This window comes from Triturus cristatus, chromosome 4_1, assembly GCF_964204655.1.
Source record: "Triturus cristatus chromosome 4_1, aTriCri1.1, whole genome shotgun sequence".
In the NCBI taxonomy this organism is placed as follows: Eukaryota; Metazoa; Chordata; class Amphibia; order Caudata; family Salamandridae; genus Triturus; species Triturus cristatus.
In genome coordinates this window covers 883,990,643-884,062,731 of record NC_140585.1, presented here as the reverse complement: position 1 = coordinate 884,062,731, position 72,089 = coordinate 883,990,643, and the positions used below count along the sequence as shown (strand labels likewise).

Sequence of the window (72,089 nt, the reverse complement as noted above, 5' to 3'; positions counted from 1 at the left end):
AAATGAGGTTGCAGGATTTTGTGTATGATATGCAATATGTTCCAGGTGTTAAAAATGTGACAGCTGATTTCCCGAACAGAATGTCATTACCGCTCAGGGAAATTGATCAAGATCCATGGAATGAATTTTCAGTAGCTAGCATTTTTGCTAAAAAAGAAACAAGCAGTTTACAAAAAGAAGAGTGGATGGATGCATGCAGTGAGGATGATGCATTAAAGTTGGGGAAGGATAAAATTGTGAATGGTTGGGGAAAAGTGCATATGAGTGAATGGGTTGGAAAACTGAAAGCTTTCTGGGAAGTGTGTGATGAGTTAAGTGTGAATGACAAATTTATATGTAGAGGTGATAAAATTATTCCACCTACTGGAACAAGAGGCAAAATTATTTAAATTGGTCACAAAGGACATTCAGGCATCACAAGGACCAAACGCAATATCAAAATGTTATAATGGTGGCCAAAGGTGGATTTAGAAATCGAGAGATTTGTGAGAACATGTGTTGATTGTGAGATTGCAAACAAATCTCAGGAGACCCTAAGTCCCCCATTATCATCTAAGCTACCTTGGGAGGATATAGCATCAGCTATTACGGAGCCTATTACATGGTCATAAGGCATATCCAGGTACATTATTGTTTTGGTTGATTTGTTTTCCATATGGATTGAGCTGGAGGTGGTGAGTAAGGTAAATACAGTTCTTACATTTCTGGAGGAGGTTTTTCTAAGGGAAGGTTTTCCTTCGTCAATATTGACTGACAATGGAGTGCAGTTCAGGTCAGAGGAGATGATATCTTTTGTAAAATTTGCAGGTATGGAACAGAAATTTATGGTGCTATATCATCCCAGGGGAAATGATGTTGTGGAAAGGGCAAATAGAGTGGTGAAATGTATAATACAATTGGCAAGTAAAGGCAGAAAGAACTGGGAATGTGAACTTAAGAGAATGGTGTGGACATACAGAATGACACAGTATGAGACGGTGGGTCAGAGTCCGTTTGGATTGATGAGATGTCGGGTACCACATTCCAAGGTGAATCCTGGATGGATGAAGAGAAGTAAAAAGTTAGATTGGGATGTAAAGAATGTGAGACATTGTATTTTGGCTTCACAGGAGAAGATTAAGACTTATTTTGATACCAGGCACAGGGCAAAAAAGGTACATTGGACAGTGGGTAGGAGTGAAGTCTGTTAGGAAGGTAGTCAAAGGAGCGAGTAGATTTAGCAATCCCAAAGAAGACGTAAGAGTCATGAAGAATACGGTGGAGCTGGATAATGGGAGCATTCGTCACATGAGTTGTCTGGCCCTCGCTAAGCATGGTATGGATAAAAGATGTTATTGTGGTAGAGCACACGCACACTTTCACCCGATGTTGTCTGCAAGTGTTTTCATTTGTAATGTTACTGTACTGTCATGAGGTAGACACGAGCGAAACACTGCTTGGTATCGTTGGTGTCTATTTCATATGTTGCTCTCAGCTTTGTGAACGGGCCATGCTTGTGGGGGTTGGGGGGCAACTCAAACCTTTTCAAATGGGGTGGGAATGTATTTATATGATGGGTGTTTGTCAGTTGGCATTCTAAGGCTGTACTTACTTGTGGACACATGTCTGCTTAAAAAACTCAAAATTATTAATTAAGTTACTTCAAGTCTTCATTTCTGGCGTTCCCGACTTCCTACAGTTAAGGTGGAGAGGAAGAAGTTAAACGAGATTGTATAAGTACTGGTGGTTGGAAATAGCACATGAGAATAAGCAGGTGGTGGACAGCGGAGTGGTACATGAAGAGAATGCATTGGAGTTAGAATCTGGTAAAGAAAGCGTGCAAAGAATGTGTGAAGGTAATAGTTGGAATCAATCAGGGGATGCAGCTGGTTGCAGAAATAAAACCATATGTTGGGAAGAAGTATTAGAAAACCTAACAATTTGGAAAAATATGTATGTGAATAAATGACAGTTTGTTTCTAAAAAAGGGAAATAATGGGTGTTGTCTTTATTTCTTTGATGTTACTTATTGTGTTTTAATTTTGTTTCAAGGAAAGGGAATGTGTAGTATTAGGTAAGTTTCCTTTAATTAGAATTACTAGCTCATGTATAGAATCTAGTTCACGTGGAATGATGTTTAGTTTGAAATATATATATGATGTAATGGATGCCTAGTGGCAGATGGAGAAGAAGCTGTTAAAGTTCTGCTGGGCTGTTACATCCGTGCAACTAAATTTCTTAATAAAGCCTTTTCCTTATGCAAATCCTACGTGTGGCATATGCTACATAGGGCTAAGGCCAACACTGAAGGTTTTATATAACGTTGTCCTCTGGGAGGAATAAAGAATCAATCCCTCACCTCACATTCATCAAACTCAAAGCATTCACTCTGGTCCACTCTGAAGGACCACTCACAATCAGTTGTGTATTGGCACAAGGACTCGTCGTGGGTGGATTAATAGCCAAGGTTTATTAAAAAAATATAATGTATTTCATCAAAAGACAATTAAGTAAAAAGACCTTTTAGTCAAAAATGATCACAATAAAACATTTGTTACTACATTCAATATGTTAAAACCAATTTGTCATCATCATACCCCAATTTGTACACAAGAGTTTTTTTTATATAAAACGACAATAGACAATAGCATTTGTCATTGACTGCCACAATCAAGACAGAAAGTTATACCACCTCAGTTGTGTACTTTTGCAAATCATCAATGTCTACAATCATTATACATACAAACACATTTGTGGCTATTTTGAGAGCGTCGATGCATTTCGAAGGACTAATCAAATAATGCCTTCTTTTTCAAGACTGTAGTTTTTTTCAACTCCCGTTCTTTGGAATTTAAAACGAGGAAACTTTCCCCTAGATTGAACTGGTCTCTCCAGTGTTATGGGGCCTGACTATTCCATTTTCTGTCTGGCGACACCCAACTCACAGTTATTGTAGTATATGACTCCAACGCCTGATATATGACAGCAATCTGGCCTCGATAAAAGAGTCTCCACCTCCGTTTTTGCACTTGTTTCTCCACCTCCGTTTTTGCACTTGTTTCTGGAGATAGGGTTCCTGTATTACTATACGTTTATTTAATCTCTGTATGCTGTACAATCCTTTATCTATTATCCTTTTGTTTCCAATGTTAAACTAGCAAACCACACTACTTCGATTTGTAGTGCGCGATGTTGACGCCGCCGGCTTGTTGGCTTCCAAACAAACTGAGCCTGAACATCGCGCACTACAAATCAAAGTAGTGTGGTTTGCTAGTTTAACATTGGAAACAAAAGGATAATAGATAAAGGATTGTACAGCATACAGAGATGAAATAAACGTATAGCAATACAGGAACCCTAGCTCCAGAAACAAGTGCGAAAACGGAGGTGGAGACTCTTTTATCGAGGCCAGATTGCTGTTATATATCAGGCGTTGGAGTCATATACTACAATAACTGTGAGTTGGGTGTCCCCAGACAGAAAATGGAATAGTCAGGACCCATAACACTGGAGAGACCAGTTCAATCTAGGGGAAAGTTTCCTCGTTTTAAATTCCAAAGAACGGGAGTTGAAAAAAACTACAGTCTTGAAAAAGAAGGCATTATTTGATTAGTCCTTCGAAACACGTCGACGCTCTCAAAATAGCCACAAATGTGTTTGTATATATAATGATTGTAGACATTGGTGATTTTCAAAAGTACACAACTGAGGTGGTCTAACTTTCAGTCTTGATTGTGGCAGTCAATGACAAATGCTATTGTCTATTGTCGTTTTATATAAAAAAACTCTTGTGTATAAAATTGGGGTATGATGATGACAAATTGGTTTTAACATATTGAATGTAGTAACAAATGTTTTATTGTGATATTTTTTTACTAAAAGGTCTTTTTACTTAATTCTCTTTTGATGAAATACATTATATTTTTTTAATAAACCTTAGCTATTAATCCACCCACGACGAGTCCTTGTGCCAATACACAACTGATTGTGAATGGTCCTTCAGAGTGGACCAAAGTGAATGCTTTGAGTTTGATGAATGTGAGGTGAGGGATTGATTCTTTATTCCTCCCAGAGGACAACGTTATATAAAATCTTGTGTACGAACCCCAGTCCTTTGGGTCACCAAGGGTTCCTCTCTTTGTTTATATATAACACTGAAGGTGACAAGACTATGGTTAACTCTACTTTAAACCTTCCATAATTGCTAAAAGTAGTACTATTGAATTGAGCAGTAAAGCACCTATCATTAGAAGAGTCAAATGATAATTGAATTCCTGGTGTAGTCTATTTAAATGTTCCTGGTTATGTAAAACATAAAAAACAGCAATAAATAAGGTGTTCAAATACAGTTAACATTATACGATTGGATAAAGGAAAGTTTGCTATTATTTAAGGATTTGAGTCACCATCAAGAGCCTATGGACATAATCTGTTTGAGCTTTGATATGTCTTAAGAAATTGTGTGTGTTTCCTTCTCCACAGATCAGGCACAAGTGCTGGAAAGCTCCCACGTCCCCACCAACAAAGCCTGACTGTACCACAGGTAATCTGTAGAAGGAGTTAAGCTCTGCATCTGGTAAAAATTGACACCTTTAACCGCTCAGTGTATGTCTTTCTATGTGCTTGTCTCTAAATATCATTTATCATCTGCCTATTATTTAACAGTGGTTCTCTTTCTTTCCAGAGCCACCTGTTTCTTGACTATCTATCTATTCTATCTGTATGTCTCAAGAATTATCCATATTCATTCCGGCAACTCTCATTTATAAGCAAATACACAAAACTCTGTTGCGTCCTCGCAAAACCACTGTGGTACATGTAACTTCCATACACAACTTGTTATGTATTCTTCACACACTCATCTGGCATAATTGTAGCCTGTACACAAACCAGAGACTGCACAGACAGTTGCCACCTACGTGCCACCATTTGGGTTCATACACATATCCATCGACCTTGACCCCCATCACCCAACTGCTACAAACTGTTCATGGTACTTAAGTTCCCTACATACTCCTGGGGAGTCATGCACCCCTCAACATACTAAAAACATAGCATGCAAGTCACCACAAAAAATTTAGCAGCCACACATTATCCAGAGAAACGATTTCTTCCACACCTTAATGAGCGAATGTCCTAATTCCAACAATCTGTAAAATAATAAACTAATTTATTCCAGCAACAACCCTAACTGCAAATAATATTCATTCAATGCTATAATAAATTAATACTAACCTAGATCTTGTTTTATTAGATCAATATAAATCAATGACTTCAATATAACTTGAATTAAAAAGAATTTGTAACTTTATTGTAATCCTAACACTAACCCAAACCCTACAATTAATCACATTTAAAAATGTACATTAACTTCAGATAAATTAAATCTTACTCTAATCCTAAATTCAGTTTAATTAATTTTTTTTTTTTAATGGAATCCTAAACCAATATTTTATCAGCAGCATTTATGTTATTTAATTGAGTGGATACTTGCAGTTATCATGATTGAAAATGTTACTGAATTCATGCCATTCATTAATTCAAAACAATCCAAATAGTAAGTGCTGTTATTTGAACCCTAACCCTAAGTCTTTATTAATTTTATATCAATTACAATACCACTAACTTTAACCCAAACAAGAAATTAAACAAAAGTGGAGTATTTCAAAGTATGTAGTAATAATGTTTCAATCTTTCTCTAGCTCTAACTCTGCATTATACTTGCCTTAAATAATTCACTGTGTTTTGGTGGAAGTGATTGGTGAACTAAGCATAACTCAGTAAATGCAGACTAAACAAAGGATGTAAATCAGGGTTCTCCTAAGTCAGTCCTAGAGGGTCGTATCCATGCCACATTCTTAGCATATCCCCATTTAGATAAATGTAGTTATCTTAATATTCTGGCATGGATCCAACCCGCCAGGCCAGACTTTGGAGAACCCTGCTCTAAGTAATGTCTAACAGAATAATAGGTGAAAGAAGTGTCAGACATCCTTCATCTTGCACTGGTACAGGATGGTTTCATCTTTACAGAAAATCTTGTTGAGTGTCTGAATAACTGTATACTGCACTTGTGGAAACCACAGTATGGCGGGTGGTGCTCATGGCTGGCAGTGGAGCTTCATGGTAGTTCAGGTGTAGTTGTTGGAGTCGAGGATTTCACTGCATACTTAAAGGCAGTGTGAAATGGCAGTTGTCGCCACACAGCGGTGTTTCATTAACAGACCTTTATTTACATGCTACCAAGAGCATCGTGGCAAAAAGCGCAAAGATTCATTGATAGCGACCTTATGCATCATGGAGACCCACTCTTTCCTGGCATGTGTTTCTTTATACAGGGGAATATAATCCAGTGCAGAGTTGGTGCTCATTGTATAGTATCACCCCTGGTTGGCATATTTGAACCTAAAAGTTCCACAGTCCTATTCAGGTCATTGTTGACACTTCTAGGTCTTATAAAGCAGAGGTTTTGGAACACAGCTTGAAAAGAGGGTGATAAAAGACCAATCACCCAGGCCAATTCTCTCAAATTTACCATCTTTAATTTCAACAAATGAAGACTCTCGCCTGATCATCTTTACCTTCTTCTCTGGCAAAAGAAGTTGAACCTTCACAGTGTTCACCTTGAAACCCAAAAAACTCCATGTTCTGCAAGGTAACCCTGATTGAGTCCAATAATCTTACATCTTTACACATTATCAAAATATCATCTAAAGAAATTAACAGCTATAAACCAAGTTATCTCAGATAACCTATCACTTATCTCAAAATCTTGGTGAAACACCAGAATGCTGAAGATATGGCAAACGGTAAACATTTAAATTGATGCAATTGTTTTCCCTACCTATATTGTACAAACTCCTGACTTACTTCAGCAATTGGGCCCATGAAATATGCGACCTTGAGATCCAAGTTTACCATCTAATCTCCTTCCTGTAACAATTCTCTCAGAAGATAAACACCTTCCACCTTGAAATTAATCTAGACAACATGACATTTAACTGTCTTAAATGTATGATTCGTTTTCACCAAAAACAATGTGGTGCCTATGTTTCCTACCTTCATAATGGTAGCCTTCTGTAACATGTCAATTACTTTGTTGGCTACAATTTCTTTTAGTTCTTCGTTGAACCCTAGCTCTATTGGTTCTCTTGATTGCAGTGGGTCAGACATGAACTCCATCTTGTTACCCTTCATTGCCTCTAAAACACAAGGGTCCCCTTTTAACTTCTGCCAATTTCCCAAAAATGTTTCCCAACCTTCCTCCCATCTTTCCAGAGGCTCTGCCCCTTCCTCCTCTGCCTCTTTGTGGAAAAAATACCCTTTATGTTGTAGTTCTGGGAGCCTCTCCCTTGACTGTACATGAACTTACAGTATCCATATCAGAAAGGTTGTCCTCTCCTTTTGGCCCTATTGTAAAAACTATCTTCACCAAAGATCTCAATCACTGAAGTTTGAGCTTTAACAAGAGCAGTCAATGTTGCTACATATTTTCCAAGGGATTTCACCATCCCCTCCACAAACAAGATACGTTTTACCTCCTCATTTCACTCTTTCTTGGGCAGATTGCCCAATTTAGGACTTATCCTTAAGAGAACAGCCTTTCACTTCTCTGTGATGAGGCCATCATTAGCATTACCTAAGAAACATATCGCTAAGTAACACCACCCTAGTAAAAGTGCCAAATCTAATGTCTCTTGTCTGATGCATGACTCTTCTACCAAATCAAAGGTACATGTAAGTGGAACCAAACATGTTTATCTTCACATTGTTTCAGGGAACATTCAAAGTCTTTTTTCAGATATCTACCTAGTTTAATTAGATATGTTATCAACTCTGAATTCAAGTTTGGAGTCATAGTCTCCTTATCTTCAATCACAGGGTGTGAGCATTTGGCCTTCATCACACCCCTCTCTTCCTTTCCCAAAAGATTTTTAATCCTGTAGTGTATATACTCAGCAATGTGATCCAGTGGCCACCACTCTAAACTGCTGGGATGCCTTATTTCCTTTAGATCAAACAAATTCTATCCTAAAGGATCTTTAGCAACCCTTTGAACTTGCTACGTCAATATGTTCAACTGATAGAGTGAGCAGCATGCAACTAGCTGTGACCAATCACCTAAAGGGAAAACAGGACTTGCCTGTGTACACGGCACGTTTGCAATGATGTATTGTCCTCAACTAAAATGGCACCAATGGCTTCCTTAACCTGCAGTCAGCGGTCATGGAGCAACAAGCCTCTTATGTGCGTGCTGCCTCATACGATCCGATTTTAAGATGAGCTTCACATCACCTAAGGCTAAAATCAAATGACATATAAAAAAATCTTTATTTTCCTGAGGTTATAAACAAAGAACAAAGGTAAAACCTATTTTCTAAAGAGAAAAGGGTACATTTGTTTACAAAATGTTCTTATATCTTCAGGCAAGGTAATTTAAACACTGGTATTAAATTTAATTTGTCTTTACACACTTTGAAACATCCTAAGAGACCTAAATAAACCATACATAGGGCCTTTTACATAATCATAAACTAGGATATACACAATCTTTCAACAAAAAAATGTTGAACAATAATAGGAGAGACTAAGTTCAAAGCAGAAAACAAAAGAGGTAGAAGATGAAGGACAAGGGCTTATGTGGGGTGGCAGTATTCTGTTTCATTGTGTGTTCAGTGAAGGTTCTATTTTAATGCAATAATGCTAGCTATCTGTCTTGTGATAAAAATTACAATCATTCTGTGACTGTTCAGGGTCTCAGTTTCAGCTCAAGTCTAACCTGCGCTCATTCTGGTGCTCACCTAATCTTTTTTTATCCTGGCAATGAAGATGTGCTTGAGGAAAACTGTTCCCAAGGAAAGTATTACTGCTTATTAGGTTTTTACTGCTTTAGAGCCTTTTTCCTTCTAGTATTCTTTGGGAGAAGTGTCTTAAAGCCATTTTACAACATAGACAGACAGTGCTGCTTTAAAGTGTTCGCCTTTTTTCCAAAAGACAAAGTAAGAACCTTGACCACCTTGGCCGTGGTTCCTTAGGAGTGCAAAAGTAGCCTTCTTACTCTCTCCACTGATGCCTTCAAGGTACTTTTAGCATACTATTTAAGAAAGTTGCGATCAGTTTCTAGGCTTTAAATCTATGAGAATGTACCATGCATGCATATTGTGCAAATAATATAAAACTTTCCTCAAATGACCTCTGTAATGAACTAAAATGATTAGTAGAAAGGTATGTGTGATTCTAGTTAAGAGGATAAGTGAGGCTTTTGACAAAATGTATGGATTCATAAATGTAGCCTCTGAGATAATCTTATATTGATTTCAGAGTACTTTGTGTACCCATGGATCTCAATTCTAAAAAAATAAATATTTTCGTCCTTCGGTAAATGCCTTGAGCATGCTCGGTTCACCAAAAACTACACTCAGATGAAGTGTTTTCTTTTTCCTATTACACAACTGAATTTAATAGGAATTTAACAGAAACATGATTCAGTACCAAACTTTTAGAAACATTTTTGGATTTCTGACAGCAACTTACTTTGAAGTTTTAAAAATATTTGTTATTTTGAGTGAACTATGTCCCCTTCTCTCGTTGTTAAATTTGCCTTCATACGAAAATAACTTCACCAAAATGGCCAGAATTGTTTTTTTTTATTTACAAAATACAGGGTTTTAGGCAATATCTGATCTGTGATAATTTTAAAAAATATAGCTGACTTCGGACAAGCTTAGATAAAGATATTTATCATTGAATATCTTAATTGCCTTTATAAAAAATAAGCTACAGTGACTACATGAGGCATGGCAGAAAAATATCAGTTCAAAACTAAATAACTCAAGACTGGCTTAATTAATTTCTATTTAACCAAGAAAAGGCACCTTTATTTAATGGTGGCAGAGTGTCTGGGAAGATTGGTTGAGCTGTATGAAGTTATTAAGGACAAGGAAAAGCCCTCAAAAGCTTCATTTAAAGATTCTTGCATGGCACTCTAGTTTTACCATTCCTTGCTAGTCATTTTGAACCTAAAATGGTCAAACCATGAGATTACAGTTAATTCATCAAAAGGAATACATTATAGGGACCTAATGATTACATTGTACTATTAAATGCAAATTAGAACCTTAACTATGAAGCCATGACTCAAATATTGTATGCTTCTATTTCTTTCTTCCTGGCTGTTATTCTACGTGTCTGTCTCTCAACTTTCATGTCGATCTTTCTTTTGTTCCACATGCACATCTCTGTCTGTCCATTTTTCTGTTTTTGGAAGCCTAGCTGTCTATCTGGTGAAATTTTTAAAACACGAAACAAAAAGCAGCTAGGTTATAGGTGACTGCACTGCCTAGACATGTTACTCAATAGTAGTAAGGGTATTGCCCACCTCAGATGGCCAGCTGCCAAAAGACCATAAAATAAGTTCACATTCACAAGGGTATGAGAGGCAATACGTTATATGTTTCACTGTGTTTAAACAGTAGTACAATTAATTGGAGAGTCCACGCAGAAGCTTGTATTCTTAGTTGTTCTTTAATCTTGAGATGCTTGAAGGTGTAATATTAGGGTATTGTGTAGTCAAAGAGGACCTCACAGAGCACTTGCTTTGATGTTGATGGGCGATCGGCACCGATCTACTCCGACGGACACACCGATGCAGAAGGCTCCCCACTTAGGACCTTCTACACTATACTAGAAATCAACTGACCCAGGATCTAGTTCAATCTGAGGCATTACTTAGTATCCTCAATTGCCCATCAACATCAGAGCAAGTGCTCTGTAAGGTCCCCTTTCACTACACGATACCCTACCATTACACCCTTCATGCGCTTATGCGCTACATTGGCTGTCACATTTTGCCCTGAAGAAGCCCATGCTTGGGCGAAACACGTTGGCTGGGGTTGTATCGTACTCTAAGCATCTCAAGATTAAAGAACAACTAAGAATACAAGCTTATTACGTATTGACTCTCATACCCTTGTGAATGTGAACCTATCTGGTGAAATGCCTGCCCGCCTATTCATTTACACGGACTCTGTCAGCCGTCACTCCAATGGCAAGTGGATCCTCTCTCATGGCTAGGGTTCCTTCGTCCTTTCCACTCCTTTATTTTCTCCTTCACGCCTCCCGTGATTCTACCACTACCCTCCCAGGTGAAACCTCAAGCTGCTCTTCCACCTGCGTACCCTCCCACAGGTTTCTTGCTGCCACCAGCACTTTCCAGGGACAAGACAATTCGTCCCTTGATTTCCCCACTGTCTCACAGGCCATGGACTAATAGTATCCACCCCAGTTGCTCTCTCCCCTGGCTCTCACTGCTTCTTCTGTAGTAGATGTGTCCTTCATGTATGTTTTCTGCTCAGGTGGAACATCTTCTTTACTGACTTGCCCCTTTCGCAGACGTCGAAGCGTTACAGAAATGTAGTTTGTGTTGCCACACAGCCTTACCCTCTCCCCTTTACATGGAAGTGCAATCCTTCTTTCCATGTTACACTTATATATCACCTGAAGATCAATCCCCATTCCCAGAGAATCAGGAGGTTAAATCCTCCAGCCATATAGCTGACCTGATGGCGGCTAAGAAAAAGGCCTTAAAGATTGAGGTGATAAATGGGAGACTCCATGGTGGGATTGACATGGCAGACGTCTGCCTATGCTATTTGGCAGCCTACTTGCTACTGGCCAATGACTTGTTGAATGGAGGATGTGGAGATCCAGCGTTTTGGCTGGAGGTGGGTCTATACAACGTTTGAGTTACGCGGGGCGTGGCTTGGAGGCTGATGGGGATAGACGCGTGAGCTGGGAGCTCCGCATCCAGCCCAGCCGTAATCCTGATTATCGAAGCCCTGGACCTGTTGTGAGCCCTCCGGGGGCCGGACCTGGCCGCCCCTGACTCTCGCCCTTGTGACGCGGCCGGCCGGGTGCCGCTACGGCTGGTGTCAGGAACCTGGTGAGTGCCCTTACCATAGGGCAGTGTTATCCCAAGAAACGTAGAGTGGTAATTAAACCGGCTACTGTAAATTATTGGGTTAATGTTAACCCGGTGAAAAAGACCCTTTCAAGATGGCCGCCGCGTTGCCCGCGAAGTATCAGAGGCCCCAGAAGAGACGTTCTAGTCTTGAAGGCGCTTCGGAATGAAGCGGCTCGCGAGCGCGCTCAACGGCGCACTTCAATTTGAATCTGAGGTAGAGAAGTTCGAATTCGAAGCGCGCTTCCTTTCAAGTAATTCAGTGGAAGCGGCGCTTATTCAAAGACATTATTTCTCAGAAGGAATTCTTTCCCATTCAAGGGTTAGTATTCTAGTGTCCAATTCTTAGTTGGGATATTAATAATTCGTCTCTTCAGAGGCCAGTTGTTCCAGCCTTCCAGGAGTTCCAAGAGTATAGCGTTGGTGAGCCCAAGAATCTTCATAGTCAAGTAAGCCAAGAATTTGCTCTGCTACAGCGCTAAGGAGACTGCAACTTTGGAGTAGCGCGTTAACCATTGTACCCTACCTTCCTAGCGTTCTTCCCTTCTCCTTTCCTTCCTCTCTATCCTTCCTTGATCCTTCTTGCGCGTACTTCCCTGAAGCCATTTACCTTCACTAATTCAACGAGAACTGTTCCAGATTTCAGAGAAGAGAGACTTATGTGAAACTTCAATTTATTAGACAAATATTCCGAACTTTTATGAGAAAACCTAAGTGATAGGTCGAGCTACCAGTAAGGTAGGAGAAGTCCCTTTCTCAGTTATTAGAGGAAAGGTTGAAAGTAGAGTTGTGATCCTAATGTAGTGTCTTCCATGTGTGCTAGGAAGCTCCAGTTCCAGAACAGTAGGAACTAAGAGACCTCATTACAGAAGAGGAGCCTACACTCTAGCAATACCTGGTAGGACAGTTAAGAAATGTTAGATATGTAATGAGCTGAACTGTTGAGTGTACTTGAATGCTTATTTCCCCTTATGTGCATTAGAATCCCCGAACACAGGAAAACAGAAGACCAGGGATTTCAGGACCAGCTCGAGTGTCTTTCTCTTCTCTGTCCAACTCCCCTTTCCCCCTGCTTAGAGCAGCTGCTAAACGCAGTGTGTTCTGAGAGGAAGGAATTGGGAATAAGCATCTTCTGCCTCTGTGGAGAATCAACGGCCTTGACAGGTGGACTGGCTCTGGATAAGAGGCAGCGGAGCGGGCTGCCGCCGGCCATTTTGTGAGGCCTGACCTTAGAGGAGGCTCCTCGGAGTGGAGTACCTGGGGAGCCGGCCGGAAGTGCGGGGCCGCCGGCAGAGAGCACCGGAAGCTGAGGGTCGGCTTCGATGACCCGGGCGCGACACTGAAGCGGTGGCATTTACGGTGTGACGGCGGAGTACGGCCCGGGACTGCAGGTCAGTGCGCAGCCCCGGGGCCCACGCAGCGGACCCTGTGGCTGTGGAGAGCCCTCAGACAACGGGGCGCAGAGAGCGGTTTCCCCTGTGCAGCGCCTGACACCGGGGCTGCCGTGGAGAGAGTAGCGGCGGCTGTGAGGCTCCTTCTGAGTGGCGGTGCCCAGCGCTGGAACGGGGCGGTCGGCCTGGTGGCCAGCCCTGAGTGGCGCGTGTGCCGCGGCGGAGGTGGCGGTGGGGCTCTCCTGGAGTGCTGTGGCCCCGCGACCGAAGTGGACCAGCTTACTTGCCTGAGTGGGACGCGGAGGGCGGGCCGCCCCCCCTGGCCCCTTGTTCCAGGTCGGTGGGAATACCCTGGTGGCTGGACAGGCCCCCCGTGACGGCGGTGAGATCTGCGAGGACACGGAGCGGGGTCGCTTCGTTACCGCCCATCGGTCGTCGCGGAGCTGAGGCCTCACCCGGCATAGCGTGCACAACCGGGGGTAGGGGCAGTGGGGCTCCGGACGAGCCGCCCTTGATTGCATGTGGAGTGATGGGGAAGACACGCCTGAAGCAGGGCGCCGCTACCGCTGCCGCGACGGGGGACACGCTCGGTGAGAGAGATGGAGACGAAGCGGGGGACTTCTCGGGGGGCCTGCAGCAAAAGCAGTTGGACCAGATCCTCCAAGCCATATCGGACACACGGATTGCGCTGCAACACGATATAGCGCAAGTCTCCACGGACCTGGGGTTGCTTCGGGGGGATCACCGGAAACTGGCTGATCGAGTCAAACAGGCGGAGGTCATGCTTGAACAGATGGCGCCAGCCCAGAAAACCTCGGAGGCTGCTATAGAAGATTTGAAACGGAGGGTGCAGGTACTGGAGAAGAGGGCCGAGGATGCGGAGGGCCGTAACCGCCGCAACAACATACGGGTGCTGCCGGAAAAAATTGAGGGGAATGACATGCTCGCCTACCTAGAGACTTGGCTGTGAGATGAGGTCGCACCTGAGGGGCTAACACAGTTCTACACGTTGGAGCGAGCGCATAGGGTCCCGGCTCGCCCCCTAGACCCTGGTAGACCGCCACGGCCGGTGGTTGCACGCCTTCTGCACTTCAAAGATCGGGACATTATACTCCAGAAGGCCAGGACGCAGGGCCCCTTCCGAGTGGAAAATGCGTCGGTCTCTATCTACCCCGACTACCCCTTCGAGGTCCAGCGACACCGGTCATCGTTCCTGGCGATCAAAAAAGCTCTCAGGGACGAAGGTATTCAATACGCGCTGTTGTTCCCTGCGCGTTTGCGGATCATACTGGGTGGCAAAACATTCTTTTTCAACGACCCTGACGCCGCATGGAGCTGGCTGGAAACGCACAGAACCGGAACGGGGGCCCAATCGCGGATGTCTTTGCCGAAGCCTCGTCGAGGCCGACGTGCCAGGAATCGGCTGACTGGGAGGGGCTCCCCCCTGGCGTCCCAGACGGAGTTGGAGCGGAAAGCGGCGCTGCAGGCGGTCTCTGCCATCTCCGGGGCCGTTGCAGTTGCCCCTGCCGAGGATTCGGGCTCCCATAAAGGGTCTGACACTCTACACAGTGAGGAGGCCGAGGACGATGCGGCGGTGCTGCCGCATGTCACGCCGGGGACGGCGGACGGCATAATGAACACCTGAACTATTCCTGGCATGCCGATGACAGTAAGGAGAGTAGCCGGGGGCTGGAGGAACGCTATGCTGCGCTGTTGACTCTGCACTGAGGGATGGGGCTGCCGCGGATCCTCAGGGGATTGCCAGGTTCTCCAAGATTGCGGGGGCGGGGAGGGCTAGGGTGGGCGTACCGGGGGCGAGACATGTCCGGGGTGACACTCTGGAGACTGGGCTAGGACTTCTGTTGAGAACTCTTCTTACACCCGTTCGGCCCCGGCCTACCTCCTCTTACTCACACCAGTTGTGAGGCTCTGGTGGCTATCAGAGAAGTTGGTTAATTGTATTGTATTTGGATGGGTAACTACGGTTGGGAACCTGTTCTGGGGGCGGGCGGGATTGGAGGTTGTTGGGGAGTTGAGAGGGGTTGGGGTGCTGTCAGTGTGCCTAGGACGGGGCGAGGTTGGATAGTATGTGTTACGCAGTGTGATGGCGTCCCCGCCTGAGTTGAAATATATAACCTGGAATGTGAGGGGGCTCACCTCCATGACAAAGCGCTGCAAAGTCCACGCTTACTTGGTGCGCAGAGGGGTGCAGGTGACTTTTCTGCAGGAAACTCATCTGGATCGGACGGAGGGGCGGGCCCTTCAAAGGCGCTGGCGGGGCCAATTGTTTTACACCACCTATTCCAAATTTGCACGGGGTACCCTTATCTGGGTTAGAGCGGGTCTTCCCTTTCAGCCCATCGCCACGCAGGTGGATCCGGAGGGCCGGTTTGTGGCAGTGCGGGCCGGTTAGATGGGAGAGACATCACATTATGTAGCCTTTATGCCCCGAATGCAGAGCAGGCGGCCTTCTTTACGCGCATTTCAGGGACCTTAGCGGAGTATTTAAAGGGGCCGATCATACTGGGGGGCGACTTTAATTCAATCGCTGATGTCCGCCTGGATCGTTCTTATCCACCCTTGGCCCAATCAGCAATACATCGGGCGGCTAGAAGTAGACTGGGCTGGCAGACTGCATGGGGGTTGGTAGACACGTGGCGGGAGCATCACTCACTGGAGAGGGACTACTCATTTTATTCTACCCCACATGAGTTGCATGTGCGCCTGGATGGCATATTGTGCTCTCCTGACGTACAGGCTCTGACTCGCCATAGTGAATATCTGGTGAAAACCATATCGGACCACGACCCCTGTTTGGTTATAGCGCACTGGAGCAGGCAGCGCCAGATGATACCCACCTGGCGCCTGAACCCGCGGATGTTGGAGGACTCTGTCTTCCAAGCGGAAGTTCACGATGGAATAACAAATTATTTCGCAGAGAACACGGGGACAGCGTCGAGGAGAGCATGGGAATGGGACTCGTTCAAGGCGGTCATCAGAGGGATATGCATTTCCTCCACGTCCGGGGTCCGGAAAACGCTATTGGGAGACATAGAGAAGGCGGACTCTACGCTGCGCGCAACGGAAAGAGCTCATCACACGGGGGAGAAATCCCAAGATGAGGTGGTTGCGGCGCGCGAACACGTGGCAGTGCAGGTAGAGCGGCTCCGCTGTTTTGACTACAAGGCATACCTCACCAGGGCGCATGCGGAAAGGGACAAAGTTGGGTCGCTCCTGGCCTGGTTGGCGAGTCCCAATGCGCGCGGCTCTCCCATAATCTCGATGACCACCGGGGAGGGGACAATGGTGTACTCTCAGAGAGAGATCAATGACCAGTTTCTGACGTATTATACCGCCCTCTACACTAACACCATGCAGGACGCTCCTGGGGACCTGGAGGAATTCCTGGCAACAGCCCAACTACCGAGACTAGATCCCACTCACAAGGAGGCGCTGGGAGGTGACATCTCGCTAGGCGAGATTCGTATGGCGACCAAACATATGGCGCATAAGAAAACTCCGGGGACCGATGGGCTTCCTGTGGAGTTCTATGCGGCCTACGTGGAACTGCTTGCCCCGCCATTACAATCTGTCTACAGGGAGGCCTGGAAGGAGGGTCAGTTGCCCGCCTCCACACGTGAGGCGCTGATTATACCTCTCCTGAAAAAAGGAGGGGACCCGGGTGCCAGGACGGCATACCGCCCACTCTCCATGCTAACAGTGGACTATAAGATTCTGAGCAAAATTTTAGCCACGCGACTGCTGGCACATATGCCCTCCTTGATACACCCCGATCAGGCTGGGTTTATCCCTCGACGTAACACGTCGACGTGTATTCGGCGACTGTTGCGGGATATGGAGGTGGACTGCATGGACTACCCTGCCGCCTTGACACTATCGGTTGACATGGAGAAAGCTTTCGATAGTGTGGTGGCCTTACTTGTTTAGGGTCTTGCAGGAGTTTGTTTGGGGGATGGGTTCGTGCGCTGGACGAGATTGCTCTATGCTAACTCGGTAGCTAGGGTGCGGACGGGGACCACGATATCAGCTCCTTATCCAGTACGACGGGGAACGAGTCACGGTTGCTCATTATCACCATTGTTGTTTGCCTTGGCGGTCGAGCCCCTGGCGGCCCATGCTGGACTGGGACGCGCATATGCGGGGCTGCTGCTGCGGGGGGAAACCCATTATATTTCCCTCTATGCGGATGATTTATTGCTTTTCCTGGCTGACGCGGGTAGGGCCCTCCAGGGCGCTAAGGCACTACTGAAGGACTTCGGGCACCTGTCGGGCCTGAAAGTCAACTGGGGCAAGACTTGTGTGTATCCCATTACACAGCGTGAGCTGGCCCCCCCCTCCCTGGGGGCAATCCGCTGTGAGGATAGCTGTCTGCCGTATCTGGGAGTGCGTATTTACCACACCCAGCACGACCTGTTAGAAGGGAATGTGGGGAGGGCAATCAGGGGCCTGGCGGGCAGTATTGGATTCTGGAGCACTCTCCCACTCTCGGTGGCTGGGCGGGTGGCGTTATTGAAGATGGTGGCGCTCCCACGCCTGTTGTATTTCTTCCGTACGCTCCCTATTTGGGTGCCGGTGTCGCTATTCTGCAAACTCTCGGCCATGATCACAGGCTTCATCTGGGGAGCTGGTAGACGGCGGGTGGCGCTGGCCACTCTGCGACGGCCCAGAGCCGAGGGGGGGCTTGCGGTTCCCGACTTCGAGTGGTATTATTTGGCTGCCCAGCTACAGTGGCTCACGCAGGCAGTGGATAGGGAGTTTAGAGGCCCTGAAGGCCTGCAGGGCAGACTGATCCCGCGACATGTGCTTTCTTTTATTGTCTTCCAGCAGCGACTCGAGCTGTCACAACTAACGCTTGAGGAGCGAACGCTCCGGCTGTGTTGGAACCGAAGCCTGCGAAAGGCTGGCATTGCCCGCCCCTACGCCCCAGAGATCCCATTAGGTATGTGCACGGCCCTCCCCCACGGCGGGGATTGGTCGGGGCTGGCTCACTGGGAAGATCTAGGGATACAGATGGTGGGGGACCTGTACCTCAATGGGGTGCTTCAGCCTTTCCAGGGGCTGCAGGACTCCTTCGGGATCCCGAGGGGAGACTATCTACTCCACGCAGCCTTGGTGGCAGCTCTACAAAAACACTGGAACGCGGGACTTTCTGAGCCACAGACGGCTGCCGGCTGTCAGTATGTGGTCATGGCGGCGGGCACGATTAAGGCCACTACATGCCTATATCAGAGAATGGCGACGGAACACCTAACCCCTTTGAATGCGTTGAAGGATAAATGGGAAATGGACATCGGGAAACCCATCCCAGCTCTGACGTGGCCCAAGCTGCAGAGACGGGCCTGGAAGAGCACGCGTAATGCCCGGTTTCAACTGGTGCAGTACTTCATCTTGCATAGGGCATACTTGACGCCAGCCAAATTATTTCAGTATTTTGGGGGCCCCACACCGCAATGCCCTCGTTGCGGGGAGGAGGGGGCTGACTTTAAACACATGTTCTGGTCCTGTGGCGCATTAAGCTGCTACTGGGAGGAGGTCATCGATTGCTTGACCCAAGTGACAGGGCGTAAATTGGGGGTGGAAATGGGAGTTTGTCTGCTACTATGGTTTCCCCACACGCCGCGCACGAAAATCACGAGCAAGTTTTGCGACTTAGGGCTGGTGGTGGCTAAAAGAGAAATCACCCTGCACTGGAAAGCGAAAGCTGGTCCCAGCTTTACGAGATGGAGAACGACCTTCACCAAATGGGCGGGTAGCGAGGGCACGCTCCGGCTGCAGCTAGCGCTGCGGGGAAATGATGAAAAGGCACTGGCCATGGCGCATGCTTGGGAAGCACTAGTGGTTGAACTCCAAGGGTGGGGAACAGATGTGGAGGAGGGCACTGAAGCACTGGAGCAACCTGCAGAGGCGTAGTAGTAGAGAGGTACCTGATAGACTACGCATGGGGGCGGGAGGGCTTTCCTTCTCCTTACTGCTCTGAGCCTGGTTATGGGGATGGGGAATAGCCCGCAGCCGCTAACACGGTTACTTAAGAGAGAGACTTATCCTGGTACCTGATGTTATGGCACACTGACATGAGGGTGGGGGGAGGGTGCACTTGCATAGGGGAGTGCTGGGGGACAGTGCAATTGTAGCTGGAAGTGGTTTAGGCTGCGCCAAGCGCTGGTCCCTGTACGCGGGAGATGACCATTGATTTGATGACCATTGTTGTTGGTAATTGTAACTGAGTTATGTAATAAAAATTGTATTTGCAAAAAAAAAAAAACAACAACGTTTGACTTACGCCTTATGGGAACCTGTAGGAAGCTGGCTCTCTCTATAGTGCACAAAAAAGAAGTACACTGGATAGAGAGTCCTGTGAGTCCCAAATGGGTTTACAAAGGCTAAAGTCGATAATACATATGCTCTCTTTTGTGGTAGTGTGGGCAAGCAGTTAGGCTTGTCAGAGGGTAGTGCTAAGCATTTGTTGTACTCACAGAGGCAATAAATGAGACATACACTCAAAGAATAAATCCGAGACCTAATTAGAAAAATAGCCCTTCTTTTTACAAATTTTGTAAAACCAAGAACTTTGTTCAAAAGTACATAGTGTTTGTGTTATCAATTTTTACTGATAAGCAAATCTTTCAAAGTTGTGCGCCTTTACGCACATGCAATACTATAGAAGGAAAAGTCATATATGCATAACGGTAAGTAATGCTGGTTTCAGGGGTTCACTTACTGGGTTTCGGGTTGTAGTGTGCCAAGGTCTAAAGTACTACCAGTAGTTCTTCAGGAATTGCTTGGGTGTAGCCAGGAGCAGGGTGCTGGTGAGGTTGGTAGCTGTGCGCGCTACAGAGAAAGAGGGCCACCTGGAAATAGGCTGCAAAGGGGGATTTGGGGACAAGCCCCAGAGCACCCAAACCGGGGCTTGGCTCACAAGGGGTCTTGGAGCAAGGGGGTGCTGATGGGTCTTCGGTACTCAGGCCAGGTGGCTCGGTGCAGAGTAATAGATTGGCTGTGTCAGGTCTACAAAGTTGATCCTTACGATTAGGGACAAACAGCTGGGCCACTTACAAAGTGGGTCTCAGTGATGCTGATGTCCCTCGATGGCTGTTCGGTCATGGTGCAGTGAGAATCAGGATTGGACTCTCGCTGTTGCTATTTGGTGCAGGGTGTCTGGTACCCCGGTATTATTGCTGCACAGTTTCGGTTGGTCCTGGTGTCTTCACACTGGGTGGGGAGACAGATCTGACAGTTAAGAGCATGGGTACCTTCTCCTGGTCATCTGCGGCATTGGTTGGGCTGGTGAGCTGCAAGGCGGGGGACCAGACTCTGCTTTTCGGTGCTTGCAAACTGCAGGGGAGTAGCTCCGATACTCCTAGGGAGACTGTAGTGCTGGCAGGCTTCCCAAGCCTGTGGTAGATCTCCAGCTTGCAGGATCAGTCACTCTGCTGTGATTGTCGATAGAGTTGTGGGTAAGCAGGGTTCCCTGCCAAAAGTTTGCAGTGCTTCTGCAGTTCTTGCCAGGCAGTGATTCTTCTTCATCCTTCTTCTCTTGATTCGTCAAATCCAAGTTCTTGGATTCAGGGGTGCCACCTAAATATTCAATTTAGGGACGTTAAGGGGAGTGACAGGTAGTAGCCAATGGGCTACCTACTTTTAGGGTGTCTACCCCCTCTATATGACCATTGCTGTGCAAAGTTTGCATATCCCTGACCCTAGAAAGCTCATTCTGTCCAAAACAAGATGGAGGAATCAGCAATGGTAATGTCCAAATCAGCTCGTCCACCTTAGGGGTGGTGTTGGCTTGGTGTGGGACACATCTCCTAATCTTACTAGTTTTCCCACCTGCCTTGCTGCCAAAAAGGAGGTCTGGACATGGGGTGGTCATCTTCACTATCTGGAGAGGCCTGAGTCGCATAACAAAGGCGGCAGAGTCTTTGAAGCTTACCACCCTGGAATGTAGATCCTGTGTGGAGGTGGTGTAAACACCTCTGCCTAGAGCAGGCTATGTTCCTGACCTTTGAGAGCGAAGGCTTTCACCTCAGGAGACCAGATCCTCATCGGTGGCGGCTAACTGGCCAAGACCAGTCAGTCAACACACTAGGAGTTGGTACTTTTTCAGTAGGCACCTCTAAGGTGCCCGCTGGGTGCATTTATTAATAAGTCCAACACTGGCATCAGTGTAGGTTCATTAATACAAGACGTTTGGTACCAAAAATCTGGGGGTACAGTGAAGCCATCATGTAGCTGGGGAACTCATAATCACGAGTGTCCATTCCATGTACTCGTTATGACATCCCTGTGCACATGTGATATCTAAGAATGGACTTAGATATCACAGGGACAATTCCTCTCATGCAGATATGCCCACACATGGGGTATAGTGCACCCTGCCTTAGGGCTATAGGGCTTGCTGCAGAGCTGACTTATTTATACCACATGTAGTGTTTTGCAGGCATGGCACACAAGGATGTGTGCCTTCTCGACTCTTCACTTTTCTCTGCACCAAGGCATGCAACCTGCAATGGAAGTTTTGCATGAGCTTGGTGAGGGCCCTCTTAGGGTGCTACAATTCGTGCTGCAGCCCTTAGGGGCCCTCTCTAGTCCAAATACCCTAGGTACCAGGGGTACCATTTACCAGGGACTTACATGGAGCCTAAAGTGGTGCCAATTGTGGAACAATGGTACAGTTTAGGGAAAGAACACTGGTACTGGGTACCTGGTTAGCAGGAACCCAGTAGACTTTAAGTCAAAGTTGCATCGGATATCAGGCAAAAAGTAGGGGATAACTGCAACATAACCCAGTTTCCTACAGAACTCCATCCAATCTCACCTTCCAGAACCCACTTGGGTGGTCCTTTTGACATGGTGATCGGCGCTAAAATGGAGAGGTTAGCACAAGCAGATGACACTGGAGACTCTGTTGTGTACAGGACGATGGCTACGACATGTATGTTTCCTGGCTGAATTTGGGGCATGGCATAAAATAGGGATCTCCACAGTTGGAGAGACATGGAAGGCATCTCACATCAAAACATTCCAAATCCTGCAAAAAGAATACGACCTGCCCAGATCCCAATTCTTTAGATACCTTCAGATATGCCACAACCTTGAACAACACTGCAAATCCCTTGAGACCATCCACAAATCCAGCCCCCTGGAATCACAAAACCTAATGGGCCCTGTTGAAGAGAAGGTCATCTCTCAGATCTAAAAATCCCTTATACTGAATTCCTCAGACCTGTCCATGCCACTATGCTCTCGGTGGGAGGAATGGCTAGGTCCCCTAGATGACTCTGACAGGAGACATGTCCGCATGTTGCACAGAGTATTGGCCATATCGTCAAGGATCAGACTTTTTCAACTCAGCTTCTTACCTACAACTTACCTAACATGCGGTTTACTAACTTACCACCTGATATGGGAGTGCCCTCAGATCGCCCAATACTGGCATCCAATTTTTACCACACTATCAATAGTGATTGGGAGGCCAATATATCCTTCCCCAGTAGTGGCACTTCCAGGAGTCATAGGCAGCATCGGCGACACAGTCATAGACAAACCCTGCCGGAGACTGGTACCGTGCTAGAAAAAGTGAGACATTGCCAAATTCTGAAGGGCGGTATCTTCCCCCTCCTTGATTCCCTGGAAGCGAGTGATGGATTAGGGCACCAAACAGGAACAAAATGTCTACATACCACGGGGTTGTCCCAGGAAACACAAAAAAAATGGGGGAAATGGTTGGCTCCACCAAGGACTCAAAGAGAGGTCCCACTAGTGAAGCCAACAGCAAAGAGGTGTCCCAGACTTGTACTTGGATAAGAGGCCTTGAAATTGGATGATCCAATGAGAAGTCTCAGAAGAGTGTGGATACAAAGCTCCCATAGGCTTCCAATCCATGGTTCCCTGAAAGCTTTAACTACAGCACTCTAAACTCAATTGGTGTAATTTCCCAGGCTCAGGCTGAAAACAAGGTGCACAAAATGTAACTTCAAAAAACCGACAACAAACCTGCAAGGAAGCAGGAGGCCCTCAATGATTATACGCACCCCCAGTGCAACTGCAATGTGACTTGCACAGCTGTAGCCATTCCCCTAACCAGACTCTAATGTTCCTGCTCTAATCTCTCACCTTGCACTCTGATAGCTGTTGGTTCCTGGGCACCTACTGGGAGAGGCATAGGAGTTTAGAGGGTGTGGAGAGCAAGAAGATCTACTCCGAGACAATTCCTGCAGTAAGAAGAACCACAACATCCTCTTCCAGCAAAGATCCACTGCTAGTACTAGAAAAGTGAGTGCTTCTCCATCGATAGGTCTGTCTGTATGGTAACCTCTGTACCATACTGCTAACCTGGAGTGCTTTCTCCCTGATGGTTGAGATATTCATTTGTCATTACATTGTCCGAACCGCCGCTCGCTGATCTGGATAGGGGAAATAAACACAGCCAGAAGGAGCAGAACCCCAGACAGCTCTTCTTGACCTAATGAATGTTTCTTTTGAGCTTCTGTCCGGAAACACATACCAGTTTATTTTCCAATCAAAGCCTTTTCTGTGCATTATCAAGATCACTTAAACAGATGGACAAAAAAGAAAACCATATGCCAGTTTAGTATTGACTCGATCTCTTGGCTTGAGGCAAACTCTTTTATATATCATGTCGTCATATCATGTCCTACTCCGGAAATCCAGAAACGATCTGTGGCAAAGTCAGGACTACTGTCCTGGAAAAGCTACGGTAGGGTTAGGGGCCAACCTGGAGGTTTCTTGCCTCCATCCTGTAAAGCTCTGAAACAACAAGTCCTCTGTTGTAGGGAACTGGGAGGGGAAGCTAATAGTAATGTGTGCAATGCTTGTATTTTGAATATCTTGAGGAAGAGGGATGAGATTTCAGAATGTCTGTAAAAGTAAGACCATGCTTCCTTTCCTTAAAACTTTTATGGAATGTGGAACATATCCTATGCGTGTGCACGGAACAGTCTGTCACAGAAAAGGAAGGAGCAGTATAAAAGATTTATGTACTCTGTTCACCTTCCAATTGCAGGGTTGCATTTACGGATGCTCTACATTTACTAAATTGGCAGTGCCTTTGTACTTTACACCGCATGAACCCTACAAACAAAGGCTGAAAATTGTTTACTAGCAATCGAGCTGCATAATTAATTAATATCATAAAGAGTGGCTGCAAAAGTTCTTAATTAAAGTATACGTTGCTTTTACCAAATACTCCATCTACTCTCTTGTCCACAGGGTCACTAGATGAAGTGTCCTTCAAGGTCACAGAAGTGTGGTTCTCAATGTTAAACTATATAAGATCAACCAGAACAGGCTGGAGAAGATCCGATTTCTCAGTCAATGGTACATCTTTGTGAGGAACCTTTGAAAGATGATCTTTCCATCTCTTTCCATTTGCAATGCAGCACATCACTTCTGCCATAATGCATATAGGAATCTTCTTCATGCTAAAAGAACAGGCTGCAACTGCTGCAAGTGGCCGCATCTGCCGGCAATACCAGGTTGCCATCTACTGCTGCACTATTTTTAGAGGCCAGTCGAACACTGGTGTCAGTCTTAGCACCATCGCCCTGTTTCATATCCTTCAGTTCAGAGGAGTTCTAGAATGACAGTGGAGAAGGGACAGAAACTGAAAAAGGAGGGGGATGCAAACCTTGCTCAAGGGACTATTTGACACTCTGATCACCCTTCTCTCAGAATACTTCAGCCAGTGTTTCCTGATTTTTCTTTTTGGGCTATTTTCAGAAAGATTGCAATAGGAGGAAACTGTTTCCTAGGCTCTTGTTTCTCTAGCCCCTTGCCACAAGTACCCCCGACCCAAGCGCCTTCATCTTCCCGGACTTGTTGGAAACTAAACGCTCTTTCCTTGCCTCATGTTATAAGGGCTCCATTCAACAAAGTGGACAACAGCAATTCCAAATCCAAAGTAATCACAATCAATCCCCATACAACCCGCACTTATAGAGTCATAGCATGTTAGTCCATTATTTCAATGATTCCATAGTTTGTGTCTGAAGTACGCTGCCTGTGCTTCGCTCCATAGCTGTCAACCCAATCACAGTGGGTCAGCTGCCATATATTCCCCCAGGCTTTTAGCCCACACCAACATACCAGACGGACATCGATGCAACAGTGAAAGTTGGATAGTTGTAGTTAGGCCAGAGCAATGTGGCCGGTCACCATTTTGTCTTCTTTGCATAACCAATGGTGGGAAATAGATGGCTGGGAATCCTTACAACCTGCTTCGATGTACCAAAGTTCCCGCCTATGCTAATTCTACAGTACCAGCGCAAGGGTTTCCTGTACCACTTGCTAGCCCCATGCCCCTATTCCTCAAACTCAGCTGGACCTATCTAAGTGAACAATAATCGCTCTCAGAAAGGGAGCGTTCCCGAATCATCGCAGACAGGCGATAGGCTACCAAATGTCTGTCAGATCCAGCAACGGGCTACTCAGAAGAATACTAAATGTATGTCGGATCCAGCAGATGGCCTGTCAGGAGGCTAGGACAGAACAGCCTTACATTGTAACCGCATGAAGGAAAACAGTATTTTATTTGGGCTGCAGGTACCTCTCGTTGGAAGTGGTGACTCCTCATACTGAGAACTAGGACAAGGTAAAAGATGGGGCGGCAATGCTTGTGCATGCTCCAACCTCTCACTGTGGACTGGTTAAAACTCAGTTTGAAGGGTTGTGCAGCGGTGGGAGGATGGTGATGTTAATGATAATGGCAAATATTTCCTTCTGACTACACTGTGATGAAGTTGAGAATGCAATACAGTACCACTGTCCACCAGAAAACAGCTGCTAGCCGTTCACAAAAATGTCAAATTGATTTTATGCTTAAAATATGTTGATGTTCGGCTCATTCCTTTCCTTGTATTGTTCTTTTCATGTCTTGGTAGACTCGTCAGCCTGCAACCTCCATAAGAAGCCCCGTTCCTGGAATTCCTTTTTAAATCTGTTCAGGACTCAGAACAAAAATGTCCACGTGCGGATCTCGCGCTCGACGGAAGCCATGTACACCAGAACGCCCGGGCAGCCCCAGAAAAGACAAAGACGCAGGTTCTGCCCGCGCAGTGTCCACCAGCGCGTGCGCTGCATCGACACCACCGACGACGGCTCGGCCTCTGACAGCACTTCCTGGGGCAACAGCGAAACTGAGCCCGAGTACTGCAAGCGGTCGGGCCCGAAGAGGCCTTGCGCGCAGAAGGGCAACCAGAGGTCTAAACCCAAACTCAGTCGGGACTACAAAGCACATAGCACGAGGGCCTGGCTTGCCCAGAACTGTGGCCATGATGGCAGGAGCAGCACTGAAGAATGTGGCAGGAAGAGCAGTTGTCATGACAAAGCACCTCCTAGGGGTCAGTCACGTGGGCATTGACGCCATCATAAAATAAAACAACGACATGTAATGATAGAAACATTGTGCAGTTAAAATGGTCTCTTACTTTAGAAAAGAGGGGGTTTAATTTTTTTAAACATTTTTTCTACTTCTTTTTTCTTGTTTGATTTCATTGTATCTGCAAGTTCTGACTGGACGACAGGTTAAATGGAAGATTTTCTTAAAGGTCAGGTGTGTTATTGTATTGTAACATTTAATTCGCTCTTACTAGCCCAATGAGGGGTGCTGAAGCGCTTCCCTACAGGAGTAGCATGCTACACCGTGTAGGGTGTGTGGATGGAAATATGTGGTTGGAAAGGTATTCCTTTTATTTTGAATCTATGTGTGAAGTTTTTGGATCATGTTCTGCATGATGACCACTGAGGTGTGGTTATCGTGTTATGGGAGGCAGTGCTTAGTGATGGATGAAGGGGTGTGAGAGACAGGCCCACTATTTATTGCTTGGGATACACCATGGGTTTGATCAGGCCTGCAGGTCCTTTCATGGTGCACATCAGAGCCCACTAAATTGGTTACGGGACAGGGTTGTCATTTCTGAAGTTAGTTTAATGGTGTGCCACTACTTCATTTCTACTGTCCTCTCTCAACAGCTGCACATAACCCCACATGATGACAGCCTGTACTCTGGTTCTTTCATCTACCAACTGGTGACAGTGGCTGTCTCACGCCTACAGTGCATGGAGACAGTGCCCACTGGCATGAGGAGGTCTTGTTTATGACCATCGCACCGAGGCTTACAGTGTGGTGTACCCAAGGCTGCATCTGTACCCACCCTATGCACTCATGCCAGACCAAGATACATGTGGGGCCTCCAGCTGTCTCTCCCATATGTCACCATCGACTAATGGACACATATGGAACTTGTGGGTGGCAAGGCTCAACAAATTCCTGAAAATTAAAGGTAAAAGATGAAACCGTGAAGCATTAGAGGAGGTACACCCACACCCGGATTCCATGATGCTGTTGATGATGAGCTTGTGGCAGTGGTAATGGTCCTGGCAGAAATCAACAACGACCTCCAGATGAACATTACATTTGAGAGATTCCTGCTGGAACAGGCCTGCCAAGAGCCTTGAGAATGTATTGATGCATTCCGTGCCTGTCTGCAAACACGGTGAGCTTGTGGGAAGTAGTGAATGCGCATAGCAAGTATTAGCTTGTATAATTCAAACATGCCCATCCTATCAACTCATTCTAGGGAAGTAGTGCATGCCTCTGAGGAACATCTTAGAGCCTGACCAGTCGCTAGGATTGTGGGAAGCCCAGCTTGCACACTGCACACAGGGCCTTTGAAGGTGAAGAAAGCAGGTGGAACTCAAACACCGGATAAAAGTGAATGGCATGGCAGAACTGTCCCAGCAAAAATCAAAGAACAGGACTAACGATAAGAAAAAGACTACCCTCCCTAAAAAAGAGCCTGGTGCAGGAGAGCAAATGTTCTTTCTTTGGGAAGCTTAATTACTTTGCAAAAGTATGCCACTCACAAGGAGCCAAGAGAGAAGTTTCACTTCACGCTCAGGAGTATGGATCATACACAGCTCAAAAGAAGGCCCTCTGCCATGTATCATCTAGGAATCAAAACCCACAATTACATATGCATTAGAACAGAGTAGAGGCAAAAATCATCCCGAGTGTAGAGTCAAGGTACAGAGGGTGTAGGTGACAGCTCTCATTGTTTTGAAGGCCTGTATCAATGTCTTGCAAGCAAGTTAGTTCCAAACCTTGAGACCCAGTCCAGAGTGACACCCCACAAAGATGCTTATAGACACATCTCCCTCCTACTAAATTGCAAACGGGCTGGTGGATCTGAAGGTGAGTTTTTGTAATTGAGTCTTTCATATGAACTCTGCTGAGATGCCAGACGGTGACATGGATGCTGTTACCATGGTTTGCACTCAACATTATCTTGTATGCTGTTGAGGATATGCTGGCACAGTTCCAATCGCGGTTCCAAGGGACAGAGTGCATGAAGAATAACACAGCAAAACTCCTCATTATCTTATTCTTTGAACTGGAGTTCCTAGTTCACCGCCGTATACTGTTGAATGTCAGGAGCAAGGACTGTAGAAAATAGAGGACATGAGGCAGACTCCTTAAGACTTCCCAATTATTGTTACTGAGTAGGCACAGCAGCTGAGCCAAGTGTGCAGCATTTGTGTAGATATACAGTTCATTAATTGAGCCATCAGTTGGTAAAGGCCCTGGTCCCAACAATGGATGACATGGAAGACCTCACTGCAGTCTAGTGGGTCTCAGAGCTAGACCTGAATGCTGCCTGCCCCCAGTTTTAGTTCCGGAAATACTCCAGGTCTATCACATTGTTCTCCACCTATGTTTGGACTCTGAAGACATACATGGCTAAGCTTTGGAGTATCCTTAATGGCAAAGCTTTTCGAGAGGGCCATCTGGGAGATCCTGATTGCCTCCCTGGTGTTCTCCCCGTCAGTGACAGCCTATTCTATGCCTGCGCAAGAGAGAAAATCTCGAGTTTCCAACGGATAAGGGTGACAAAAGTGAATGTTTCTGAACCTAAGCTGCAGTTCTTTATCTTAAACATACTCACCGTCTACGGTGATGGCTGACCCCCCCCTGAAGGTGCAGGCTGCCAAGATAACATGGACACATCAGCAACTGTCAGAACTTTACAGATGTATTGAGATGGCCACCTAATGTGGGCATGTGTTGCCACACCTGCCCCCCACCCCCACCACCATAATGCTGTGCAACAATCTTTTAGCAGGAAACAACACATGGTTTTACCCACCAAGGCATACTACATAACACTTTGCACCAGAACTCTTAATATACATCCAACACAGCCAAATAAGCAAGGATGGACTATTAAGACCACTTGGTACAGTGGGTTATATACCACAAGTAAAGGTGATGTGGGCATTTTTAGAAGACACATGTTGGAGGTCGATCAATTGTGGTTAAAGAAATTCATGTTATACTCCAAAATTTTAAAGTTGATGTATTTTAATCAGAAATAAGAAAAGGTTTTATTACTTGTCGCTTCATCAGGGCCTACTCTTAATTAGAAACACGGTTACTACAAGAGATATACATAGGTATACATTGAAACACCAATTAGTACACAAGGAGATTAGTTGATGAGGGTAGAGAAAGAGGCAAAGGGAAAGGAAAGATAGGCATCAAAATAAAAAAGAGAAGAGGACAAAAATTAGCATATAGGAAATAATCGCAAAATATAAACCTTGACATTGTTGTGTGGCTCAAATAACACACTTCAAATCCTTTGAAATAAAAAAGTAATCAAATGTTCTTGATTTAAGTAATTTGACATTGAACGAATTCATCACAAGTCAAAGATACGTGAGCATAATGTTAAAGAATTATAAAAACGGTTGGATGTATCAAATCTCCCATTTAACTGGTCACAGCCAAAATGCGGTTACAGGAATGTTGTTATGATTACATAATCACACAATATAAGCTTCAAAAGGTGAAAAACACAAAGGAAATTATAGGTTTTGATTATATTGGCCATTTATTTTTGTAGCCAAGGTCAATTAAATAACTTGTTGTCATACCTATATTTTGCTGACAGTATTAGAAGTGAAGCCCCTTAGAGATCTATTTAAAGGATCTGAAATTTGGAGGTAGCACAACTAAATCTCTGTTCCTAATTTATGTAACACCGATTGCGCTGGAAAAATAGTAAACTGACTTAGTTTCTCATTACAGTTGGACAGGCATGATGATTGCAATGCCTCAAGTACAAGTGTGAAAGATAAGCTGCCATTGTGACCCCTGTTGCACCAAGTCAGAGAGCCTGCACTTATTTGATACAAAGAGCAAGCTGTAATGTTACTCAGGATTTACCCAAATGAACATGGACAATTCTTTAACGTTATGCTCATGTTCCCATGCCTTGTGATAAATTGAACATTCTTCTTAAACTTGCAGTTTGCCAAGAAGCTTGTACTTAGGGGGGTCATACATGATCATAACCCACTCCCTCACCCCCAGGGTAAAGTTGGCACATGTAAGATACCATGAAGTTGTAAAGACATGCATTCAGAAGCAAGTGTGCTTCCCTGGTTTAGACTAGCAGGCAATGGTCTGCTGCCTTATGCCAGGCTTCAGGGGAAGATGAGAGCTGGTGGATATGCGGTGTGAAGATTTGAGCATGGAGCCAAAGGAGAAGATAAGCTGTTATTTATGTGCCAACTGTGGTTAGGTTGGGAAAGTACACTTGGGACCTTGATGTTGAGCTGATGTCCACCAACTTCACGGAGGCAGTGGCCCTCAAGTTCATCAGTGGAGTAACAATAGCCCCCGTAACCTCCGGTTGAGGGGTGCCCCTGGGCTCCAGGGAGCCCTCTCCCGCACTGTGCATGGGTGGGCCTGAGAGCTCCTGACTGGGTCAGGAGCATGGGGAGGGTCCTTCCATGCACTTTGCAGGGGTGTCCCGCAAGTTGTGTTACGCCACTGGAGTTGATGAGATTCTGTTGACCATCCCCAAGGAAGGCAAAATACACAACTGACACCTGTTTCTGGATTGTAACTTTTGTCTGCATCTTGAGTCAATAGCCATTCACCACTGGAGGAAGATCACACCTTGGTGGTCTCAAACCAATGACAACATTAAGAGATTCTTGCACACCATCAAGAAAGTGATATTGATAACTTGTCAACAGGAGACAGATCTTGAGCTGATCCTCTATCACTTCCTACAGGAATACAGATGCACGCGACTCCTCCACCCTCCTTCTACTGTGCTGATGATGTTAGGAAAAGAGGGAAATAAAAAGGAAAGACAGGCATCAAAATAAAAAAAGAGAAGAGGACAAAAAATGAGCATATAGGAAATAATCACATTAATAAACCTTGACATTGTTGCGTAGCTCAAATACACATTTCAAATTATTTGAAACAAAGAAGTAATCTTAGTTTCTTGATTTAAGTAATTTTACATTGAATTAATTCATCACAAGTCAAAGATACGTGAGCATAATGTTAAGGAATCATAAAACAGGATGGATGAATCAGAACTCCCATTTAGGTGGTCACACTCAATTTGTGGTTACAGGAACACTTTTATGATTAAATAATCACACACTACAAACTTCAAAAGTTAAAAAATGCAAAGGAATTCATAGCTTTTGTTTATATTCACCATCTATTTATGTAGCCAAAGTCAATTAAATAACTTGATAGTTGCAGTCCGAGCCAACCATCAAGGGTCTCAGAAAAGCTGGACTCCACTCAGTAGCCACCCATAATAAAAAATATGTACACCTGAGCATTTGAATGCAAATCCTGGTCAAAACCACCACCCACATTTTCACTGTTTCAGGCTTACTCCTGGCCATCTATAAAGGGTGCAAAGGTATCAGCTACCTGAGGTGATGCCAGGACCACCTACAATTTCTCGAGTCGGATGAGAAGGCCTAATTGGAAGCGAGGGAGAGATGAGGTTGGCTACAAGCAAGAATAATGATCTGCCGCCCTAGTCTCCACCCCCTTCCAAGATGCCCCATCAGTTTTGTGCCAGGGAACACACATATATGTCTTGAGTCCTGCCCCTGTTGTTTCCTGTCAACCAAGAGACTATTTCATTAGAACTTAAATATTGTGCACAGTGGGTCAGTCACTCTAGACTAGGTGGCTTGTCCTCCGCCCTTTTTGGTAGATATACCTCCAACACCTTGGCAGAACTATTGGTGGACTAGGAGTAGTCTTACAGGGAAGACTCTCATCACAAAAGGAACACTGAATAAGGTGGCACTACAGAAGAAGTTCAGGTAGGGAAATTGCTATAGGGATTTTCAGTGCATTCTCCATTAAATCAGAACTATGGGCCTAACTTAGAGTTTGCCAGATGGGTTACTCATTCACAAAGGCAGCGGATGCCATGTCTGCCTCATTGCAAGTGCATCATATTCTGTGTCACTTTTAATAAGGTGGGTGGGATATCCTTCACGTTTGTGACAGAGTAATCTGCCTGCCAAATTCCAAATTAGGCCATATGTGTCTTATTCATACAGTGTTCGTCATGAAGAGATGATGGAACCCAGACTCTAATTGGCTTAACACTGCTGGAGAGTAGAGCCACTCAAAGGTGCAAATGGCTCGGGGTAGTCCTGGTGTTGGAGTAGCTGTAACAATACCACCCCACGAAAACCACCAAACTGCTTACCAAAAGACACTCCTTAGACTAATCCTGATTACTGCTGCTCTTGAAATCTTGGCTGAGGGTAGTGGGTGGAGGGAAGATCTTCTGGTGCATCATCAATTGTAAAGCTGTTGTTTTTTAAGAGATGCTTTACAGAAAAAGAGCAGTGCACAATTGCCCGTTATCGCAATACCCACATGTAGCAGAATATAAAATACTCAGTAATTTGACCAATAAATGGAATATAAGACAACACCATGTTGACCTTTAGCTACAGCTTTGTGCCTCACCACCTCAGGCAACACTTGTTACTCAATGCTATGAGTGGAGTCCAGGGGTGCTATAGCCCCATTTCAGTGATCAGCTCTGCTGCCTTAAAATGGGGCTCTTATGCAAAAAGGCTCCTCCGTGGCTGGGCTGGCTCAACACACATTACCACCTTACGTTTCCTTCTCTTCCAGGAGCACAGGTGTGAGTCTTGATCCTAACATTAGGTTATTTTTGGGTCCAAGATTAATGGTATCAGCTCAAAACCTAGCCACGATATTGTGGATGCAATATTTGTGCAGACCAATCATTTTGACCTTCAAATTGTGACGTAAAACCACCTGAGAAGGTAAGAAGTGCTGTTGGGGAGGTTTTTAGAATCAACTCATAGTACTTTTCTTGAGCGGACCCTGTCCTTTATAAGCATCTTCACCATTAGGTAGGGCACTCATTAGCAGAATTTAGCAATTGACACCTGGATTGCTAAAAAAAATAGTGTTGGACCCACTGGTGGAGGTTATTGGTTCTCGATCCACTCTAGTCTGTGTCTGTGGTTGCTCACATTTTCACCAAGTGACTTTACACCTGCTCTTCACAGTGTTTCTGCTCTTGCGTCTCGGGGGGAGGGGTTTGGGGGGATATTTCATCAGCTAAACTGGAAAGTGTCTGGAGGTCGGTCACAGTCTGTAATCTGCAGAGAGCCTTGAAGCGCTCTTTGCACGGTAGCGTGTGGGAACGGACCAACTGGAGAGCCAGGCGCAGCTGCCTCCACAGGCAAAGTTCCTGCGCACCTCCCTATAAGTACAGGTTGGCAGAGCCACAGGGTCTGTTACACCTGAATCCTGCCACCATGAAGGCCTTGCTGTTTTGGACAGCCCTCTTCGGGGCTGTCTTCTGCGAGGAGACTTTTGTTGGGTGAGATTTAACACAATGCCTCTTCATTAAACTAAAGAATATTTTGCTCATTTGTTGTTTATGTTTCTAACATCAAAGTCCACAGGGGGTGGGAGATGTAAAACATTGTAGCTAGTGAGATGTTGGAGGAACAGACATTTCGCGTTATTTTCTGAAGGCAAGCCTGTTGGTTTGTTTGTGGACTTCTTCAGAGTGAGCTGCAACTGACTTGAAGTAGGTACCAGAAACTGTGACCTTCTTTTAATGAAATGCAGAAGAAGCAATGCATTTTAAGAAGGATCTGTGTGTTTAAGTGAATGTTGGTTTTTGTGCTGCTGCACCAGGTTCTATCCTGAATATACTTTTGGACGCCTCTACAGTGGTTAGAAGGAAGCTCATGGTTGGTCTGGTAAATGCATCAGAAGGTGATGCTTGCTTATTGGCTAGCAGCTCAAAAGTGATCAATTATTCTGATTGATGTCAACTCTTGAGAGGTAACCTTTTACACAAACAGTGAAATACATTTTCGATGTTTATTAATACCATGAAACCACCAGTTATAAATATGTAGTTTTAGAATATTCAGATTAAGTTTACATGAGTTTGTTTCTACATTGGTAATAACAACGGCGGCACAGCCTCATGCTGATCCTAAGCGTGACTGCAAGTTTAATGTAGACAGGAAGTAATGTCAAAAAGCAGAAATGGGCTGTCAGAAACATAACGATTTTCCCTGCAGGCCAGTAGCTTTGAAAGGCTGTCGAACATCACTTAAGCAACAATCTCAGCTCCTATTTTAATCTGTAAACTTACAAATGCACAATCTTTAAACTCGTCAAAAAGAAACCCTGCCGATCTAAAAAGCATCACATGATGCATGGAAAGCTTACACAATATCTCCATGCCCACCTGTAGAGGAAATCCCTCATGGACAGGAACCAATCAGTGTTCAGCCCTAATCATGGACTGAAATGCACTTGTGGAAGTCAGGGAAGATCTCATGTCATCAAATGGAAGTCGTGTCTTGATATTTTCATATCTTTCTGCGTCTTTCAGTATGGAAGAATGTGATGTAGGTCTCAAATGGCATGAACGATAAACTGGAAACTGAGTTCATCCTTGATCCTTGGGTTAAATCACTCCTGAAGCCCAATGCATAAGGCTGGGTGACCAGACCTGATATCTACCATTAACGTTATCAACTAAATGCATTTACAATACAATACACTCTCTGGTGTCAATAAGGGATCCAACCCCTGTTTTTGTACAAGAGTAAGTTAGCTGAGGTCTTCTGGCATCATACACTTTCCCAGATGCTAAGGAGCATACTCTGCTATAGAATAGCAGTAGGCTTGAGAGACTAGTGTTACAGAAAAATAACCCATACCCAAGTTTGCTACAGAAGTGGGAAAGTCTGCTAAGGTGCAGCGTGTTTTATGCAATGCTTGTCAGATTGGCACGTCTAGAATTAAAAAGGCTAATAATCAATTGAACCAAATATATAGACACCATCATGGGTCATCTGTGCCCTTTATGACATGACTTTAATGTCTGCACCATTGGTTGACGCCCTCACTCTGATGACACCTGAACTGAGCCAAATCCAATCAGCTTTCTTTTTAATCTCCAAGTTAACTAAGTGAATAAACAAGTTAGCCAACATTACGATTGGGCAGAAACTTACCAACATGTTCTCCATATTCCATGAAAGTATCTGAGTTTGAGTTATTGCCATTCCCAGAGTAATAGATTTTGAAAATGCATTACAATTAAGTATTCCCAAAATGGTATACCTGCATTTACAACAGTTAAAGTGGCTCCTATTATTTTCCACATCCCTAGCCAGATCATACCAAGATACTTTAAACGCCAGGCTATTCTTGTGTTCCAAGCAGAAAGATGTCTAATACCACATAATTGTTGCTACATAACAAAGGAGACCTTGAAGAAACTGAAATAGAAGTTACTCTGTCTCACACCAGAGCACCTTATATGGAACTCACTGGGTTTCTGAACTCGCCTGCGCCACAACCGCAAAAGGTTTCTGGAGTCTGCTCTGTGGTGGTCCTTATGTAGCAGGATATAGCCTGTGTTTCTCCCTCATAGGTCAACTTTAAAAAAGCCCTACTTATGACACTCTACACATATATATATATATACCAATTCCATTCTTCTGCAACAAAGGATTGACGACGCCGTGTTTTGACAAATTTAGGGTTTTATTTGTCGGCTTATTGGACGTGTTTCGCCTGTACCAGCAGGTTTGTTCACCAACAAAGTTTATGGCAAAATCAATCATTTTTAAATGCCGTGCATGTGTACTACAAACACAATGCCATGGAAAACAGACTCACACTTTTACAGCAAGGATTATCAGAGCATATACTCAATTTCATTTTTAGTTACAAACAATTAAAATCTCATTATTTGAATCATCTAAAAGATAAAATTTACCGCATTTTAAAAGTTTTTAGTATTTTATAAGTCATGGTCATAAAAACAATTTTCCATACTACATTGCGCTCCATATAGCAAACCACTGCGCACTCCTATACCCAAATATTATAGGGCATGCGTGCACCCTTTCAACTAATGCACTTCTCTGCAAAAATGAAGCTGCAAAAGTTGTTTCACCGCTTGATTTCAATTGGGAATTTCGTGGACTTGTGCTGTTTATTAGTCACGTGTTTGCTACGAAATTCTGCGCCAGTGGGCTGACTCATAATACTGAATCACTATAAACAGTAACTTATATATTTCTCAATCATGCCCAAGTGGGCTGTTATGATCTAACATAGTTATGCGGTTCAAATCCATCACATTTGCATTGTGTAAACATAGTATTTAAAACTAACCAAAAAAGTGCAAGTGTTAACAAGGGACAGTATTATTGTAAGACCGAATTTGCTATCTACATGCTGGAGTGTCCTTGTAAACTTCAGTATGTGGGTAGCACAATACTACTGGTACATAAGAGGGTGCTGAAACACCTCAGAGTGATTAAAGATGGCGATAAGTCATATCCAGTGGCGCGCCATTTTGACAAGTACCATAATAAGAATGAACAAGTTCTAACATATTTTGTTATAGATTGTATTCCTCCTCATATTGGTGGAGGGGACAGAGAGAAGAAATTAAGAAGGTTAGAATCCTGTTACATATTAGAGCTAGATAGGAGAGCTCCAGCAGGGCTTAATATGGAAGAGGATTTATATACGCATCTCTAAACTCTCTTTTAATCTAGCCAGCCAAGAATGTCTTAATCTGTCAAGAAGCTCCTTCAGATGCTCCGTTTTAATATTTTTAAGTTTTTGTTAACACTTGCACTTTTTTGGTTAGTTTTAAATAGAAATATAAGAAATTGGATTATTATTTGGGGTGAGTGACTGACGATTTCAAGGAATAATCACACACCCCTGGTAGCTATGGCACAGAGCTTAATTTACGACAATGTTTAAAGTGGTTATGCAGTACTGAAATGGTAATAAAGTAAAAATGCTTATCAATAAAAATCCCAAACTTAATTGGAAAACTAGAGTAAGATTTAATAAACAAAATATGGAAAACAAAAGTAATGCTTGGTGGTGCCACATTTATGCCTGGCACCAGGTAGTAGTCAAAGTTCCCGGGGACAACCATGCCCATTTCTTCAGTAGTTCCTGTTTGCCTTACTGCAAACAGTACCGTAATACCATGTTCTGATCATTTTCAAGATGATGAAAGTCTTCAGCCACACTGAATTTTGACTCTGAGGGCTGGGTGTATAGTATCATAGCAAAATCACCAGTGTTTTCCCATATCCAGCTCTAAAATCCAGTTTGAGGCAGACACTGTACTCATCACTAACCCAGTGACAGAGGTCTGGTATGACAAAAGCAGTGTCCTTCAGCAACAAGATACTGAATCTACAAGAACTGTCTTGTCATCCTGTTCTCTCTCTTTCCAGTGTGCCCCAGGTGTTACATGTGGCCCAAAATACCTGTCAAGCAGGATTTGACAGTGTGGTCTCAGAGGATGCCCACAGCCCCTAGACTGAATATTCTGTGGAGTTTAGAGGCGTCATCTCTGCCCATTAAGTTCAGCCTATTGTTTGCTCCTGTGAGGCATGTTACACCTCTTTCACAACTATTCAAGGTTGAGCACAGGCTGAGAGAAGCGGGAGAGCAGATGCAAATTAGCCTCCAGGAAGACAATGCAGGGAAAAGGTTACATTTTCCCAAGTTACTTCTCCTTAATAATTATTACAAATCCCACTTCACCATTGAATTGGATTTTAATAACTATCAAAATAGTAATTTAATTATTTTTCTAGCTGGTCCCTTTCCCAAGTGAGCAATGTTAGTATTTTAATTTGCAGTCTTGTTTTCTTCATACGACAGCTAGGCCTGCCACAGTGCCAATAGCTTTTTGACCTTGTCACTGTACAGTTGCGGTCCGTGCAGGTAACCGCTGTGGGGCAGTGGGGCTGTGTAAGGGGGGATTTCGAGGCACGATGCAGAGGAAAAATTAAATAAATAAATACCTGCACGGACCGCGGCTGTCACTGTAGGGAGGTTTCTAGCTGTGAAAAAGGATTATTTAATAGGCCACACTGACGGTTTTAAATTGCAGCAGAAAGGTTACACAGACTATGCCTGTAGCCAGATTTGCTCTGCCTGCAGTGGATGGCACAATAGGTGCTGTAGTCCACATATGGCATGTAAACTTCCAGGCCCTGGGTGCACTGTCTACAACATACACTAGGGACTTTCAGGCAGTTGAACTCCAGAGTAGTGAGGGGGAACAGTCCAAGGTTTACTCGGAGATGCAGTAGGCTAGAGACTCAGAATTTAGCAATGCAACAAATAACACTTATTAGAACATTGGAATGTGGAGCACTCATTGAATATAATGGAGTGTCCGTGCTTCTACGGGCTGGTAAAAGCCAGCAGAGCAACATTCCAATGTTGCTTTTGTTCACAGCTATTGCTGTGAACAAAGACCTCTCAGAGCCCAAGGGGATTTAAACCCCCTCAGGCTTGGAGAGGCCTTTGTTTTATTTGTTAGAACATTCTGCCCTCTAGTGGCAGAATGTTCTAATAGCCGTATAGCCCTTCCTAGCTGGGCTATACTGGCCATTAAAGTCCTGCTCTGGCCTTTAACGCTGGAGCGGGCTTTTAATGGCCGGTGTAGCCCACTTCGGCGGGCTATAAGGCTATATAAGAAGATTGGAATGTTGAGATCTCCATTGAAGACAATGGATTAGTTTGTGGCTTATAGTGGCTGGTATAAGCCAGGAGCTCCAACATTCCAATGTTTGTCTTCATGTTTCTCCTTATTTAATTTACAACATTCTAGCATTGAAATGTTCTATTAGACTTATAGCCCTTCTGCCCCAGGCTATACCAGTTGTTAAATACCCTCTCCCTCGTTATAGGCCCTCGCCTGCAGCTCAGGCCTGTAACTTGGGTTCAGGTCCTTTAACAACCGGTATAGTCCTCCACAGCGGGCTATGCGGCTATAATAAATGAATGTCCAGTCAGGGCTTTTTCTTTTTTAAATGAAAAGTACTTTACTACATACAGAAAATGTAGATTTTCATCAGCCCTGGTGTCAGAAAATCTGGATTTTATTAAAGACAATTTGGCTAATATTATTGCAGTCTCCTTTAATACCACCACCCACACAGAAGCTCCTTTAAGAACAAGAAAATAGAACACAGACAAGTCCAACACTATAAAACAGTAGAACGTCCAATCCCCATCCTTCTTTTTGCAATCTGCATTTACCAACAAATAAATCAGTCTATTTGATCAAAAAAACAAGTCCACAGTAAAATCTTTAAACTCCTGTAAGTCCAAGAAATCCTTCTGGCTAATCATAGTGCCTCTTCAACGAAAACAACACCTTTGAAGCTACTCATCTTCTTTACTGCTGAGCTCGAGCTGTTACATAAAAAACACTATTAAGTCTGGGCTGGGACCCTGAGAGGGATAATATTAGCCTTCGTGTCTTTAATAAAATCCAGATTTTTATTACCACTAGGCATGATAAAAATCTACATTTTATGGAAAGACTGGAGGCTAACATCATTGCAAGTTTAAAGCTTCCTCAATAAGCAAGAAGCTTCAGTTTCCACAGGCTTAAAATTAAATTTCTGGGAAACTGCATCAATCAACCAATCTGCACCCCGTAAAATGTCTTGTAAAGCACCCTCAAGCATAAACGCTTTCGAAGCAGATGCACCTCTCACAGAATGAGCCCCAAACACACTTACATCCACACCAGAATTATTCAACACTTCTTTTACCTAACGAGCACGGGCAGGAGAAGTCACTGCTTTATTAAGATTCTTAAAAGAAATAAGCAACTATTTCTCAGAACCCAGTCTCAAAAGAGTGGTCCTCTTCTATAAGCACAAATTACACAGGATGTCCTGCGAGTTTCAATAGGATGTTGGTGGGGCATTGAGTATCCCCTTTGGGGGGCGGTGTACCCATACTGGGATTCTTGGACTGGTTTCCCAGAAAGAACACTGCATACAGTTATAGTTGATAAGTGGAACTGATTTAGGGTTGGGTTTTTCATGAAATCCGGTAAGTGGGATTGTGTTGCAGCTCTCCCTCTGAATTATCCTTTGTGATTAATGGTGTGGGCTGGTTTGACTACTGAAAGTCGACAGAGATCCTCATAACTGTAGCTGTAAAATGCCGAACACTATCCTGATATAAATATATTAGTCTTTTTGTGTTTCGAACAACAGACATTTCTCACTGAACTCCACTGTCATTCCCTGTGTATCTGGTGGAGGTGTCTAATGTGTTAACAGTGTTACATCCTGTACTTCATAATTCATCTCAAGCAATCCTCGGGTATTTTATCAAGTGCTATAGACGTTCTTCTGTGGGCCAGGTTTTAGGGAGAAAGCTAAAGGAATATTCCTGCATCTCCCTTGATCCTACAGTACGCATGTTCTACATTGCTATGGGTAGCTGCTATGGGCCAAGGGAAGAGAAAGTATATAGGCTAGCACGACACGCCATACACAGTTCCCATGTATAGAAGTTCGCTTGGAAGCTTTATCAAAGCTTGTGTCCAACAAGTGTTGTGTCAACATCTCTTTTGTGTGTTGTCAGTGACCAAGTCCTGAGGATCCGAGCCAGCAACGACGAGCAGATCCAGCAATTGCTGTCCTTAGAATCTCTGACATCACTCCGGGTATGTACCACGCCTTTCCTTGGCAATAACAGCGCATCCCTGTATCCATACGACCAGTCTGGTACCAAACTACACATTTATGGAATTTGCAGGGCAGAGTAGGGCACTGGTCTGGAGCTGCTGACAGTCGCTAAGAAGAGAATAAACTGAGTAAAAGGGCGCACAAAAGATGTGACACTGTGGACAGTACAAAAGACAATGGTCTGATTGTGGTTTATGGAGCAGAGGTGGTTATATATATATATATATATATATTTGGGGACATATGTGAGTGGAATGGACCACTATCATAGAAAAGAGAGGTATGCAGCACAGACTGATTCGATTTTAGGGCTAGAGTTTGATAGTAAACTAAAGATAATATTGTATATAGTGTAACTATAGAACCCCAATAACTGTTATTTAAATTGAAGGTTGGGGTTAGATATTGACTTAAGGTAATAGGAGTTTAGATTATGGTTGAGGGCTGTTGCTAAGGGTTAACCATTGAGGTCGGGGCTAGATTTAATGTTAGGAAGAATATGGTTAATGTTAGAATTAGAGTTCATTACAATGAGACTTACTTAAGAAATTCTTCAGAAATCTGTAAACGTTTGAGAGGGGACTACTACCGTGAAAATCATGGCTTATGTAGACACAGCTGCTGAAGGACTACCTGGCAGGCTTGAAACCAGTTGCTAAGATGATGGGCGAGAGATGCCCAGGACCAGGAGAAATAGTTCTGGACCTATGCAGGACTCAGGGTAGCGGTGTCCTGAGGCTATACGATCTTCGCACAATACTTGGGCCCTGATAATAAAATGAGTCCGAGGAAGGGTGGACAGAGATCGCGACCAAGTGGAATCCACAGGTAAAGGGTGAAGGGAAGGCCAGGATCCTCTACAATGTACTTAACTGAACACACTGGACACTAGTGAGGCATGATATGCTAGATAGTATTGTTTCTGATAGATGCTGGAGCAGGCGTAAAGTAGAAGGTACCTATCAATATCTGAGCTGGGCTTAAGGTGTGGGACCAGAGTGTACCTTCTTATTCCAGCATGCAGGCGAAGTACTGAGGGTGAGTCTTTGTAGGCATCCGGGGTCTGCAGGGCTAGGACGTTCCACAAGGTGGATAGGAATGGATGCTTCTCAAGTACTGTGCTGTGCGTGGAGTAAGGGAAGAACAAGGGCCTCCTAGAGATCCTAACACCTATTGCACTGGCTGAGAAGGCGATAGCAGCAGAGAAGCGGATGACACCACTGTCCCTGGAGATAGTGGGAGTAGCAGAGATACCTCTGCTTTTGGATTCCAGTAGAGCTGTAATGGGAGACGCAATGGGACAATGTGAAACTCAGGTCCTAAATCAAAACATGTCTACATGGGAAGGACACAACGCTGTCGGACATTGCGATCACATACAGCACAACTGTAACACCCTCGGGCCAGGGGTGTAACACAGGCCCCCGCATCCCCCCCCCCCCCAGGGCGGGGGGGCCCCAAGCTCCAGGGGCCCCCCTCAGCACTGCACTTCGGCCGGGGAGCTCCTGATAGAGTCCGGAGGGGGCCCCTCCACGTACCTTGCAGGGGGGCCCCCTCAATTATCGTTACGCCACTGCCTAGGGCTGAGAAGAGACTATTCGTGTGTAGGGGCGCAGGGGGTGTAGCATAAAGTTTAGGGCGTGGGGAAAAGGGTGATTGCAAAGCTTACAGTCAGAAGAATTTCTTTTTTTCTACAGTTGCCTAAGAAGAAGAATTGGTGGGAGAAACATTAAACCTCGCTGTGAGGGTTATTTTTATTTTATTGTTAATTGATCTTTTAATATTACAGAACAATCCTTAAGCACTGATTAATGTATACATCACATGTGTTAAACATAAGACCTAAAAAGAGATTCCTCTAAAGGATTCAGTACATACGTTTTCAAGGACTAACTTTACAGAAAAGAATCTTAAATTACGAAATGCAGCGACACTTACTTACATTTAATAATGGGATATGCATTGTTTCACGTCCAAGGTTGAAAGTAAAATGAAAGAGAAGATACAATAATCTCATTTGCTTCTATAAACTTCTGAGGATGCCGCCAAGCGCCTATCAAACGCTAATGTCAATCAAGCAAATTCACTAATACCAAAAATGGAAACACACCAAACCGCGAAAAAAATATATAGAACTGAGAAAATAACATGCTAATCACACTAACCCCCACCTGAAAACCTGAATGAAAAAAAAGTTGGGAAATAGCATATAGAACATGTTTTCTGAATGATTTTACTCTGGCGAAAATACCAGTCTACTAGTTACAGAAGGTTTTTACTGCTTCAAATTTAACTACGTAGGGTTTTTGGACATCGAGCAAAGTATGTTTAGTGAAAAAGGTGAACTAATATTAAATAATAGAAATATCGACCTGTACTGAATCAATACCCATTTGCTGCAGGCACCCGAAATAAACTAGAAATCTCTCCATTGCAACTCATAGAATACACAAACCATATCCCACCAGCTGGATCAGTAGAAGCCATTTGTAACTGGTATCTCATGCAGGCTGCCAGCCATTTTAAAATTAAATTGTGAGCCTCCTGTCACTGGAATGATGTTTGTCTTCACATGAGACATTACCTGGTGAGAGTTTGGTTTGAAAGTCTTGGTATTTGTTTGGACTGCCCTTCATAAGATCTTTCTCTATTCCTCCTCCCATGAAGCTTGACTTCTGGAAAGCCCCAAGAAGCGTGGAGTCGCCGGTGGACATCCGGGTGCCCTTCCCTCATGTGCAAAACGTAAAAGCCTTCTTGGAACACCATGGCATCGAATATGAAATCATAATTGATGACCTGCAGGTATGTGAGCCGAGGACTGTTCTCGAGGTATCCTCCCTGGTCTGACCAAGCATAAGGACATTTGTCCATCTGCGATAACCAGCAGTGACCCTCAGAGGCAGCCAGTCCTGTAGAGGAAACAGGTATTCTCTAGAGCCACCTTCATACCTCCTGCCATCCAACCCAACAACTCACACTCTCCAATCCTTACATCTATTTACTCTCCTACTTACCTGCACACTGGACCATTCATCTGTCTATCCGTGCAGTCCATCCTAAAGCCACTCACAGGCTCATTCATCCATTCATCTTTATTGGGGCCGTCTCTCTCGCTTTACGAAAATAATCTTTAAATACTCTTTTTGATGCCCACCAGCAACTTCCTTCATTCTGGAAAAGGAGAGTCAATGAGATTCACTTTGCAGTCACATTATATAGGTGTCTCATTTATTTAGTCATTGACTCTACCATCCATACTTAGGGCTCGATTTAAGTTTTGCTGTGCTTTTTTGAAGTACGCAAAGTTTTGAAAAATAATTCTCGGAGTGTGTGTAAATGAAGTTCACCAGTTTCCTAAATTGTGTAAAAAAAATACCAATTAGTTTCCTGACCCAAAAGTAATGAGCTAGAATGTTCTCCAAGGCAGGTGATGAAATGTGCAGAAGGCCATTTTCCTTCAGGTCTGGAACAGGACGAGAGGTTTCTAACAGATCTCTCTGTCACTCTTTCTATTTTTAGACTTTGTTGGATGAAGAGAAGGAAGAGATGAGTTTCACACAAACACTGGAAAGCCGTTCAGGGACCTTCAACTTTGGGACATACCACACCTTGGACAATGTAAGTGCGTTGACCCACTGATCAATTCACAGGAAGACTGGCAGGCAGGGAGGATGGAATATCTCTTGAATACTGGTTCTTTGAGAAAAAACTGTAGGGCTGCAATAGCAACATTTGTGTGTTAGATGGACATAGATTATACTGAGCCTATAAGAAATTGATGCAAATTAGAAGATTATGTTAGACCTCCTTTGAAACCAAATTCTGGCCTCTGGTGTGTACAAGCAAAGGAAAATTGCAACCTTTCTCTACCTATAGCTCGCTGTGTTTGCACAAGCATTTTGCTTTCGAGCTCACTACACGGCTATGGTGAATCAAATGTTGGGATCCGCTTTGATAAGTAGCTCATACAAACCAGATTTATTTGTGGGTGATATTCTGAACAACGGACAAACCAGTGTAAATCAATTCAGGAATTAATCTGATCCTCAGTTAAATTTGATAGTTATTTCGACTTTTTAAAAAATCCTAGCAAAATTATTTCACAAAAGATAATCCTAGTCTCCTCTTACCCATACTTATGGGACCTCCACACGAAAACTATCAAGAAGACCAATATGTAGCAGTATTTTTTGCGTGTTCATTTTGGCAATGATAAACATAGATTAAGATATTGCTAAGAAATCAAAAAATGTATTTAAAATCGAAATATGAATAACTATGACGATATGCCTCCCTTTAAGTAACTAAATAGTGTATTATCTTGTGGTATATGTCCAATATTGGTGCCCCCTCCCATAGATTCAATTTTGTCCCCTTGATTTCAATGCTGCATATGAATGCAACTAAAATGTACAACGTGTGAAGCAAGCAACGTTCTGTGTCTTTTTCTGACACCTAGATTTACAAAGCCATTGAAGGGCTGACAGCAGCTTACTCTGGTTTGATCACTACACAGCAGATTGGAACATCATATGAAGGCCGTCCCCTCTACGTGGTGAAGGTTGGTTTACTGTTTCTTCAAGAAGGTGTGGTTTTTAGGAACTAATCCATGTAAGGGTTGTAGGTGCTCCTTTGGCGGAAGCGGGGGCAGAGAATATTGCTGAAACGCTACACGCTTTATGCATAATAACACCTCCTTAGATCATTTGTTGGCACCTTTGTTCCAAATTTAGTCTAATGTCGCTCCATCTTTTTCATTAATTACTGTCTTCTGTCTTGAATTTTATGTCTTTGTGATATGCCTCACTACCTCATCTTATTCATTGCTTATACTATATGCTGATGCACTGCGTACGCTATCATTCTATTCTTTGCTTATACCTTGTCTGTGAGTGAGAACACAGATATCCTGTCCCTCATTGAATGAGCTATACCCTATGCATCTTTCTGTGCCCTGCTGATAGCAACACCCTTTACTCTGCTACTCTCCTCTCTAGGCCTTGGTTATGCCAGTCACTCCATCTATGGCCAAAATTTATTTTTCAAGTAAAGAAGTAGACTTCTCAATTCTTTGGTCATACTGTTGCCACTTATGGAGTTTCAGCTGCTTTTTCTTGCCCCCCCCCCCCTTCAGAGGCTGGTTTCAACCCCTGTCCTGTAAGTACAGGGAAGCTAAGCCCAGGATCAAAGAAGGTCAGCCACAGACAGCCTGCTCTAAAGCTTCCATGTCATCCCTTGAAGGTGATGGAGTCCACGCCCTCTTAAGGCTTCACACTTCTGCTATGTGAGCAGATACCAATGCTTTTGTTTGGGGTACAAATGATCCATTTGGAGCAGGCAAGAAACAGTACTCCCCTTCACGAGTACTTTGTGTTACTGTTTTTTCATCACCCAAGCCAGTCTTTCCACTACTTCTGTTTTCTCTTCTTTTGGTTAAGGGATGTGGTCCTGGATTAGCTATGTTAGTTTAGGTTTGGGGATCAAGGCTCCTTCATGTAAACAAACCATGGAGTTCAGATACAGAAGAGGATCTGGCCAGAGCGGAGCCTTCTCTATGTACTGATTGGATGGGTGTGCCAACAGCAGAGTCGGTCCATCACTGAGCTTTTCAAAAAGAAAATATTTTGTTAGTGTTGGTGATGTCGATCAAAATCTTCTTCTAAAAGTCATTTGGTATCAGGAAGCAGTTAGTAAATTAATAGAATTCCTTCTCATGGGAAAAGGGATGGGGTGAATGCAAGGGAGAGCTAGTGGCAAATTACAGGATAGCAGGTTCCTCGGCTTCCTATGCAGTTCGAATCCCTAAATGTTATGACCAAAGGCAAAGATACTCCCTAAGGGGCACATTTCCCCTACCCCTGCTTCCTAATTTAAAACCAACACACACAGACAAACAATCCTCACTTCTCCTGTAGGAATCATCCATTTAACATCAAGGGGCTTTAGGGCACGCCAAATCAAGTTTCAGAATCAAAAGCGTATGTAAAGCTTTATCTGACCCAAAAGGACATCTGTATACTACCAGTCAAAAGGAGAAGGATATAGCTTTAGGGACCTGTTTTCTAAAGCCAAACTAATGTTCTAAATGGATTATTGACCCTGGAAAATTTTCCCACACCTTTCCTATCTTGTGGAAACGTCCTACTCTTGACATTACCGTCCTTTGGCTGACTTTGGCTATACATTTTAAGTTTCTATCGAATCTATCCAATGGCGCTGGCCTACTGAGGGAACCTAGGTGGTAATGTCTACTTTCACTTACAGCCAATACAATTTATGCAAGACAGGAGTCATGTGCAACCTTCTTTAGGTAGTGGTAATTCATTTTGCAGCCCACGTGAAGACGATGTACCAATCCCTAACCGTGCATAAACACAAGATATAACAGTAATTATGCTTAGCTCCAACAAAAGCAGGGGCAACCATATACAGCTGGGTAGAATATCGAAATAGGTCCACTCTACCAAAAAGTTTGTAATATTTTAAAGAGCTGATGACAGCACTAATAATAATAAAACAAAAAGTATTTACTTTGGATATAATAGCGATTCCATATCCCTCATAGGACTCAAAAGAAATTGATTACAGACGGGGTCTAAGCTGGGGAATGTAACACAGAGTAGGAACTTTATCTGTGTATCTTTGAGGTTGAGGCAGTTTATTCCTTGCAAGCCTGAAAATCATTCTAGATGACCTGAAGCCTGCCGATGTCAAAGTTGACATCACTCGTAAGTTTCATTGCCACCTGTATAGCTCCAATTTAGTTATGAAACTGTAGAACTAGTTGTAACAACATCTGTTTAATTGGGTACAGATGTACATTGGACATCATAAATGACAAGCATCATCCTTGAGGGTCACCAAAGGTGAGTGGGCATATCTCAGATGTTTTGCATCAATCTTGTCCAACCCCATACACCTGCCATGCTGGAATCCAGATTGCAAACTAGTCAAACTTGAGAGCAAACTAAATATCGTCCTGAGATGTAACAGTGGACAGCCTTTCCAAGATTTGAGGGGTGAAGTGTAGTTTTTTAAATTCTCTCATTACAAAAGAAATACTGCATATTTACAGGAGTGTAGATTAGTCATTGAGATTCAGGGGAGGTGTACCTCGAATTTTCTAACTAAAAAAGCTATGGGCTACAGAATGGAGGGGTGAGATGACCAAGGTTTGGGATCTATTGCTTCTGCGAGAAACAGGGTCAGTACTGATTTGCATTAGGTGGGCCTCTGTCTAGAGTGTCACAGTGGGCGAAAAATGATGGGTTGGAATGCCATCCTGAGCTATTACCACAGGTTAGACTATTTGCAAGCATGCATCCCAACCACTTGTGGGTGTTTATTGCCAGCAATAGACCTGGTAACCAGGGATTGACACAGCCTACTATTTCCAATGTTTGTAAATTCCAAAAAGAAGTAACTTTGCACCCATTTAAGGAGTACTTCTATGGGTGCAGATTTACTACTTTGTTTGGTAAACCAGTCACTATATAAATGTAGGTTTCCTATCCAAAAAATGAACAAGTTTAAAATCGCTTAGTAAAATGAGAATTGTGAGAAAAAACTCACACAGACGTAGCAGACCTAACTACCAACCCAAGAATGTAATGGGGGGGGGGGTGTTACAACCCACACACTCCTCCTGAAGCTATGTCCCTGCCCGTCCTACCGGGGCTGGTAGTTTTCCATTGAAACTCATGTGTACAGTCTTGGACAACCCTGCCCTGGGATCACCTATTTTAAATGTATTTTTACTGCATGCACTTTTCTTTGTCTCTGCTACGAGTACCATTGGTGGTAGGGTTATCAAATTGGTGCATCTAGGCAGGACTACATGTTTTCAGTCATTGCCTTTTACAGATCAATTTTTCCAGTGACTGAAGGTCCCATGTACAATGACCGAGTCACAAATAGAGGTGAGCATGTCAGCAATAATATGGCATACCGAGCTACAGTCAAGTCAAGACTTAGGTCTATGAACCCGTATATGAGCCGAGCCATGGAAACGTTTTCCATGTATGCCGTCCAACAATTATTGTAAAAAGATGATACTGCTCTTCAAAATTAAAAACATGTATTTTTTTAACATGCAGAAGCCTTTCACCTTTGTTCACCCTATTATTATTCACTGCATAGACAGACATTTATTAAAAGGGATAATTTTTAAACATGAACTTCAAAACATTAATGGCTCGATCCCCAATGACAGTAATTTTATTGAACTAAGAGGCAAGTCAGTAGTCATGTAGACCCTAAAGGTGGTACAGATTCCTATTGTAGATGGAACAACATTATAGTCTATTAAATCAAACATAAGAGGTGTTAGGACAGCGCAGATCCTGAACTCAAGTATTTAGAACTGTGCTCATATGTGATGCTAAAGAAAAGACGGCTCTGTGAAGTAAGATGTTTGTCAAGTATAACACAATTTGGACAAGCAAGGAAGCCCAAGTTGATTCCAGGCTATCTGGCTCACAGATTTTGAAATTCAGCCAAAAAATGGATCTCTCTCTCTCTCTCTCTCTCTCTTTCTCTCTCTCTCTCTTTCTCTCTCTCTCTCTCTCTCTCCTGTTTTCAATGTCTTTTTTCATTATTTTATTCCTGGTGTACAATGAGAATAACCGACACAGACGATCCGACTCCGGACCCCCAGAACCACCTACCAAGCCAAGAATGTATTTTTGGGGGGGTTACTCCCTTCTCCCTGCCCCCGAAGCTACGCCCCTGTGTGTTTCTTTCATTTCGTCAGTAAGAGCTTGCAGAGTGAGAATTGCTGCTGTGATCCCTCTCTGCCCGCCCCAGTAGTCAAACCAGATGTTGACCCTTGACTTTGTGTTAGGGAGAGCCCTACCATTTCACATATGGACGCTATTCGCAGTCTTAGACATAGGGCGTGGACTCAGAATAGGTTTATTAGGTGATGGCACCTCACCAAGGATGCAATACACCAGTCCTGGGCTTTGTTCTGGTGTGTTAGGGCAATTGGATCAACTGAAGGGAACCAGGACAACAATCCCCAGAATGCACTGGGCTGCAAAACGAAAGCCCAGGGTTAAGGGCATTCAATTCTTGATGAACCGGAGTCCTCTAAAAGCCGTATGTAAGCGAGGCCTAGTAAGGAGTGTGTCCTCCTCCTATCACCCACCACTGTAGAGGAGCACCAGGAGTTAATGACTCCACTCAGCAGTGCTGTGTGGTATTTCCCCTGATCCTGCACAGTCCTGAAGGCCCTCCCCCACCATGGAGGATTTTTTTCTGAATACAAAACGTATCCCGAGTGGGTCAACCTGGCATGCGTTTTCACCACAATGCTCCTCCTTTTTGCTGTGTCAGTGAAAACAACTCTGGTGAAAATGGCCTGTCAGTGCAGTTGGCAACTAAAAAGAACGTAGTCAGGTGGAGGCGGGGCCTCTGCTACCTCAGCCGACCGACCTCACACACTACGTCCCTGTGTTTCCTCCTGCCACCTTCGACTACTATATGCTGCCTGTGATGCTATGCGGGGCAGGGTGTTGTGTGGTGTTAGTTCACGTGAGGCTGCAATACTCTGAAAACTATGTTACTTTGGTGCCATTTCGTGCATAGAAGAATGTCTAATATGTGCTGTTGGGGTCAAGTGAATTATAGATATGGTCGGCTGGAAGTGAATAGGTAGAATTGTTGCTAAGTGACAGGTTGTGTTTCGAGTCCATACGCGTGGGGTTCCCCCTCACTAGCAGTGTAACACTGTCTATGTCTGTTTTCCAGTTCAGCACAGGGGGCAGCAACCGCCCTGCCATCTGGCTAGATGCTGGCATCCACTCCCGGGAATGGGTCACCCAGGCCACAGCCCTCTGGACCGTCAACCAGGTAATGTCACGTGATGCAGTGGTGCCACTTGATGCTGGTGATATGGGGGGTGAACCTGGTGATGTGGAAAAATCAATGCTTGTGGTGTGAAACTTGGAAATGGGAGATGTGAATGGAATGGTAGAGGGGAGTGACGCTGGCAGTGGAGAGCAGTGAGGTAGAAGGTGGAGGAGAGGAGTGGAGCTGTCCATGGGGAGGAGTGTAACTGGTGATGCAGTGAAGCGAGACATGCAGGGGAGTGAAGATGGTGACTTAGTAGAGTCCTCTGAATATCGAACAGAGAGAAGTTTTTGATAGAGTAGGGTGAAGACGAGATGGGGATAAAGGACCGTGGAGGTGGAGTCAGGCAGGTGAAGGAGCAAAGGTAGTGGAGTGAGGCAGGTGTTAGTGGAGTCGCTTGAATTTGGTACTGGAGTTCTGTTTAGATGGGAGAGAGAATGAAGACAGAGTTTTGTGAAACTGATGATGGAGTGTGATGGTGCTGGTGGTATAGTGGTGTGAGACTGGTGATGGAGTGTGGTGGTGCTGGTGGTGGAGTGGTGTGAGGCTAGTGATGGAGTGCGGTGGTGCTGGGAGTAGAGTGATGTGAGGCTGGTGATGGAGTGTGGTGGTGCTGTTTGTAGAGTGGTGTGAGGCTGGTGGTGCTGGTGGTAGAGTGATGTGAGGCTGATGATGGAGTGTGGTGGTGCTGGTAGTAGAGTGATGTGAGGCTGGGGATGGAGTGTGGTGGTGCTGGTGGTAGAGTGGTGTGAGGCTGGTGATAGAGTGTGGTGGTGCTGGTGTTAGAGTGATGTGAGGCTGGGGATGGAGTGTGGTGGTGCTGGTGGTAGAGTGGTGTGAGATTGATGATGGAGTGCGGTGGTGCTGGTGGTAGAGTGGTGTGAGGCTGGTGATGGAATGTAGTGGTGCTGGTGGTAGATTGGTGTGAGGCTGGTGATGGAGTGTAGTGGTGCTGGTGGTAGAGTGGTGTGAGACTGATAATGGAGTGCGGTGGTGCTGGTGGTAGAGTGGTGTGAGGCTGGTGATGGAATGCAGTGGTGCTGGTGGTAGAGTGGTGTGAGACTGATAATGGAGTGTGGTGGTGCTGGTGGTAGAGTGGTGTGAGGCTGGTGATGGAATGCAGTGGTGCTGGTGGTAGAGTGGTGTGAGACTGGTGATGGTGTGCGGTGGTGCTGGTGGTAGAGTGGTGTTAGACTGATGATGGAGTGCGGTGGTGCTGGTGATAGAGTGGTGTGAGGCTGGTGATGGAGTGTGGTGGTGCTGGTGGTAGAGTGATGTGAGGCTGGTGATGGAGTGTAGTGGTGCTGGTGGTAGAGGAGTGAGGCTGGTGATGAAGTGTAGTGGTGCTGGTGGTAGAGTGATGTGAGGCTGATGATGGAGTGAAGTGGTGCTGGTGGTAGCGTGGTGTGAAACTGATGATGGAGTGCGGTGGTGCTGGTGAGAGAGTGGTGTGCGACTGGTGATAGAGTGTGGTGGTGCTGGTGTTAGAGTGGTGTGAGGCTGGTGATGGAGTGTGGTGGTGCTGGTGGTAGAGTGATGCGAGGCTGGTGATGGAGTGTGGTGGTGCTGGTAGTAGAGTGATGTGAGGCTGATGGAGTGCGGTGATGCTGGTGGCAGAGTGGTTTGAGGCTGGTGATGGAGTGTGGTGGTGCTGGTGGTAGAGTGATGTGAGGCTGGTGACGGAGTGTAGTGGTGCTGGTGGTAGAGGAGTGAGGCTGGTGATGGAGTATAGTGGTGCTGGTGGTAGAATGATGTGAGGCTGATGATGGAGTGAAGTGGTGCTGGTGGTAGTGTGGTGTGAAACTGATGATGGAGTGCGGTGGTGCTGGTGAGAGAGTGGTGTGCGACTGGTGATGGAGTGTGGTGGTGCTGTTGGTAGAGTGGTGTGAGGCTGGTGGTGGAGTGTGGAGGTGCTGGTGGTAGAGTGATGTGAGGCTGATGATGGAGTGTGGTGGTGCTGGTGGTAGAATGGTGTGAGGCTGGTGCTGGAGTGTGGTGGTGCTGGTGGTAGAGTGATGTGAGGCTGATGATGGAGTGTGGTGGTGCTGGTGGTAGAGTGATGTGAGGTTGATGATGGAGTGTGGTGGTGCTGGTAGTAGAGTGATGTGAGGCTGATGATGGAGTGTGGTGGTGCTGTTGGTAGAGTGGTGTGAGGCTGGTGATGGAGTGTGGTGGTGCTGGTGGTAGAGTGATGTGAGGCTGATGATGGAGTGTGGTGGTGCTGGTAGTAGAGTGATGTGAGGCTGATGATGGAGTGTGGTGGTGCTGGTGGTAGAGTGATGTGAGGCTGGTGATGGAGTGTGGTGGTGCTGGTGGTAGAGTGGTGTTAGACTGATGAGTGCGGTGGTGCTGGTGGTAGAGTGGTGTGAGGCTGGTGATGGAGTGTGGTGGTGCTGGTGGTAGAGTGATGTGAGGCTGGTGATGGAGTGTAGTGGTGCTGGTGGTAGAGGAGTGAGGCTGGTGATGAAGTATAGTGGTGCTGGTGGTAGAGTGATGTGAGGCTGATGATGGAGTGAAGTGGTGCTGGTGGTAGTGTGGTGTGAAACTGATGATGGAGTGCGGTCGTGCTGGTGAGAGAGTGGTGTGCGACTGGTGATGGAGTGTGATGGTGCTGGTGGTAGAGTGATGTGAGGCTGATGATGGAGTGTGGTGGTGCTGGTGGTAGAGTGGTGTGAGGCTGGTGATGGAGTGTGGTGGTGCTGGTGGTAGAGTGATGCGAGGCTGGTGATGGAGTGTGGTGGTGCTGGTAGTAGAGTGATGTGAGGCTGATGATGGAGTGTGGTGATGCTGGTGGCACAGGGGTTTGAGGCTGGTGATGGAGTGTGGTGGTGCTGGTGGTAGAGTGATGTGAGGCTGGTGATGGAGTGTAGTGGTGCTGGTGGTAGAGGAGTGAGGCTGGTGATGGAGTATGGTGGTGCTGGTGGTAGATTGATGTGAGGCTGATGATGGAGTGAAGTGGTGCTGGCTGTAGTGTGGTGTGAAACTAATGATGGAGTGCGGTGGTGCTGGTGAGAGAGTGGTGCGCGACTGGTGATGGAGTGTGATGGTGCTGGTGGTAGAGTGATGTGAGGCTGATGATGGAGTGTGGTGGTGCTGGTGGTAGAGTGGTGTGAGGCTGGTGATGGAGTGTGGTGGTGCTGGTGGTAGAGTGGTGTGAGGCTGGTGATGGAGTGTGGTGGTGCTGGTGGTAGAGTGATGCGAGGCTGGTGATGGAGTGTGGTGGTGCTGTTGGTAGAGTGGTGTGAGGCTGGTGATGGAGTGTGGTGGTGCTGGTGGTAGAGTGATGTGAGGCTGATGATGGAGTGTGGTGGTGCTGGTGGTAGAGTGGTGTGAGGCTGGTGATGGAGTGTGGTGGTGCTGGTGGTTGAGTGGTGTGAGGCTAGTGAAGGAGTGTGGTGGTGCTGATGGTAGAGTGGTGTGAGGCTGGTGATGGAGTACAGTGGTGCTGGCGGTAGAGTTATGTGCGACTGGTGGTGGAGTGTGGTGCTGCTGGTAGTAGAGGAGTGAGGCTGGTGATGAAGTCTGCGGTGGTGCGAGTGGTTGTGTGGTGGAAGTGTGCTGATGGGAGTTAAAGTGGTGATATCACCAAACAAGCTCGTGATGTGGGGGCGAAGTGGTGCTTGTGAGGTGGGAAGAAAGTGATGCAACGGTTGAGGAGGGTTATTTATAGTATATCACAGACTTCTGTGTAAACTACACTGTTTGTGCGCATGGAATTAATTAGCTGCTCAATTCTCACTGCTTTTGTTCACTTGTTGCCTGTGCAGCTCGCCTCTCAGTACAAAAGGGATGCTTCAGTCACTGCGCTACTGGACAACATGGATGTCTACATTCTGATCGTCACCAATCCTGACGGCTACGTCTACACTCATCAGTCTGTAAGTACTGCCAGAGTTCCAACTGCTGAAGTTCTCCTGTATGTATGTTTGTGAATCTTGGGAGCAGCAGAATTCCCATGCCCTTCCCTCTGACAAGCAGACGAGAGGCTTGGAAGTACTCCAATATTTAGGGGGCTGGATGCTTTAATAGTCACACACCAGCATTTCAGTTCGCCAAAGCTTTAACTGTACAACATCTTACGTATAATTTCTCTTACATATTAATTAAAAAACATATATCACTTATTTTTCAGAATTCATCTCCACAACCTCCCAATTAAATGAAATGCACATTGCCACAGAATTTGCTCCACAACAATAGAGAGGGTTTCTCTTCCTCAGGGCTTCAGTGGAGGGAAATGGGCAAGCAAAGCCACAGACACCAGCAAAGCTTTCAACTCCAGAATCAGGGACCTTGGCCCCGATGATCTTTTGAAAAAAATCAATTAATTTACAACCAATCAACAAACGATATACAACATTTCTCTTTCATCGATCAATCTCTGTCCTAATTTTGTATTTCAAATCAAATGATGAATTAAAACGTTCGAAAAGCTTAAAAAGCGCTAAAAGTTGTACAAAGAGCGCATCAAGGTACATTTTAGCCCCACTATCACCATCTTCTAGTTTCTGTATGCAACTGTGTAATGGAATACCACTAGGCTCTGATCTCTATTGAACACCTTTGGTTGCATCCTTTTCAGAGCAATATTGGATTTGTATTTATTTTGTCTTAGAGCCAGTTCTTCCCTGTCACCAAGGTGAATGTCCAAAGGTTTATATTTAAGTGCTAGGAGTTTTATACCAATTACATCAACATTGTGATGAAAATGTATATGCGCAGGAGCTGAATATTTGTAGTCTCTATTTTCAATCGCTCAGAAATGTTCCGTAATTTGAATCTTCAATTGATAGATCACTACCGACAAGTCTGGAGCAAGGACAGACTATTATATAAATCACAAATGGTATTAAATAGTTAACAAATGATTTAATACAAATTTCTTAATGGGACTGTCATTTCAAACCAGTTAGAGCTTTAAATCCATATTTACAATATTTGCCATGTCCACAGGTAAAAAAGCCTCTTGGCCATGATAGTTTTGTCGTTTTCCTCCAGTGAAACATGAGGAATGGAGATGGCTTCCACACTTTGTTTGGGTAGACCAAATTCTATAGCACTGTGCATTTCAATGAACTGGAATGGTGAGGAGATCAATTTTTAAACTTTGAAAAATAAATGCTATTTTTTAAAATTAATTGGCGAGCAACTAGTCTTCGTATTTTGTGCAGTGTTAGTGTTTTTTTAGGCCTACGGAAATACTGGCGCGTGACTGCTCTGTTTAGCAGGGCCTCCCATTACCGTGCCTTTCACCCGCACTGCAGTTTGACTGTAAAGACTCTGATGGCTGCAGCGCCCCGCCATTCTTGGTAGCACAGATTTTATTTTATTTATTTTATTTTATTTAATGCGTTTTTATATAGCGCAGACTTTATCCGAAGGTGTCAGAGCGCTTCACAATAGGAGCAGTAATGATACATAAGGAGAAAAATTACAAGTGAGCATGTTAAAAAATCAAACATTACGTTCCATGAGGCAATAGTGGCATTTGTGCAAGTATCAGGAGCAAACAAAATACAAGAGGGAGCAAACGATACGTTACAAAAGGAAAAAAGTGACGTGTGCAGGTTACAAGAGCATACAAAGTACACAGAGGTCAATAAATGGCAGACACTCAAAACACTAAAATAAAAGTTACGTTACATGAGGCAGTGGTGGCCGTTGTGCAAGTATCAAAAGCAAACAAAATACAAGAGGTAGCAAACGATACGTTACAAAGGAAAGGAGACGTCTGCATGTTATACAAGAGTACAAAGTACAAGTAGAGGTATACTACTGCACTAAATGGCAGACACTCAACACACAAAAACACACTGGGAAGGCACTTCTATAGGCATGGAGAACAGAATTTCCTATAACAGCAGGACTTCCTTCAGAAAATAGAGGGCGTAAATTAAATTTGGAAGTGTCTTTGATGGAGGAGAGCTTTGAGGTCAGATTTGAAGGCCTGAGAAGAGGTGGTGGTCCGGAGATGAGGCGGAAGTGAGTTCCAGATTCTCACCGCATTGCCTGAAAAGGATTGGGCCATCGATCTTTCCTTCTTGAAAGTGGGAGGTTCAAGCAATACATTTTCTGCATTACGTGAAGGTCTGGAGCCTCCGGAGAGTTTCAGTTTATTCGCCAGGTAGCGAGGGGAGGAGGAGTGCAAGGCTTTGTGGGTGATACAGGCAGTCTTGTAGATAGATCTTGCCTCTATGGGAAGCCAACGGAGGGGCTGGGTGTGATGTGGTCGCTTCTTTTGGCCCCATAAATGAAACGAGCTGCTGAATGGAGAACGGACTTTAGGGGGGACAGGTGGGTTTTGGGGAGGCCAGTAAGAAGAGAATTGCAGTAGTCCAATCTGGAGAGAACCAGCGATTGGACCAGGGTTTTAAGGTCGTGCTCCGGGAAGAAGCGACGAATCCCCCAAAGAAGTCGTAGTTGGTATCGAGCAGACTTTGCAATGGAATCGATGTGGGAGTGTAGATTGAGTTTTTTGTCGAGTATGACACCAAGGGATTTTGCGCTCTCGACAATGATGGGTTTATTGTTCAGTAGATTAGTCTGATCCATCCATGATTGCACTGGGGGAGGAGAAAGTGATGAGGAGAGGAGGAGGAATTCAGTTTTGGAGGGATTCAGGATCAGTTGATGAGTTAACATCCAGTTTTGAATGGAGTCGAGAGTAGAGCTTAGGAAGGAGAGATCGTGAGTGGAGGCCACCTTAAGATAGATTTGAGTGTCGTCCGCATATAGATGATAATGGATCCCGGATTTACTCAGGAGATTTCCCAAAGGTTCTAAATAGAGATTGAATAGTGTGGGTGCAAGTATAGAGCCTTGAGGGACACCTTGGCTGACCGCTAAAGGAGATGAAAGGCTGTTTGCTATTTTGATCATTTGGGATCTATCAGAGAGGAAGGAGGTAAACCATTTGAGCACAGTGCCCTCTATGCCCATTCTCTGTTGAAGAGTGTTAAGGAGAGTGTTGTGATTGACTGTGTCAAAGGCTGCAGAAAGGTCAAGAAGAATTAGAAGACAAGACTCCCCTGAATCGAGTATCCGCAGCACGTCATCAACCACTAGCAGCAGGGTTGTTTCAGTGCTGCAGTTTTGAATGAAGCCGGACTGGAAAATGTCAAGAAGATCATTGTCCTTGATATGGCGAGAGAGTTGTTTCGCTACACATTTTTCTGTGATTTTCGCAAGAAAGGGTAGGTTAGTGATGGGACGGTAGTTGTTGAGGTCGTTCGCATCAGCGGTGGGTTTTTTAAGCAGAGGGGTGACCTGTCCATTTTTGAAGGAATCAGGAAGGGAGCCTTGACTGAGGGAGAGGTTGACCAGAGTGGTCCAATAGGAAAGAGAATGGGTATAGAAATCCATGGCAATGGCACTAGGGATGGGGTCAAGAGAGTGGTTAGAGGGCTTTGTATCGAGGATGCATTTAAGGAGGGCGTCATCATCGATGGGGTCAAAGTTTTGCAAAATGGTTAAGGATTTGCGCTCCGCTGTAGGGGTAGGATGAATGACCTGATCTACTAGTGATTTCACCTTTTTGTCAAAGAATATAGCGAAATCCGCAGCTTTCTTTGTGGAGTCCTCCAATTTGGAGGTTGGGGGAGAGCTGTTAGGGTTCTTGAGGAGGTCGAATAGTTTTTTGGGTCTATTTTTGGCTGAGTCAAGGAGGGATTTGAAGTGCGACACTTTTCCAAGGAAAATGTGCTTGTGGTGCTTGGATCTTGCTGAACGCAGCGTGGCCAAGTTTTCGGTGGAGGGCGCTTGTCTCCATTGTTTCTCAAGGACTCTTAGGTACTTCCTTTCTTCATAGAGGGATTTGTTGAACCAAGGTGCTGAGGGAGTGGGTCTTTTCTTTTTGCTTTGGAGAGGAGCGACATTATTGATTTCGACTGCAAGGACTGTAAGGCATTGGGAGGTGAGTTCGTTAACATCTAGGTCCGGGTCAAGCCTTGGAAGTGATAGCAAGGCAGACTCACAGAGGGTACTGATGTCAATATTTTTAGTGTCACGGAACCAGGAAGTAGCCCTCTTAGGCTGGCCAAGAGTTATAGAGTGTGATAGGTGAAGAGAGAATGGGATGAGGAGGTGGTCAGACCAGTCTACATGAATAGGGGAAGCGATGGTCAGCAAGCCTGCTTTAGAGATAACAAGGTCCAGGGTTGAACCCTTAGAGTGTGTTGTTTCAGTGCAGTGTTGGATAAGATCATTTGCAGAGAGGAAGGTGGCCAGCGCATTCGCATAGGTGTCTTGAGGCGAGCCCCAGTGGACATTGAAGTCACCCACGAAGATCTGATTGTCACTTTGAGAGTATTGGTCACTGATGCAGTCCGTGAGTTCCTCCATAAACGAAGGGCTGCTACCAGGCGGGTGGTAGGTAACATGGAATCTGAGAGGTGAGCGGTGGTGCAATTGAAGCTCAAGAGATAGGCATTCAAAAGTGTGGAAGGAGCTGTTAGGAAGGGCCTTAAGTTGAAGGGAGTTTCTAAAGATGACTGCAACACCTCCCCCAACTTTGTCAAGTCTGTCATTTCTAAGTATAGAATAGCCTGTTGGTACAAGGAGATCAAACATAGAATGAGAGGTATCATTGAACCAGGTCTCTGTGAGGAAGAGCATGTCAATATTGTGCAAGTTGATGGTATCGGAGATTTCAAGTTTGTGTTTTATTGCAGATCTGCAGTTGTGGAGCATACAGCGCAGCTCTGTCGAGACTGTTTTGGTGACGGGAGCACTTGGGCTATGAGGGGAGATGGGGATATTGAACTTATATGAGGGCGCTCGGGAGGGTTTAGGTGGATGAGTGTTTCTGACAGAGGAGATGGTCGGAATATTGTAGATAGCAGGGTTATTGGGAAGTGAAAGTGGAGGAAGGGAGGCGTTCAAATGCTTGTGTGAATTTGCAGACGCCAGGCTATGCTTAGCTATTATGGGTTGTGGGGGCGAGGTGCATCTCGTGGGAGGGTGAGTGTTTTCCAAAGGAATTGAGGTGTATGGAAAAGTCGAGATCTTGGAGCTTAAAAGTGAAATGGTAGCTTCAAGTTGGGAGATGGAGGTGATTAGAGAGCCTAGCTTATTTTCCAGAGAGAGGAAGGCAGAGCACGGCATGTTGGGTGACTCAATGGAAACGGGAGGGGGTGCACTTGGCGGTGGCAGGCAGGGAGAGGTGGGGGAACGGGAGGGGAGTAGGGGAATAGGCTTCAGAGGTGGGGAGAGGTTTTGGATGGGAACAGGAGTAGGTGCACCGGGGGTGGGAGGAGAGTTGTCATTGTTGGCGTTGCAAGAAGGATAGGAGTTAAGGACAAAATTAGGGGGCGATAGGAGAGGAGTGAGGCGGTGGGGCGGAAGGAGAGGGGAGGAGTGTGTGGGGTCATAGGGATAAAGGAGGTTTGGGAGGAAGAGAGGGGAGGGGGTTGGAGAGGACCTGGCAGCTAAGTGAGGTGGCTGTGAGGGAGCAGGTATCAGGCAGAGTGGGGGTGATTGGGAGATAGGGAAGTTGAAGAAAGGAAGTGGTTCTGCTAGGCCCGAGGGAGGTAAAGGGTTACCAGGGGGGGGGGAAGAGGGTAGCACAGCAATGCTGGAGGAGTGTGGGGAAGGAGAGAGATGGAATGTATTTGTGGGGAAATCGGGGTACATGGTGAGGGGAGGATGGGGAGGAAAAGCAAAGAGGAGGAGGGAATAAGGGGAACGTAAGGAAAGTTAACTAGGGGAGAAGGCTGGAGGGGAGGTGGTCTAGGGAAGGGGATGACCGGTAGGGATAGGGGGGAGGAGATGCGAATGGAGTGCCGGGACGGTGCAGAATGGACGAGGAGCGTGTTAGCTAGAGGTAAGGCAGAAGTGAAGAGGGGGGGCATACTGTGAGGGGGGAAGAATAGGAGGGGAGGGCAGAGGGGAGAGAAGAGGGTCAACCTGAGCCTCCCAAGGGTGCAGCCTATTGGAGAGTGGGGGGGTCAAGGGAGGAGAAAGGGAATAATTGGTGGAGCTAGATGGAGAGTCAAGGGATAGTCCGATCGCAGGGGAGGGGAGTAGGGAAGGGAAGAGGCGGTCAAAGAGAGAGAGACAGGTGTCTTTGGCTTGGATCATAACAGTACCGTTGTTATAGAGTGAGATAGTGAGGGAGCCGTTAAAACCCGCAGAGGGGGACATTTTTAGCTGTTTCCCATGAGGGATAGAGGAGGAGGAGGTGACGTTAAGGGAATTGTAAAAGCTGGTAGACCAAGAGGGTATGTTGTGCGTGAAAAAAATGAGATCGTTTTTGAGCCTCCCATACGACCATTGTAAAACTGATCAACAAAAAGGGAATCAGGGAAACATTCAATGGTGTTATGCTTGAAACGTTTTGCTGCAGCTTAATGGACCAGACTTCAATGTTCTAATAACAGGCTTCGAATACCTGGGGAAAGTGTGTTTTCGAGACTCCCTGCCGTAGCCAAGGGATCCCGAAAGACACTCATTAGCATGCCCATGTCAGTGCACGCGCGTTTCCTGTGTCCGCGCGCTCGTGCAGGTTGTGTGGGACTGAAAGACGAGTTTGAAATATGGACCACCGGTGGTCGGCCGAGAATCTGTGCCCCGCTCAGTGACGAACGGCTGCTTTTTCTGCAGGAAAGGAATGTGTCAGTGACTTGTCATCTGAAACCTGTCTTCTCCCTGGGTCATCGCCTCTCTTTTGTGTCTTTCAGAACCGCATGTGGCGCAAGACCCGCTCCAAGAAGTCCGGCAGTCTCTGCGTCGGCGCAGACCCCAACCGGAACTGGGATGCCGGATTCGGAGGTAGAAGCTGGTGCCGTCTTTTTTGATGTGGTAGTTTTACATATAGTGTTACTTTGGGGCATCACCCCATAAACAAACAATTACTTGGACCTCATTAACTGCGCAAATGCATTGATCGTCCAACCTTACTTCCTGTATTCCTGAGCCCCGCCCCATCCTTCCTGTCGTTCTTTCCTTCTTCCCTCCTTCTTCATCCGTCGCCCACATCACTGCTTCCTTTCTTACTCCCCTTTACCTTCTTTAGTTCCCCGATGCCTCTTCACCACCTTTCCTCCATTTTCCTTGCTTCCTTCCTCTCCTACATCTCTTCCATCCTCCCTCTGCCTCCATCCTGCGATACTAACCTCACTTCCTTTCTTCCCCTTTTTCTCTTAACTACCTTCCTTTCTTCCTACCACAATCCTACTCATATCTCCTGCCTTACTTTCCTTAATGGCTTACTGTCATTACTTCCTTCCTTCCACTTTCTCTTCCTCATTGCATTGCTCTCTCCCTTCCTCTCTTCATTTCTTCCTTCCTATCGCCGCTCCTTTTTCTCTCTCTCGCTCTGCCATTCTTTCCTTCAACCCATCCTTACTTCCTTCGTACCTTCATTTCTTGCTCGCTTTCATCTTTCCTCACTTCTTCCCTTTGTTTCTTCCGTCCGCTAAACCTCGGTCCCTCCATGCATCCCTCATTTCCTTTCTTCCTTAATCATTGGTTCCCTCCCTCAGCCCCTCCTTTTCTTCTTCCCTTCCTCTGCCGTTCCTTCTTCCTTCCATCTTCTTTTCTTTCTCTCTTACTCATCCATCTTCTCTTCCTCTCTGTTTCCCTCGCTTCCATCGTTCCTCCTTCATTCCTCCTTCCTTCCTCTCTCATGCTCCTCCTACTTCAGTCTTTTTATACTTCTTTCTTTCCTTCTTTCTTTACATAGACCCTCCTCCTTTCCCTACCTCTTAAGGTCCCCTGTATGGTAATATCACCTCTTTCCTTGCCAACAGGGTCCGGCACCAGCGCGGAGCCTTGCTCGGACACATACCACGGGCCCAGTGCTGAGTCTGAAGTCGAGGTGAGGTCTGTAGCAAACTTCATAAGGAGTCACGGAAACTTCAAGGCGTTCCTCACCATCCACAGCTACTCCCAGCTCCTCATGTACCCCTTTGGATACAAATGCACCAACCCAGCAGACAAGTCCGAGCTGGTGAGTGACCCCCAATCCGGCTACTGGTGTTTCCTGTACTGTTAGACCTGTTTGTTATTCTCTGTTTGGTTGGCTTTACAGAGGGTTATGTATTGAGAACTCGCCAGAGGGTCTTTATTCTGAAACCCCTCGACCTCCCCAGTCATTCAGACCCCAGTTTTCTATTTCCTTTCAGACAGCTGCATCACTGGAGTTTAAAGCGATAGACTGGTTACAGTTGTAGAAGAAGACACTTTTGTAGGTTTTCATGCTGGTGTCCCAAGGCCAGCCTCTGGGAGGCATGTCGTATCACGGACCAGGGCTACATTGTGCCCCAAGTCTCCCACGAGTAGGCCCTTGACTTGTCTGGTGGCCAGTGTATGCTGCAGCCTTCCCACTATGTGAATCTCGACTATTGTGTTCAGAATATTAGACTTTCATCTGGTTTTTCCCCTGTTAATTTTGAAGGTGTTATTGATTCGTCTTCTAGAAATATATTGTCGTTTTTTAACTCAAGTTTAGGTGTCTGGATGTTTAGAACTCTTTCTTAAAAAATACATGGAATTAAAGCGCCCTGAGTAGTGGCCATCTTTCTTTTCTGCTGCTGAGCAATATTAACAGCTGGTAGATGCGGACTAGATGCCACCGTCTCACTGCTGTACTCATTCTACACCATTATTTTTTAATAACTTTATTAATCTAGTTATCAAAATGGACGTTTAAGGATCTCCTGTTTTTGGTTTGGGCTCAAAATAGACTAAAAAAGAACTTCAGATCCGGACATTTTTCTCCAACAAACTTCTCTTCGTCCCCTCTCAGTCCATTCTTCCCCCGAAGGGTAGATACGCCTGCACCTGACTCTCCATCCCCCTAAAAAGCGTCTCTCAATTGCTACAGCCTGTTCTAGCATGGCGGAAAGTGTTACTATCACGAAGATTATATCAAAGAAAAATATAGAAAATTATCTAGGGTGGGTTGGTGGGCCTAACAATGCATTGCCCTACTGCCCCCTTTCTTATTAGCTACCTCAACAAGACTGCCCCTAATCCACAGCAAAATCTAATATATACTTATCACTGCGCCCGCCTCCAACTCCCTTGTAACTTATCCATTACTCCGATTGCCGTATCACCTGAACTAATTACTCAAAGTCACCTGGGGGGTGGGGGGGACAGGCTGTAGCCTTTGTTACCCCCCAAAGACCCGCATTTTGAAGCCGGTGGTCCAGCTGGTTGTTCTTTTGGAAACACCACCATTCCTCTTAACTGCCATTAAGACTGACTTTACGGGGGGGGGTCACCACATTCATGGTGGTCATTTCGGATGTCATTTCCATCGGTGTTTTTTATGCTGATGGGAATGTTCAAATTCCATCCGTGCATTGGGAGAGAGGTCCCAGCGCCTTAGGGGCATTGCTTTTGTCTATGAAAAAGAAAAGGCTGACGGGTCCACCAGACATCCATCACATAATGGGCCGATCAGCAATCTATTTTGAGGAAAGTCCTCCCGCGGTGGTCGAAAGAAGCACTTTTGGCATCGGCCACTCAGCAGGCAGTCCACAGACGTCCTTTATCGTCAGCTGTAGCAAGAAACCTCTGGATTTTACAGTGAGAAAGACTTTACTCTGAAGAAAGCAAAGAAGATTTCAATTGCAGGTCATTTATTAAAGATATGAACATTGGCAACAATGCAGTTTTCATCTAAAATGGCGACAGTGAACATTCACTCCAATCTCTTCCAATACTGTAGAAGAAAAGGCAACAACAGAGAAAGCACATGCACTGTATAAAAGAGAAACTCAGTCAATACCAGAAGTAATCTCAACTGATGCAAAGCAAGTTACTGTCTGGTTAAGTACAGATTTTCCTTTGGTATGAAGACTTTCCCAGTGCTTTTTAGCCGGAGCCAAGGATAGAACCCAAATGTTACTCCTACTCATTGTCAATTTATAAGTCAACATTTATCTCAAAGAACGGGGGACCTGCACATATGTTTGAATAAATCTGCATTATAACACACACTATGTACGTAGGTGTGAAAGGAAGGAACGGATACAGCTAAATGGAGCACTGCGCTATTAGGACGAGAAACCTCACTCACCCGAAGGTGACATGCTTCATCACTGGGTTCCCTCCTCAAACTGCTACCGGCAGGAACCCAGTGTGGGCTACAACTCCCCAAGGGGAGGAGCAGAGGTGTTTTGTTATAAGAATGAGCAATGTCAATGTATAGGAGTGAGGGGCAGAGTGCAAGAGTAGTGAAAGAAGTGTAATCTAAAACTTTCTCATGGTGGGTGAAAATTGTCCTTTACTCTGGTGCCCCCATTGGATAGACTTAAAAAATGAGTGGATAGGGGTTATTATAATCGCCCTATCATATGTGGTCAACATGTTTCTGCCAAGGAAGACTTGAAAAAGTTCAAAAGGCATTTGTCATGTCAGAGGTATATATGTCACTCCACTATTGTGTGAAAAAAATTATAAATACTAGACATACAGTCAACTTGGTGGCTATTGTTGTGCACTCGTCACAGCAGTAGGGTCCACTTAAAAATGCTGAAAAACAAGCAGATAGCAGTTACTCGTGCAACAACTTAAACTCTAGTGTCACCAGTGACCGTCACCAACAATCCAGCACTCGTATGAAAGAACCATATAACATGAGTGAGCATAGGTAAATCCTTACCATGAGCATGTATAAAAACTCCGCTCAACCATCATCAGTCCTCACCCGAAGTACATCAATTAAACTGCACACATTAAAAAAGATTAATACTTGTTTCTTCTTTTCCAAAACCTACACATTTCTAAATAGAGCCTTCTGCAGCATATTGAAAGAACCCAACATTTCTGTGCCCCTTTCTATCATAACAATAAATATGATACACATTTGTGTTTATTTACAAATCCAGTAGTTGTGCCTTTTTCCATTTGTTACAAAGTTTACAGAGACAACACAGAAGGAGATTTATCGAAGAGTTTGTGCGAGCACAACTTCTAATGTGAATATATCAAAAAAGATTTGTGAATAACACAAAGTCGTTGAAACATATTGTGCCCTGTAGATAATGAAGACACGACTAACAAGATAATGAGATGTACTGGGCTGCATAGTGAGTTTGCTATGCACACTGTAAGCCCATGAGCAGCTGGTTTATCTGGAGTGGGTGCCTGGCCCATGTCTGGAATAAGGTACTGCTATTTGATGAGCTTCGACAACAGCGAAACATGTGCCAGGATTTGATCTATTTTGCTATTTTGTACTAGACAAAAGACTTTTTTTTCTGAAATTGTCTTTGTTAAAGTTATTTTCTGGCTAGTTAAGGCTAACATTATAATTATTGATGTGTGACTCATCCAGAAAAAGGCATTTTAAGAGACAATTAAGAGTGTCAAGAAGCATTATTGATTTTTTTTTTACTCACTCTGAAGTGAAGATATTCCAGAGTCTTTATGTAGAATAATTTATTTTACACCCTAAGCTTGTGAGGAGTAGGTTTGTCATAGGATGCTCTATTGGTACCGAACCCAATCTGGTCAGCACTTCCCAATGAGAAAGTGGTCTGTGTTCGCCACATCACAATTGGTCCATTCTGCCCATGCCAAATAGTCTGGTCCGAGAGAAGACCAATGACGTCACTCTTGCATGCTTGCCCACAGCCTCACTTACAATTTGTGATTGCGGTTCTATCAAGAACAGGAGTCACAACCATGTGCCATGGTCTCTAAGCCTTCTGGCTACACTTCAAGACTCTATCTCGAGACTGCATCCCGAACACAAAACTCTGCTCTTGGTTTATCACTTAGACTGGAACAATAGATCGGGCGCTGGGGCAAATTCAATGGTGCAGCACACCAGTGTGTTTATTTTGCTGATAATGTCCCCGCAACACATCCATGCCTGCTTTGTGCAATTTCCTGGATTGTACACTTTGGTGCTTTGAGGAGGATTCACTATACCGCCGTCTTCTTGAGCTGTTGCCGAGTAGATCTTGGTAAGTAGAGGGTTTGACTGCTGGCATTTCCTTCATAATTCGAGGGCATGCTCATCCAGGTAAAATGATGTAGATAGTTCAGTGGGTTACTGTGCTCTTTGCTGATATTTCTGTGTGAGCTGAAGGCCACAAGTTAAAAGCCCTGCCATGAGTTTACCACTTGCTTTGAACTCACTCAAATACGGCAAGGCCCAGTGCCAACAAGTTACAATTATTATTTTCGTAGGATGCTGTGGCAAAATCTGCTGCCAATGCCATTACTTCCCTGCACGGCACCAGGTACAAAGTGGGAACCATCTGCTCGACCATCTGTGAGTGATTTACTTTTACATCAGTAGTCTGTTTATTTGCTTTGATTTTGCATGAAGCAACCTCGCTCCCCTTGCAATACGATAATTGTATGGTAAATGTTGATGTCCTGTTGAGTGTGCATCAGTAGAAAGCAATGTGATATAGCATGCCTGTGTTGGGTAACCATTTTCCTAGCAAAATATTGCATTCTATATAGAATAAAGGGGGCGATTTATCTGTTGGCAGAAAGGGTACTCCTCGCAATGGCGACGGAGTACCCTTTCTGCCACCATAATGGTCAGCCTGATGTAACGACATTGGAGCCTACTCAGTCTACGCCGTGGTTATACCCCTCCGACAGCCTAATAAGGGCCATCAGAGGTTGACCTTTATGTCTACCCACCTAATTTAGATGGACGGACATACAGATCAGTTTTCACTGCCTGTCACTACCAGGAAAACCCTGGTGGCGAAGGGCAGTGAACCTGTAAAATTTCTTCCTTCGCCATGGGAGATAACTTCCATGATGAAGGAGGCATTGTTTCTTTTATTTTTAAAAACAAAATCCCGCTTTGGGGGTTTTCTTTTTTAAAATAAAAAATAAATTGTTACTTGCCGTATGGTTCTGTCAAGTTTGACTGAGCTGTACGGCAACGTTACAATGCACTGGAAAGAACCGCCCTGATGGCGGTTCCTGTCAAGGCTTGAAATGTCCGCCGACCTAACCGACTTTTCAAAAATTGGTTGTCGGGACCTCCACAAGGGCAACAGAGTAATTTACTCCTTTGCTCTGGTGGGGGAAGACCCTACTGCCAACTTTAAATCATGCCCAAAATACTGAACATGACAGTGTGATGAATGAGTGTACTTTTCAGTTGTAAAAAAGGCTCTCACGCATTCCATTAGAGGCATTTCCTAGTGGGTGGAATGATACACCAAACAGCATGAGGTGACAGAGTAATAGTCTTCTGGTGGGAGCCAAAGATTACTCTACATACACTTTAAAAAACTGGTAACAATACTTCTTGCAGAGAGTTGCACTGTCAGGCCAGACCCCCAAAAAATCTGTTGATGTGTAAAAAAAAATAATAATAAATAAAGCAGCTTCCCTCTAAGTCCACTGAAAAACCAACTGTCAATAAGTGGGATGAATAATTTTTCAAGTAAAAAGGCCTTGTTTTTGCAAAAATAGAGGAATTTATTGAGAATTTGGTTTATAAATACCTTTCGAAAAACTTTGCTCCGTGTGGCGAAATAGGCTATAATCCGTAAGAGTGATCCTCTGCTCGAGAGGTAACATCTGTCTGTGCTACCAAATATCATATTTATTCAGCTCTTCATAGATGTCGTAGATGTCTAAGGTGTCATAGGCGTTGAGCCTTCCGTTCGGCCAATAATGGAAGAAGAAGGATTGCACAGAATGTTAGGATTTGTGGCCACGCAGGTCCAGTCGTCACATCCAAGGCATCTGGAAGGGCAGTAGCCTACAAATACTTGGTACATAACACTTGCAATATTTTGTGAACTTAGGCAATAAAATAGTTTTTTAAAATTTTGTATGGGCCATGTTAATCTGGACTAGATACCACACTCACCCTGAGGGTTTAATGTCTTTCTTTTGTTGTCTATTGGCCACACCAATGGCCACCCCCAAAGTTCTCTTCGTTGCTTTGCTGCTTGATGCCCATAACATAAGTGACACATCTGGCAACAACTCTACTCCTTCGCGTCCATAATATGAGAACCATATCTGGCGACAATTACAATTCTCTGCGTTGGAGTCCATATCTTGAGAGCCATATCTGGCGACAATTACAATTCTCTGCCTTGGAGTCCATATCTTGAGAGACAAATCTGACTACAGTTGTACTTCTCCACACCTAGAACATGAGATCCACATCTGGTGACAGCTGTAGTCCTCTGCCTTGGTGACAACTGTACTCCCCTGCATTCACCACCATTCTTTATTTTGGTTGTAAAACACTGGCACCTTCTACTCACTCAAGGATCAGTTTGCATATATCACAGCCATAAATACACAGATAGAAAAGAGGTTTAGGGACAATGAAAAGAGTAGGCCAAAGTGACACATCTGATGTTTCAATGGACATGGAAAGGTGTTAATCAGGATTGCAGGAGAGAGCGCCTTTCCTTTGGGACCACAGTCAAGGACATGTGGACTCCTAGGTGGAAGCGGATACTTCGTAAGGCAGCACACATTGGAATCCAGGTACGTTCCACTCCTGACTTTGAAAGTTAGGTTAACTAAAGGCTAAGCCAGTGACCCCCTTCAGAAATGCATGGACTGCTTTAGCTGACTTGACTATGTGCATTTGGGCTGCTGTTCAGGTAACAGGATTGAAGATGCACTTTTCAGTATTTTAGGTGATAGGTTGATTGGAAATAAAATGTCACTTTCTCTGCATATGACTAAATATGCAAGAGAAAGTAGCTTGCACCTTTACAGAGTTTTAAAAAACCTGAGTGTATTGGTTGCATGTTCGATGTATGCTTCAGAATTTGTGTAGTCTTGTCTGGTGCCTCGTGTAGTCACCGCCCTCGATTGCGTCCACCCTGAACATGCAAAGCACTCTACATGAAAACTTTCAAAAATAGGTGCGCATTGGATTGGATCCAGCCTTATATCCATGGATGCAATGTACATACTTGTACGTTCGTCTTTCTGTGTTTAAAGAATTTTGAAGTTCATGCAGCCTGACAACCAAAAAATTAGCATTTTCACTATTTGCGAGCAAGCAGGAATGAGCAGAGGGAGTAGTTATTTGGTATGAATTACCAGAGGTTGTTTGATGAGGTGAGGTAGAAATACAAATACATTTTAATTTGACCTTTGACTCAGTTGACAAGAAAGTGTTGTTAGTCCTGTTGGGCAAGGACTCTCCACGACAGAGGCCTGTCTGCGTTGGACTTGATTGAGTGGAGTGGCAGATCTCACTCCCTGATGTGTAGCTTCATCTTTCTTTACGTGCTAATCCCTTGACGTTGCATGGGGCGAATATGTGCCATGCAAAGGATCGTCTATGTTTCCTAATATCACCCTGAGTCTGTCAGTGAGCATCATTGGTCATCATCAACTCCCTGCGCGCTCTTGTAATGGCAGCTAGGCCAGTTTACCACTTATTCCAAATATCCACAAAGAAAGACATTCGTTTGGCATTTTTGACCTTGAGAAACATATGACTGATTTGACTTTCGTCAAAGAGAGATAACGTTTCACACTGTCAAGCACGTTAGTCATGGGAGAGAACCCTTGCAAATCTATAGGTTACAAAATCCGGTGTAACTAATGACACACAGATTTCTCTTAATCCACAAAGCTGCATTTCTAGGTGATGTTTGTCTTATTCCAGTTGAAATAGTTCTTCAAACAGCCTCTTTCATTTAGAAGCTGTAACTGATCCTTGTTCAATCACCAGCTAAAATGTCTCCTTCAAGTAAATGGCTTCTGTGTTGCTTTGTTTTCATTCTGAGAATGGCTGTGCGCATGTTTTTGCCAGAGCTTCTTCCCGTGACACGTTGATGGTTGATGGAGCTTACGCCTTATTAGGCGCCCAGGTTGGGCTAAGTCCATATGACAGTTCTGAGCCCTGATGCTCTCTTCTTCTTCCTCAGATCAAGCCAGCGGAGGCAGCATCGACTGGTCCTACGATTACGGCATCAAGTACTCCTTCGCCTTCGAGCTGAGGGACACCGGGCGCTATGGATTCGTGCTGCCCGCCTCACAAATCATCCCAACGGCTGAGGAAACCTGGCTGGGCTTGAAGAAGATTTTTGAACATGTGCGTGACAACCCTTATTAGAAGAAGATGGCCATTGCATCGAGAAAGATGGATAATTGATTTGCAATGCATGACATCTTGCCCAAATATGTGCCTGTGTAGGGGACTGGCTTTGCACATTAATTTTGTTGGAGTCACACATACATTAACATTATCCAGTGTTGTGCTAGCCCCTAGTGGGAATTAAAGCAAAGAGTTACTTGTACATCACCATCATGTCTGCTTCTGTTTGTACACGTTCTCTCTACGTTTGGGATCCCATTAGGTGTCGACCCTGGAAGGAGCAAAGCTGGAGTAAGTGTCTTTCTAGGCTAAACTTTAAAAATTGGCGGTTTTTTTTTTAAAGTAAACCTGGTTCACTTCCTGGGATAATATGCCTGAGCGTGCAGGTATGACAATCTTGTAAGTAGCAATACATCTATGATCAAGGATGAAGGCGCGACTTCCTTTACAAATCTTGCTCTCCCCCTCAGCTGTTCAGACAGCAGCATTTCCCGCGCACAGCCTCCATCATGTTAGGTCGACTGTTGGCATCTGATGTGCCACCGTAGTGCCTGCAATGTGTGGGAAATGCTGCATTGATTTGAATGTTCCATCTTAAAAGCAGGTGGGTCCTTCAATTGTGATTTTCATCGATATTTTTGGTGTTCGGGAAGGGAACAGCTATCTGTACCTTCAAATATTTGAATTATGGGTCAACGTCCTAATTCTTAATAACCAGGGAGGGAACACTCTTTTTGAGCCCTGACGAAAGCCCCTGACCATTTTTGGCAATTTCAAGTGGGCTGAAACATGTTGGCTAACCTTTAGGGTCTTAGGACCATCAACTCCGAAGAGACCTCTTTTTAAAACAATTTGAATATCCATTGCATCCCCGCGAATACAGGGATACCTGGGGAAGCAATAGGATTTTAATTCTTTAAAACCCCCCATGCCCTTATCTTCTAAGTAGAAA

General features: G+C 44.9%; 1 protein-coding gene across 1 annotated transcript; it reads left to right on the top strand.

Moving 5' to 3' along the window:
- Nucleotides 1-33,949: 33,949 nt before the first annotated feature.
- CPA2 (carboxypeptidase A2) lies at nucleotides 33,950-71,344 on the top strand. Its single transcript, XM_085653615.1, has 11 exons — nucleotides 33,950-34,073; nucleotides 41,168-41,249; nucleotides 43,939-44,073; nucleotides 44,791-44,889; nucleotides 45,731-45,832; nucleotides 51,022-51,123; nucleotides 54,891-55,001; nucleotides 61,800-61,890; nucleotides 62,871-63,070; nucleotides 67,270-67,354; nucleotides 70,968-71,344. The coding sequence occupies exons 1-11, from the start codon at nucleotides 34,009-34,011 to the stop codon at nucleotides 71,153-71,155; spliced, it is 1,260 nt and encodes a 419-aa protein (XP_085509741.1). The 5' UTR covers nucleotides 33,950-34,008; the 3' UTR covers nucleotides 71,156-71,344.
- The last annotated feature ends 745 nt before the right edge of the window (nucleotides 71,345-72,089 follow it).

Coding starts and splice junctions, on each gene's coding strand:
- CPA2 (XM_085653615.1), top strand. CDS start 34,009: ATGAAGGCCTTGCTGTTTTGGACAGCCCTCTTCGGGGCTGTCTTCTGC. Junction 44,890..45,730: donor CATACCACACCTTGGACAAT/GTAAGTGCGTTG, acceptor TCTGACACCTAG/ATTTACAAAGCCATTGAAGG. Junction 61,891..62,870: donor CTGGGATGCCGGATTCGGAG/GTAGAAGCTGGT, acceptor CCTTGCCAACAG/GGTCCGGCACCAGCGCGGAG.